The sequence below is a fragment of the Zootoca vivipara genome, chromosome 3, assembly GCF_963506605.1.
Source record: "Zootoca vivipara chromosome 3, rZooViv1.1, whole genome shotgun sequence".
In the NCBI taxonomy this organism is placed as follows: domain Eukaryota; kingdom Metazoa; phylum Chordata; class Lepidosauria; order Squamata; family Lacertidae; genus Zootoca; species Zootoca vivipara.
The window spans coordinates 33,467,371-33,539,459 of record NC_083278.1 but is presented as its reverse complement, the minus strand read 5'-3'; positions in this window follow the sequence as shown (position 1 = coordinate 33,539,459).

Sequence of the window (72,089 nt, the reverse complement as noted above, 5' to 3'; positions counted from 1 at the left end):
TCACTTCAGGTTAAGTACGCTTCAGGTTATGTACAGACTTCCAGAACCAATTACACTCATACCTCGGGTTAAGTACATTTCAGGATGAGTACTCCGCAGACATGTCTGGAACCGATTAATCCACTTTCCATTACTTTTAATGGGAAAGTTCGCTTCAGGTTAAGTACGCTTCAGGTTAAGTACAGACTTCTGGAACCAATTGTGTTTGTAAACCGAGGTACCACTGTAGACACAAATAGGATTGTGCTCTAAGCAGGTGCACCATCAGAGAGGGGACAGGGAGCCCCCTGAAATCTTTTTAAAGGAAGGGGCTGCTCCCCCCTCAAAATTCCCCAGCAGCTGTGCATGCACACCGTGGGGTGTTTAAAAGTAAATGCATCTAAAAGTAAATGCATGCCTACCTACCAAAATCCCCAACTCCTATTCAACTGCCTTCACATATGCACATGCCAGTTTTTGTGGAATAGAATTTCATCACTTTCCCTCACCTCTCATGGTCTTCTAATGCAGTGGTACTATATCTGACTGCAACAACGTTTTTTTAATAAACACATTAGAATATCCCACAATTAAATAGTCATTATCAAATGACAGAAGGGAGCAAGTGATCTTCTAAAGCTCTGTGCCAAGCAAGATTTGTTTCCATCCATGCAATCTTGGACTCTGTGTAAGAGCTCAATGCCTGATTTGTTCGGGCAATTTCAGCATTGTGCATAGAAAAACTGAGTTATGTTCTTTACCATATCCAGTGTGCCCAGCTAATAGCAGGAAACATTCCACAATTCCTTCTGTATTCACCTGAGCAACTTCACTTTCAGTGCTTCAAGTAATACACTTTTAAATGCTCAACTTCATCCTGCTTAGTTATTCTTAGACTGCAGATTACCAAGCCGTTCCCATGAGATGTTCATCACATCTCTGTAACTAAGGACAAAACTGTCCCGAGTCTTAAATGCTCTGGGTGGCCAATGGTCCTGACATCTTCATTTTGCTATCTCCTCTGGGGAGGAAGAAGAGGATCACAGTCTTTTCTATTCATATATTCAGTAGATTTAAGATCATGAAATGGAGAGATAAAAACCCCACTCCTGCGAAGAAGAGTTAAGAGGATTTCCCTTTACATAGCCTGAGCTATAAGGTTCTACTCACCATGAGAATGGCAATACAATTTCCAAAGCAATAAGCAGCATGATATGAAGAGGAATTTCTAGCAGGGAATTTGAGGGAATCAACAAGAAGAATATCCCTTAACTTGGTAAACAACAGCAGGTAAAACCCATGAAATGGGGGGAAATAATAATGATTTTTAACAAAGAGTTGTCAAGCACAGTAGAACAAGGTACCTAAACAGGTTCAGGTGATAATAAAACAAGGCCACTCAAGAGACACACACAATCATACAATGAGAGCAGTGCCAGATTTATGTATAGGCTAAGTAGGCTGAAGCCTAGGGCCTCTAAATCTAGGGGGGCTCACCAGCCTGCCCGCTCCCCAGCAGGCAACCTTCCCTCTCCCAAAATTGCAAACCCAATACTTCCTCAAGGGCAGGGCAACTCAGGCCCAGCAACTATGAAACTCAGGGCTAGCCAGTGGGGCCCAATTTGAAGCAGTGGGCCACAACTTGAATTATTATTATTATTATTATTATTATTATTATTATTATTATTATTAGGGCTCCAGTTCATAGCCAAAGTCTGCAAAATTTTATAGATATAAATAAAATCCATCTAGATTTCCCTGGTGCGGGGGCCCCCTTAGGAGTGGCATGCGGGGCCCAATTTGGCCAAATTGCTCCAATTGCCTTAAGGTCAGCCGTGATGAGACTGTGCAGGGGTTGGACTGACAAGCCCTGCACCTTCTAGGTCCCTGGTGTCACTATTCAGAGTACAAACACAAGGACTTGTTATGGAAATAAAGGGGGGCACTTATTGGAAATCAGTTTTCTCACCTCCCCCCCCCCAAACCCTGAGACAATGAGCCCAGCCACCTTTTCTTCACAGTCACATAAGCACTACACTACAGCACGGCCATAAACCTGTACATTCAACTGCTGAAATATACACCCAATATGTAGCAATGGAGATTTATGTTACTGCTTTATGAACGAACACTGTGTTTTATGAATGGACTCTGTATTTTGAGAATTACCTAAGAGCCACCAATAGGGAGCTCTAGAATCTGACAGCTAACCAATTGGGTACTACCAATTTGCTGCAGTGACCCCTATTGCTGAAAGCAGGTCAGCAGGGAACACTCAGCTCAGCCTTTGCACTGTTGACAGAACACCCCTTGGTGTACAGATAATGGAGAAAGCTCATAAATTGTATCCCTTCTGGCATCCTGGCCAACTCTATTATGCTGGTGTAAACCCTGGTGCACCAGAAGCCCAGAAGAGCAGCAAATAAAATCCACTCATATGTCAGTGACTGATAAGACTTGTCAACCAGTTCTTCCAAATTCTTCCTAAATGATAAAGCTCCAAAATACAGGCCAAAAGAGAACAGGTATGGGAAGAGCGAGGGATACAATGGGCACCACCAGTGAAAAGGCCCTGCTCCGTGTAGCTCCTGCCCTGTCATTTGATAGGGTGCCCACTTGCCCTCCTTGACATGGAATGCTCTCTATTGGAGTCTCCATGTCCAGTACAAAGACCATAATAAGGGAGAGCAAGGACCTTGAAGTTCCCAACAGCTGTTAATCAAGCAAGCAAGCACACACACAGATCACCTTTGTCACAGTCAGAATGCCTATGTCCTAGCCAGGCCTGCGCCCAATCTTGTTGTTGTACAATCTTCTTTGTTCTCAGTAACCAAAATTATATTATCAACAATCACTTTCAGATCAGATTTTCTTTCTGGTGGTTGTTCGAGTCCTCAGCTTCCTGATCTCTGATAGATTACCACATGGTGCTGTCTAAAATGCTGCCCATTGTGTTCTACATAACTCTGGATTTTAGGTTTGTTTGTTTTTTGCTACAACAGAGCTATGTAGGTTTTATTCATTTATTTTACAAAACAAAAAACAAAAACAAACAAACCACCTCAAATGAAGCACTGCTGTGCTTTAACAAAGAAACAATCCAGAACTCTACAGTGCTCTGCTTCAACTTTAACTTCAGTTGAAGTCATGCTTTTTGCAGAGCCCATAGACCTAGAAATCAGAGTCTGTTTAAAGAAAAACATGGAGCTGCATTGGCACAGAAAAGGACAGAAACAAAAGCAAGAGAGCCCTGATCCAACTCGGAGGGGGAGGGTTATTGATATTTGTGGAATTCAGTTTGATTTAGGGGGAGGGGAGATCTACAAATCATTTTGATTCATCTCATTATTCAACCTCCACATGGAGCTGGTGCACATCTCTCCTAAGCACCATCTGTCTGAAATACTCAAGATGGAATCTAAGACTTGCTTGGAATGCTTAAATTAGTGCACAAGGAAACAGCAACAACCAGACCCTCCAAGTGTCCCATTTTTAAGGACAGTCCCGGATTTACAGAAGCCGCCCCAGTGTCTGATTTGATCCTGGAATGCTTTTTCTTAGGATGTCCCTATTTTCATTGGAGAAATGTTGGTATGCAAGATTGCAGATTGCAGATTGTATTTGGAATATTTGCTCTCCTTTTTGCTAAGCCATTCCCTGTGAGAAATGCTGACTCAGTTATTTTGATTCCTTTCCCCTCGCAACGGAATCTTGCTATATGATTTACAAGCAGCATCTCTCCATTCCCCAGGTGGTCAGCAGAGGCAGGGCTGCACTCCTATTTTGCCTTGTGAGGATACATGGCATATGAACCACACAAAGGGATCTGAAAGATGGCTAAGCTCGGCAGCAGAAATTTCCTTGACGGTAAATGTGTAGGTCTAGGTTTACACCTTGAATGCGAAGCAAGACAATGAACTGTTTTTCCTCTGCAAATAATAATAATAATAATAATAATAATAATAATAATAATAATAATAAGGCAATGACACAACCCACCAAATGCCCTGTCCATATATAAGGGTTAGAAGTATGTGTGTGGTCTCCAGAAAGCAGAGCTACAAGAAACCAGTACCGCAGTTCAAAGCCAGAAACTTTGTTTTGATGGGGCCCACGGGGTGTGGAATCAATGCAGGATGCCTAGGATACAGGTAGCCTAATATGCTTGAAGTTATTTAATGGTGACATTTGTTGAGCGATTGGATGAAAAGCAGCTTTCTCTTGAAGCAAAAGGGCTTGAGACCTTTAAAATAAGAAAGAAAGAAAGAAAGAAAGAAAGAAAGAAAGAAAGAAAGAAAGAAAGAAAGCTGAAAGATTAGTAAGCATCAGGAATAGCCTCCAAGCACCCCTGCTTCCTATTATAAAAAGGAAGATCTCTTACAGGTTGATTTGAGGTGACCGATATCTCCCAATTCAATTAGACTATGCCCCTTCCTTATAAACCCAGTTTCCCTGATCCAAGGCCCCATGTATGCTCCAATGCTCACATGAAGCCTTCCCCACTCATTTCCTTGGAGAAGGACCAAATCTTTGCATGCCTGGAGGGGTTACAACCTTTGAAATGTGCAAGCTTTGAAGCACTCATGAACACAAGAAGTTGTTGGTTTGGAACAACCGTGTGTGTCCTGGTGATGTCCACCACTGGTGTTGTTTTTCTAGAAAAAGAGGTGCTGGAACTCACCATTCCAGAACTGAGTTCCAGTGAGTTCCGACTGGAAAAAAAAAGTCCTGCCCACTACACTTGGTATTTCTCTAGCTCAGTGGTTCTCAAAGGGTGGGATGTGGCACACTGGAGTGACAGAAGAGGGTGGCAAGTGTAGTGGGAAGATTCAAGGACAATCAAAGAAACATCTAAACATTTCAGTCTACTGTAGTATACTATAGTATCTATATCTACCGGTATCCCTATATCTCTATAATTCATCTATACCTCCCTCCCTCCCTACCTCCCTTTCATCTATCTATCATCTATCTATCTATCCTCTATCTAAATTTACAGAATATGGATATATACCTTTTCAAAATGAGATCAAGAGCATCGAGTGATACTAAGGACAATTCTAGTTGTGTTTTCCAACGCATTGGTTATATATATATATATATATATATATATATATATATACACATATATATATACACATACATACACACACACACACACACATACATATACATATATTCAGAGTGGTTCAAGCAAATTTTTATTCTGGAAATGTGGCACAGAGGAAAAAGTTTGAGAACCACTTATCTAGCGTCTTTCCTTCCTTCATAGTGATGCATCGGAAGGTCCCCTGCTGTATTCTTAAAGCTGCCTCTGATATCTGCTAAATGCAGTTTGTCCATGCCTACACTCCCCCCCCATTTAGGCAGGGGTGGTGTTCTTTGTCTGAGTACGCAAAGTACGAGGACTTTGCTCACCTTTGTCTGTGCTGCTGTAGTACAGCATCAGCCATAAAACTAAATTTAATTCAAATCAAATTGCCCTCAATTAGAGCAAATGGAGAGGTAAATGATGGCACCATGGAATGAAATTTCCATTATGCTGGTGGGAGGGGGGGTGTTGATGACCTTCTTTGCACAATCACCTAGTGTAATTGCCAAAGTGGCATAAAGAATGATATTTTTCCCCCACTTGGTGTCTCACATTGCAAATCAGACTGTGATACCATAATGAAATTGGCATAGGTGCTTTCTTTAGTATATCGTGAAGAATACCCACCTCCACCCTTCCTTGCTGAAGCAATGACATTTACTCATTTTCCTTGGGAACAAGTAAAGCAGATATCAAAGGCAGTGCAGCCAGAGAGTCATTTGTGCCACAGCTCAGCTACATAACCTCTTTTCCAAGGACGGAGAAAAACCTCTAAGCATGCGACCACATAAAAAGTCATTGAGCTTGTGCAGAGTGAATTTAGTCTGGGGTTAGACTGCCACACTTAAACACAAAGAACACAGTGGAACTTACTTCTCAGTAAGCATGCATAGCATTGCATGGAAGGATCCCAATCCGAGGGTGTCACGTCCATAAATAATTGAGTACTGTTTCCCTGTTTTTTTTAGGAGTTAGCTATAGGAATACAAAAATTGTTTTGCCTGAGCATAGAGGGCTGGTGTGGTGTAGTGTAGTGGTTAGACTAGTGCACTCAGGAGACTGATTCAAATCCGCACTCTGCTGTGAAATTTGCTGGATGAACCTGCACCTAGCCTATCCTGCAGGGTTGTTGTAAGAATAAAATCAGGACAGGGAGACCATTTTGCTCTGAGCGCCTTGGACTTTACAAAAGTATCCCCAGCAATGGTCAGGCAGGGAAAAGCCCCATTAGGATAAGAGGAAGATAGTGTTCCCACCCCACCAGTTCCTTGTCCTTAGCAGACATAATGAAATGTATACTGCTTCTGAACATGGACACTTCATTCTTAGGTATAGGCTAAAAGATAGGCTTCTAGATTCATTAACAGCAATTTCCTTATGGGTGGGCACACTCCTTGCAGAGCCAGTGTATGAGCTTATGGGGGGGGGGACCCACCACCACTGCATGGGACTGGGGTGGTCTTGGCTTGTGGCAGGCAGGGGTGACAGGAATCCCTTGATTGTTCTGTAAGGCACCTCCATGCCTACACCCTTGAGGAGCCAATTCCTTGCAGAAGAGGTGAGATGGGGCAGACAAAGGAAGAGATGGGAGATACTTCTTCCCTCTGAGCTAGTCTACAGTTGAGCACGAGTAAAGCTATGACTAGCATTTGACCAGGGCACTGCAAAAGTGAGCAGCCCTGTTGGGATGCTCACAAGCATTTGTCCTTCCCACCACATGTCTTCTGCAGATAATCACCTAGGCACCCATGGAGGTGACTTGCAGAACCATCAAGACACCACAGGCCAAGACCTCTGCCTACTCCAGTGTCATGGTGCAGGCGGGTTCCTCTACATGTTCATCTTGGCCTTGCCACACCTCAGCCATATAGCCACTGCCACCACCAGTACTTTTTTCCTGGGGGGTACGCAGGGGTATGCATACCCCTAAACATTTTGTGCATCTAAGTTTGGCCTCACTGAGGGGCAATATTTCAATATGAGCAGGAAAATGAGAGTACCCCTAAATGTTTTTTTAGGGGAAAAAAAGCACTGGCCACCACCATCTCCTTCTCAGTCTTCCTAGGACCAAATAGCTTTCTGAAGGGAGGGCAGGGAAATGGAGATGGAAATGGAAATGGAGATGCCAGTTTTGGTTTCCCCAGTTTCTCATTTTTTCACATCTTAAGTTCAATTCACTGCACCTCTGCATGGCTTTGTGATTTCTCCTCCCTGAAAAAGGTTCTTGTGGAATTTTCCCCAGCATTTATTTTATTTTATTTTATTGATTGATTGACTGACTGATTGATTGATTGTTGCATCTTCAAGGATGCCAAGGTGGCATACATGGTTCTCCCCTTTTCTACCCCCACCCCCCATGAGGTAGGTTAGGTTGAGAGTGTGATAGGCCCAAGGTCACACAGTGAGCTTCGTGACTGATTAGGGATTTGAACCCAGGTCTCCCAGAACTTGAATTCACCACTCTAAGTGCTACTTCATGCCAGCTTCTTTAGTGCATGTTTCTCCTAACATACACCCTCTTGTGTGCAAGTTTGCTTGATGATGTGCACATTTTCCCCAAGCTATTTTACCCTCACGTCATTTATGCCAGGGATAAAGCCCTCCAAAGGATCATATGTGGCAGATCCTATCAGTGCTGCCTTTTCCTATCCTGCACTGGGTAAATTTCTGGGCTCTTGGAGAACAGGGAAATGGGAAATAGCAGTGAGTACTCTCTGAGCTTTTGCAGGCATTCAGCCTCAAAGGCTCATTTTGGGAACAAGAAGTGTGATGGTCATCTCCACAGGCCGTTCATGATCCTCTACCACCACCACCACCCATACCAGTAATGCATAGACCTCAATGTTTACCCATATTTATTAAATATACCCAATAATAAATATGAACCCTTTAAAAATTCTTCAACCTTTCCTCATAACATTTCCCCCCAGGAGGAGGAAGTATGGTTGTTTTGAAACTATTCATCTTAAAGGCATCATTGCTGGTTTACTGTTTGTACTGACTCCAGAAACCTTTCCAAGTACTTAAATTATTTAAGGTCTTCTTCTTCTTCTTTTTTAGCTCTTCCCTTTGCTGAAGTTGGAAGCAAAACTAATCAAATCACAGTATGACAGTTAGCAGAATACAGGCTGCTGGGGTATCTGGGGAGGGGGTGGGTATTGCCATACATCCACTCCTCAGAAACAATTGCTAGTGACAACTCCCCCCCCCCCCCGGTAAGGTAAAAAAACAAACCCCGAAATCCCGATTGCTGCTTTTCCCTCCTCTTGTCACCTTGCCTTTGTGTTTAATGAAAGTAATTCAGTCCATCAGTGCAGGCAGGCACATGGTGTTTACCGTTAATAGGCGCTGATGCTTTCATATGTCAAACAGCACTGCCGTGTTTATCTTTTACAATGCCAGGGACAACTCTTCCCATTTAAACACAGGCGGTGAGTAACCGTCTGAAAGCTCATAACAAGAGTGGGGGTGGGGGGCCGACAAGGAATTTAAAATGTCATTTGCCTTCCCTGCGAAATATACAATGGGGCAGTTAATCAATACCTTCGCAGCGCTAAATGTTTGCTCGGAGAGAGAGAGCTCACAAAAAAATGATTTCAAACACAATGCATATATGGAAACAATCCATATTTGTTCCCATATGGATCCATCTGACGCAGGTGTAAATGCCTGGCACAGTACAGTGGTACCTCTACTTACGAATTTAATGCGTTCCGAACACACATTTGTAAGTCGAAAAAATCTGTAAGTCGAATCCCATAGGAATGCATTGGGAGAAAAAAATCATAAGTCGAAGCAATCCTATCTAAAAATTCGTAAGTAGAAAAAATCCTATCTAAACCGCATCCAAGATGGCGGACGGAGCTCCATTTGTAAGTAGAAAAATTCGTAAGTAGAGTTATTTGTAAGTAGAGGTACCACTGTACTTAATTTGAATACAAATTTCAAATGAAGGCAGAGGGGACGAGCCAAGGCAGAAGGGATGAGGAAATTAATCACATGGACAACCACCTTGATCCAGCCATGCCTGGTTTTGGCACAGTGGCTTCAGTATTGGCCTGCAATGGGTTCCCCATTCCTCAGATCAGTGCTGTTTAGGTGTTCACAAGGACACAATCAACATGCATAGGAGGCCCGAGCCCTGACTCAAAAATGTTCATCGTAGTATCTGTAGGGAGGCCCTAGTTGTGTACAACTAGTTGTGCAGCTGTATGCAGTCTAGGGCCTCTGTGGGATATGGAACCCTGGAAAAGGGTGGAGCTAAAGCTGTATGCATATAGGACCTCCAATAGATGTTCCATAGATGGAACTCAATGGGGTGGGAGAGGATGACATCCCACTTCCTATCAGGTAGGGTTGCCATACATCTGGAATATCCAGAACGTAGCTGGAATACTGCAGTCAGAAGCACTGTCCGGGTGGGGGGGGGATGTCTTGGAAAATCCATTATTGACGATTTACCTTAAAAACAGCTGTGTGTTTGGCCTGAGCATCCGATGCTTCCCTTTCCCCTCCCATTTAGAGAAGTGGGATTAAATATCTCACACCATTGCACATGTTACTCTACTGAATTCCTGAAAGCAGGCTATTGTCCTGGTCCGACAATACAAGGCAAAGCAAAAAGCATAGGACACACTTCAGGACTGGCTTCATGGATTGACTCTGCTGTTGCTCCTGCATGGTAAGGTAAAGGTACAGGACCCCTGGACAGTTAAGTCCAGTCAAAGGCAACTATGGGGTTCCGGCACTCATTTCGCTTTCAGGCTGATGGAGCCGGTGTTTGTCCACAGACAGCTTTCTGGGTCATGTGGCCAGCATGACTAAATGGCTTCTGGCACAATGGGACACCGTGACGGAAACCAGAGCGCACAGAAACACAGTTTACCTTCCTGCCACAGCGGTACCTATTTATCAACTTGCACTGGCGTGCTTTCGAACTGATAGGTTGGCAGGAGCCGGGACAGAGCAATGGGAGCTCACTCCACTGTGGGGATTCGAACCAGCGACCTTCGCCCAAGAGGCTCAGTGGTTTAGACCACAGCACCACCTGCGTCCCTTTCCCCATGGTACCAACCTATCCTGCATGGTACCAACCTTCCCACCACCTCTACCTGTTGGTTACTGGCAGTGACCTCCAAATTGTGAGGCTCAGTGAGCAACTCCGCCCAACTGCACTCTGTCCTGCTGGCTGCTATTGGGGTGGACAAAACTGAGCTAGAAGGTACAATGTACTGACTTAGCTAACATCTATTTAGACACATTTAATTATTAAATGAAAAGTTCAGTGATGATGATGATGATGATGATGATTTTGCATCCTGTCGAACACCCAGATGAGTGGATGATATGGCATTTTGTACATGTTTGCATCCATTAAAATTTCAAAAATTCAGATAGGCTGAATCCAAATGTTCCTTGTATTAGCTAACCAGAAATCTAACAAATTTTCATTTCCAAGGAACAGCCAGGAAAAGCAGTTGAGCCATTGATGGATATTAACCAAAGAAACCCATGTTCAGAACACCATGTTGCTCATATTAGTAATGAATCTATCTACTGTAAAATAATTCTTAAATGGTGCTTTGTAAGTTTATCTTTTGATGTCATGTAAAATGTTTACTAAAAAAATTAAACAAACTCGTGAATAAACTGCCATTGAGACTGCTTGCAGCACTTGGTAAATTTATTATTCCAGCAGTACTGTATATCCTACTGTAAAATAGCAAACTGTCACAACTTAACCAATCAATGAAGGTGCTACAAATATTTTACAACTAAACCACTATATTTTTCACTCATGATATTAATAGATGTCACGCAAAGCAGGTTTTATGGTACAAATGTAATTTGTATTTTTATTTTTATTTTTTAAAAACCAGCCTTGTATATCTTGAGGAAATTAGTCGTAATCTCATTAACCATTGCTAAAGGGAAACTTTCGTGCATTTTGTAATGCATCTAATTTGTAGAAAGTGACATTTGAAAATAAAAGGTGCATTAATTTTTCTGACACAGTATGTCAAACTTACACTGGGGTGGATAAAGTCTTTGCAGACAGAGGTGGGGATTTTCGCCAACCTTCCCTCCTTCTGCAGCCCCAAATGCCACTTCCCACACTTTTCTGGAGGATTAGGAGACCCTGCAGAAGAGTGTAGGAGCTGAAGGGAGATGCAGGAAGTTGGGAGGAGTTGGCGAAATCCTTCTGCTGGATCAAACACCTTATTTAGATAAATTATTTGATTATGGAGGTCTGGGGTTCCCACAACAAATACAACAGATAACTCACCTCTTTTCAAAGCATTTTCAGAAATGATGATGGGAACAGGTCTTATGCCACCTCTGATTTAGGGCAACACAATCGTCAATACAGTCAGTTCCTCATCATCCCCAAGCGCACACCGTAATAGCTAGATCAAGGCTTCGTGAAATGTGCTGGAGTTTTCAGTGATTAGTTGGTTGTCATTTTTGGAAGGGTGGGGGTGTCCGTATAGAACAGCAGCTCCCAAGTCTCTTTATTGGGTCTCATCCTCTTAACTTAGGATCTCCAGAGGAATCTACTCAAAGAAAAAGGTTCAAGTAAGATTAACACAATGCTCAACTCGGTGTACCGTATGTTACAGCTGCTGATTATGATCCCGTTGACATTTTCTACATCGGGGAATATAATTCTCTCATTCAGATTTATAACACCTCTCTATATTGTAAACTGACAAGTGACATTGGGAAACCCTGTTGTCAAGCAATGTTAACAGTTCCTTTCCTTCACGTAAGCAATTATATTCGGTAAAGTGTCTGACATTTGAATGTCTATAACAATATCATTTTCCCCTATGTTGAAATCAGCCAATTAATTTTATAAAGTGTGAATGTGTCTCACTGAAAACTAAACCAAAGGAAGTATGTTGTGGAATAAAACATTTTGTTCTATTTGGGAATTATTATTTTTTTTAAGGCATGCAGCTGCACTGCAACATGACTGAGGAATTTGCAATATCTATCTAATTACAGGACAGACCATTTTACCATTTTGCTGAGGGGAAAGAGAAATGTCCCTGAAGACTGGTATGAAGGGGGAGAAATTTCATTTATTTATTTTTTTCTTGGCGTGGGGAGGTTGTTTGTCTTAGTTAATTTTTAAATGAGGGGGCGGTTTCTTTTTAAAATCTCTCCATTTTTTTTTTAAAAAAAGATTATCACAGTAGTACCTAAAATGCAATGTTCTCCTATTTCTTTTCTGCCACATGAGGGAGTGTACTTTAAATTAATGGTGTGTATGCAGGCCACCAACTTACCCTCCAACATTTCTCTGATCATGAAAATAGGGAACGTCCCATTCCATAATGATAATTTTACCAGTTATACCCCACATATCTTACTGGGTTGCCCAGCCACTCTGAGCAGCTTCCAACATACATTAAAACATAATAAAACATTAAACATTAAAAAAACCCTTCCCTATACAGGATTGCCTTCAGAGAGCTTGAAGGTCAGATTATTCTATACCCTCCAACATTTCTCCAATGAGAAGGTTTCATCTCCAATGAAGATACGGACATCCTAAGGAAACGTGGGACATTCAGGAATCAAATCAGAAACCGGTATGGCTTCTCTAAATCAGGGATGTCCCTAGAAAATAGGGACACTTGGAGGGTCTGCCTCATCTCACCCCTGTGAAGCAGTGGCACGTGATTCAGGAGCCACCACAAGTGTGTGTGCGTGTAAAGTTTTTAAAAACTCACATGCACTGAGTATGTTCTATAATTTTTTTCCTTTCCCCCCAAAGCAGCAAAAATTGCCCTACAGAAGTATTATTTGGGAGTGCAGCATCCAGTGATGGCTTGTACTTGTGAACCGGCCTTTAGAGATCCGACACCATGACAGAATGTGAATGAAACCTCCAAAGCAGCACATTTTAATGGAATCGGTTCACTTACTCAGCTCCCACCAGACATCAAGTGTACAGAATCCAGGTGCACAGAAATCAGATTATGTACGTATTTGTATAAACAGCACCCTGTTGCCCAATGGCAGGCAAGTGAAGCTTACAAAGGTTCATTCTTCCTTTCTCCCACATATTGTGTGGTTTGCTGACTCCTGATGTGAGATTTTTACATGACAGAACATACTTGCTTAAACTCTCTCCATACAGTGAAAGAGCTTCATCTGCCTGCTGTACACTGACTGCAACTCTTTCAATTCTGGAGCAGGGATGTACAATGGACATGTGAGGGATTGTGCTGGATGGACTACATTCAAAACGTGGATCCCTGTATACCCTTTTTCTGTCCTGAAGACATTCCCATGGTTGGACATGTTCCCTATAGCTGCTTTGGACGTGATGTAAACAGCATAGGGAAAGAGGCTGTAATTCAGAAAGGAAACACATACAGTGGAACCTCGGTTTATGAACACCTCGGTTTATGAATTTTCAGTTTACGAATGCCGCGGACCCATCTGGAATGGATTCATTCACTTTCCATTACTTTCAATGGGAAAGTTTGCTTCAGTTTATGAACAGACTTCCGGAACCAATTGTGTTCATAAACCGAGGTACCACTGTACTTTGAATGTACTTTGAGTGCCTACATTCATTTCCTGGCATTTCCAGTTATAGGTGATGTGAATAGACCTTTGCTTGAGACCCTAGCATGCGCTGACACGTAGACAATCTTGAGCTACATCGGGGTAACCGGCATGTTGACCTCTAGGTAGACTTGGACTGCATCTCCCATCATCCTTAGCCATTGATCATGCTGACAAAGGTTGGAGGTCACTGCATTAGATACAATATTCTGAATACCATTATTATTATTAATTATTATTATTATTATTATTATTATTATTTATTAATTGAATGTATATACCGGCCTATACCCAGATGCATCAGGGCTGTTCACAGAATAAAACCAAAATATAAAACCACAAAATACATAATCAAAATAAAAACAACAACCCAATAAACACACCCCCCCAAAGGGCATAGGACCCTTACAACATTTTAAGTAAGACAATTAACAAAACTGGACAGGAGCCAGTTGTTGGACAGACCATGATCTCAGAAACGTTTGCAGCAATATTTATTGTAAACCCAATTGGCCAGGTGTCTTTCTGATACAAAGACAAAAATAGCTTTGATATAAAAGTGGGAAGGGGGAAAAATTAGCTTTGGTTGTTGAGCAGATGTAATCCTAGTGCTTCATCTTCCACAAGGGAAAAGCCTGTACCTAATGTTGCAAACGAGTCCTCTTTGCTGAGTTTGATCTTATTTCTTCTTGGTGCTGTTTCTACCGCTGATGCGCTTCCAACAGAACATTGTTTGTCCATCCCACGGCCACCATGGCTTTCTGGATAAGCCTCTTGGTCAGAGTCTGTATATCTGTCAAGGTCTGGAAGGATGCTTGGATCAAAATCATCGTCACTTTCACTACGATCCAGAAAGGTGATGCATTCCTCTTCTACTTTTGAATTTTTCTTTCTGGCTTCTCTTCGTCTTGCTGCCTTTTCTTTCAGTCATTTCCCCCTGTGTTTTTCTTTAATCTTCTTCCTATATTCTTCTTGGGCTTTCGCGCTGTCTAGGTTCAACGCTAACCCCTCTAACCTCCTCTGGGGTAGGTTTGCAGGGACGGCAGAAGAAGACAGGATCTGCCCATGTGATGCCCACTTGATTGAAACTCTGGCTCGCATGGCTCTTGAATGCAAAATGTACGATGATATCCACCAGCAATACTTGGACCAACGATGTATTCGAAATTGGAAACCGGAGACAGAGGTTATACGCTTCCTATTACAGGGGAGAGATCAGGAGCGTACCAGGACTGTAGCTGAGTTCCTCTATTTGATCTTTTGCCGCCAAAGTACATTACAGGATCCTGCCCCTGTTGGAGACCCACCGAGGTGAAACAGATTGCTGGCCTCCCCTCCCTTTGGTGAGTGTTTGTACTGATGGGTTGGTGATGGGATGGCACTGGACTCTTTTGTTTGTTTGTTTTTAAATGCTTGTAAATGATGCCAATAAAGGTTTGGAATGGGAATATATTCTTCTTGGTCAAATTTGTCCAATAAAGTTGTTGTTGTTGTTGTTGTTGTTGTTGTTGTTGTTGTTGTTGTTGTTGTCTGTCTGTCTGTCTGTTTGTTTAAGAAAAGGGTTGGAGAGAAATTAAGTTCTAGCAATTATTTTTGTTCTCTAACCACCAAGTCAACTCCTATGGATTGCCTTTTATCCTGCTTCCATGGCACATTCAGGAGAGTTGCCACTGATTCTATAAATTGCCTTTCAGTGGAAGTTAATGAAGCAGGGTCATCCTGAGATATCTGAATGTACTGGCATTTAAACAAAAGTATATGAAAAATGGGGTTGCTTCAGCCAGTCAGCATGCAGGATGTTATACAGTTACTGAAGCATGACTAAATATTTCCTCCCTCATGCAATTCCCTGCACTTTGATAGGTTGTGTGCATTTAATTTGCATAATCACCATACGGTTATTCTACTCCCTGTGTCCTCACTTCCCTCCTCAGAGGCCAGCAAGTTTAGCATCTTCACAGCAACAAGCATATGTTCTCTCTCATTCTGGCAAAAGGCACAACAGGTCTGAAAAGAAAAAGTTCAACAATCAGGGACTTAAATGCAGTCTTCAAGTGTTTGCTTTTAAAATGGAAGCAGATGATATTGCTTAAGTTGTGCACATTTTCAAAATCAAAACCCAGGACACTTCAAAGGAACATTTCTCTACAGTTAATGAAACATTTTAAATACATCTGAAGAATCTGAAGAAGTGTGCATGCACACAAAAGCTCATACCAAAATAAAAACTTAGTTGGTCTTTAAGGTGCTACTGAAGGAATTTTTTTATTTTACTTCGACCCAGACCAACACGGCTACCTACCTGTAATTTTAAATACACTTTCCTGCCACTGCTATTGCCAGTTTCAAAAGCAGAAGGCAAGGTATGTGTGCTTTTTTGCACAATGAAAGATGCTGTTCAGAAGTTTAGTCTTCTGATGAGTTCACAATATATCAATGGAGGGCCATTTCTATTCACGCTGAATAAAAGAGCTGATAAATCTGTTCACCTTGAGTGATCAGAAACCTACCTCCAAACACTAATCATTCATTTGGTTGTTATTTAAACATTTCCATTCAACCTTTCAGAATAAATATCCTTACGAAGTGATAAACAACAATACAATTTTCACTAAAACTATACATCTACAAATACCGTGTTTCTCATATTTTAAGGCATCCCCAAAAAATAAGCCATGACAGGATTTCAAAGGGTTGGTGAAAAATAAGACATACCCCGAAAATAAGCACTATTCGGCTCCTTCCCCCAGGCGCTTCGTCTCAGGCAAGCAGGCAGGGAGACGGCAACAGCCGGAGAAGCTGCGGGCTGTTGCCGTCTCCCTGCCTGCTTCCCCGAGCCGTAGCGCATCGGGGGACAGAGCCGAAGATCGGCGGGCGCTCCTTGCTGGGCTTGACAAGCCCGGGAAACAGCGCCCGCCGATCTTCGGACCTGTGCTGTGTGACGGGCGGGGTGGGGGGAAAGCGGAGATCGTTCTCCGCTCTCCCCCCACCCCCGCCTGTCACCGAAGATCGGCGGGCGCTCCTTGCTGGGCTTGACAAGCCCGGCAAACAGCGCCCGCGTGCACTTTATTAAAAAATAAGACATCCCTTGAAAATAAGCCATGTTGTGTTTTTTTGAGGAAAAAATTAATATAAGACATGTCTTATAATATGAGAAACACGATATATATATATATATATATATATATATATATATATATATATATATATATATATATATATATTATAGAGTACAAGAGCTAAACTAAAACCAGACAATCTAAAAAGGCCTTGCAAAAATAATAGCAATAATGTAAATGATGATGATGTTGATGATATTAATAATTCCTCCCCCTATATTGAAAGTCAGCCACTTGTCTCATGCACCCAGGCAAATAGGAAAATAAAAAATTAATTAGTCCACCCAGACTAATTGGCAAGCCAGCACCACAAAATGCAGCACCAACAGCTGCAAATCTCCATCAAAACCTGATTATGACAAACTATTCATCAGCACACCAAGGATCTTCACACCCCTGGAATGATGGAACATTGGTGAATGGGCAAAACCATGGGCCACAACTTTAAGTGCTTCCTACACACTGAGAACTAGAGGGTGGTACCCTCTGCTGTTCACCTTATACTGATGATTCCATCTCTCCTCCAAGTTTCAGTCTGGCAACAATGCCATCATTGCCCACAAACCTGAAAGTGCTGCCAAAAAAGGCCCTGCCAGCCTCATCTGCCAGCAAATCAGTAAGTGAATGAGGCTGTTAGGGTCCAAGAGGCTTCTTCCTCCAGATTCCCTTGAGCTAGGAAGCCATGAGAGATCGGCATGGCATAACACAACAGCAGACATCTTTGAACATGTTCTTTTGTGCATGCGTGCTTCTGTTCCCCCCGAGGTGGGTGAATCGGCAGCAAAGAACTTTATGCCAGAATACTGCCTGCAATTTTGCCCCACCACAATTTTCCAGGTTAATGAGTTTGCAAACAGATTTTTGCAGAAATGTACCTAAGCTTCTACTAGATTCTGCTAGATTTCCAGAAGTGGGTTTTGTGTGAAAGATTACATAAAAGGTGAAAATTACCAGGTAAGGAAATGTTGGAGCAAACAGAATAAAGTGCCGCCTGAATGCAGCCAGTATCTACCCTGAAATGAAATTAATTAAAGCTTATCTGCTGTCTCCCGTTGATTTCTTTCCTCCAACTTGTGGGTCAATGGCCTTTAACAGAAAATATGCCTGCCCTATTTTAAGGCAAGTGCCCGGAGGAAGGCACAGCTATGCTTCTGTATAAAATCAGCAAAATTTAAACATAATATGAAAAGCCAAGAACAAGATATCATTATCATTATTATTGCCATCATAAAGTAGACACCTTTAGGAGAAACTGAACTGCAAAGAATTCTGTGTCCATGTCGAGTATTATCAACACAGTTTTATTCTCCTTGAAGGAATCTCCATTCAGCTAACAAGTCTCCAGACACTAGCTGAAAATCTGGAGGATAGTTTCCTGACGGAGTGCTTCACTGCAGTAGTTAAGGACATACTATGGAATTTATTTTAATGATTCCAGGGGAAAAATACAGGTTAAATGATTGTAATTTCAGTTGTCTGTAATGCCCAGATAACCGTCTTCTGTGGAGAAGCTGAAAATATATGACAGAAACAAGGTAAAGAATGAAAAATTCATCATAATTATGTTTCTAAAAATGCTGTAGAGGGAGGTGGTGTGACTTATAAGGGGCATAAGCATTAATACTTCAATGGCTTGATTTCCAATAGCTGTTCTAGGCAAAAAGAAGAAGAAGAGTCTATGTTTTAATACATGGGGTAGGAGCCAGTAGTGCAGGGCAGGAAAATCTTTACCCTAGGGGCTAAATGTACCCCCCCACCTCTCTCTCTGATAGAGATTCAGGCCAAACCGAATATTTGGGGGGACACCCTCTGAATTTGTGTGTTTGAGTCCTTTCTAATGCCTGGATCCAGCAAGGATTAAAATCTAATGGAGTATCCCATTGTTATATTAGCCAGGCAATGGCCACAGTGGTACATAAGCATGGGTCATTAGTAAAAGAAAGTAAGTTGCTCTGTGCCAGAAATAAATGGGTGGGCTTCCTCCCTCAGCTGGCAAGTACAGTGGTACCTCGGTTTATGAACACAATGGGTTCCAGAGGTCTGTTCATAAACTGAAGCGTTCATAAACTGAAGCAAACTTTCCCATTGAAAGTAATGGAAAGTGGATTGATCTGTTCCAGACGGTCCAGAACGCTTAAACTGAAGCGTTCATAAACTGAAGTGAACTTTTCCATTGAAAGTAATGGAAAGAGGATTAATCCGTTCCAGACGGGTCCGCGGAGTAGTCAACCTGAAGCATACTTAACCCGAAGCATGGGTGTAATTGGTTCCGGAAGTCTGTTCATAAACTGAAGCGTTCATAAACTGAAGCGAACTTTCCCATTGAAAGTAATGGAAAGAGAATTAATCCATTCCAGATGGGTCCGCGGTGTTCATAAACCGAAAATTCATAAACCGAGGTGTTCATAAACCGAGGTTCCACTGTAGTGATAAAAACATAACCCTGTGTGTGCCTTGCTTGATTTCTGCTTAAATCCAAGGCTGTGACCAAGGGAGAAGCAAGAGCTTTTGGGGTGCTAATGCCAATACTGCGAGGCTCCCCCCCCCCATTGTGAGTTCAGGAAAATGTAAATGTAAAAATCCAAAAGGCACCACAGTCTCTGCTGTCCCTTGTTCCAAGAAAACTGAACACTGGGTAAGTGCCTGGAATAGGGTTGCCAGACTCAATAGAGGGCAGGACTTCTGTGCCTTTAATTGCCCTGCTCTCTTTTGAGTCTGGAAACCTTAAAGAGAAACCAGCAGACCTTTTGTTTAATTTCCAAGCAAAGGGTCTGCTGGTTTCTCCTTAAAGTTTCCAGACTTAAAAGAGAGCAGGGCAATTAAAGGCACAGAAGTCCTGTCCTCTATTGAGTCTGGCAACCCTAGCCTGGAACTCCTGGAGTCTTGCACCACTTGGAGATTGTGGTAGCATGCAACTATACAAACTATACAATCATTGCCTGTGATGATTCAGAAGGAAACAATATATTGCAATGGTCATTTGGTATGGGTTGTTTTTTGTTTTTTTGTATTTCACTCTACAGGCAAATTTGCTCCTCTTAAGCAACATCTGGGAAGCTGCGGCAGCATATTGGGTTTCCCCTTTGCAGGATTGTCGCCTTTATCTGGATGTAATCAGAAGTAAATTAAAGCATAAGCAAGTCAAATGGTTCCCAGGAGTACCGGCATCTATGTGTTGCCATAATCTCTGTTGTTACCAATTACTGTCTGTATGTGTGCAATCACTCTGGCTCTGACTTTGCAAACTTTTCCAGCAGGTGCCTAATCCTAAATAGGACATAAGTAACCCTATTGAAATAAATGGCCCTACTTATGTGCCACTTAAGATTAGGCACCTGCATTTAAGTCACTGAGAGTATTTCTACAACTGAAATCAGACACCAGGCAAAGGGCATGAATGGGCACTTCAGAGTGCAACTGTTATGAAGGAAACAGAGAAAATGTGATGTCTAGACTAGTGAGCAAGCAACCTTAAAATTAATCCTCAATACAGATTTGTGGAAGTAGTGAGATTTTGGTATGAATAAGCCCTTTTCTCGTGGACCATTTTTCTATTTGCAAAGACAACATGAGCTCATTGCTCCCACACACCCGGAACAGAACACAGTACATGAGTTTCACCAGGAGACACAATGTTGTTGTTGTTGTTGTTGTTGTTGTTGTTGTTGTTGTTGTTGTTGTTGTTGTTGTTGTTGTTGTTGCTGCTGCTTTATGTACAAGTGTGATCTGCACTGAACCACCTGAGAGGTGCCAGAGCTGAGTTCCGGTGAGTTCTGGCTGGAAAAAGAACATTTTTATAGTAAAAAAAAAAGTACCAACAAATTTACTAAAGTTGAAGTTCTCGGACAGCTCATGGAAAGGGTTGGCTTGGTTTAGCATATGATTTATCAGACTGAGAATAAGCATTGTGCTCACATGCCCTCCTCTTTCCCTCTGGGCGTCTTTTTCCAAATGTTTTTGATTGACAATTTTTGAGATGATATACAATAAGCATCAAACTAGACTACAGAACAAGAATATCTATCTCTATCTCTATCTCTTATCTCTTATCTCTTATCTCTTATCTCTTATCTCTATCATCTCTATCATCTCTATCATCTCTATCTCTATCTCTATCTCTATCTCTATCTCTATCTCTATCTCTATCTCTATCTCTATCTCTATCTCTATCTCACCTTTGGGTTTTTGTTTTTGTTTTAAAAAAATATTCTTGTTCTTTATATTCCTCTGCCAGCCCTGATAGGGATGAGTGTGAACCTGGCATTCTGATCCCATATTTTAATTTGCAAACTTAAATGTGTTTTGAGAGGGGCAACCATTGGTTTGTTGTTGCTCTTATTTTTACTTATGTATTTTGTGGCTTTTATGTTGTGAACCAACCTGGGATCTGCAAATAAGGGGTGGAATACAAATTTTAACAACAACAACAACAACAACAACAACAACAACAACAACAACAACAACAACAACAACAACAGTTAGGGAATAAACCATCTTTTCTGAGTTTAGGTGCAGCTGGAAATTGTGAAATGATAAACTGTAACAAAGTCGCCACAGCTGGATCACAGCTGGATGTGTGAAGATGAAGACGAGAGCAAAGCGGGCAAGGACAGAGTGCCTAGGCACAAAGCTTGTGTTTGATTTGTCATTATACCTCATTAGGTCTCAACCAGGCCAATATATAATAACTGAAGGCTCTTCTGTTCCAGGACTTAAAATTCTGGCTGCTGCTGGCTGCGATGAAATAATTTAAGGTGGATCCCACTTCAACAAGAGTTACATATAATTATATAATATTATTCATAGAAGTCTCAAGGCAGTAATAAATTATGAATACTATAGTGTCTCTGAATATGTGCAGAGAGGATTTTAACCAAAACTGAATGAATGGTCTCAATCAGCCTCTTCAAGCTTCAGATTGGGGGAGAGGTAACTTGACAGTGTGCTCTAAAGGCAGACTTAAAACGTTTCTCTTCTTTTATGAAATAAGGACGAGTATTACAGAGTTGTTATCATGGGATCTGCTTTCTTTTAATTGTGTGTGTGCATCTTTTGTAATGGGTTTTGTAAACTGCTTAGAAGTCACTGTGGCAATTAATCAGTTAATAAATAAAATAATTACAGCATTTGGTCTCCAAATTATGTAATCGAGTACATGATCAACACAACTTGATTACAAAATTCTCAAAAAAGAGAATGTTTTAAAGGAAAATATTTCTCCTCTCATTCGACCCATGGTTATACATGCACTAATTATTCTAATATGTGTTTAAACTTTGAGGACAGAGCCAAAGCATGCTGTTTACCCCCAAATTAATTAATCAGTCCAGTAAAACAGCCTGTGTTCATGGGAACATTTCCATGGAGACCTCTGTTTATAGAAATTTATATGAATTTTCATATGGATTCCTGTGAATAATTTATATGCTTTGGAAAGCCATATTTGCTATTCCACAAGTGTAGTCATTCATAGTTGAAGGTTTGATGCTATTAAAGGTTTGGTTTTTGTTTTATGCATATTTCTGCAGGATAAGTAAGAGCAATGAATGTTTCAGTATGCATACACCTCCTCTCCTCATAATCACCTATTATTATTATTATTATTATTATTATTATTATTATTAATACCCTGCCCATCTGGCTGGGTTTCCCCAGCTACTCCTGGCAGCTACCAATAGAATATTAAAAACATGATAAAAGATCAAACATTAACAACTTCCCTAAGCAGGGCTGCTTTCAGATATCTTCTAAAAGTCAGATAGTTGTTTACTTCCTTGACATCTGATGGGAGGGCATTCCACAGGGTGCCTGGTTCCCTGTAACCTCACTTCCCACAGTGAGAGAAAACAGCAGAAGACCCTCAGAGTTGGACCTCAGTGTTCAGGCTGAACAATGGGGTTGGAGACACTACTTCAGGTATATGGAGCTCATTCTTGGAGGAATAAGATGGGAAGGTGTATGCCTTTCCCACCCAACTTCTCCTTCTTCCTGCCCCCGACGCAGAACCACACACAATCAAATTCTCCCACTTAACCAGTTGGTCAGCAGAAGTTTTGATCTTGCATGGTGCCTTTGTGAGAGGTTTCTCTTTTGTGCTCACATGTTCCCTTATCACAAATGATTAACCTTTCCTGTATCTTGCTGCCAACATTATGACCAAATTAGCTATGCAAACAGATTAAGCTATCTGAGATTCCTGCATTGCAGGAGATTGGACTAGAACAGGGGTCAGCAAACTTCAGACCTTCTGGGGGGCCAGACTTTTTTTGGGGGGGGATGACACATTCCTGTGCCCCACAAATAACCCAGAGATGCATTTTAAATAAAAGGACACATTCTACTCATGTAAAAACATGCTGATTCCTGGACTGTCCGCAGGTCGGATTTAGAAGGCGATCGGGCCCCTGGGCCTTAGTTTGCCTACGCATGGACTAGATCCCCTTTACAGACCCTTCCAACTCTACAGTTCTAGGATTCTAGATTTCTATGACCTGTGGTGATAACACCAACACAGAAAAACTGAGAACATTTGCCTTCAAATTCCATAGGATCCAATATCAACATTAATATAGGTAACTATTTTATACATCATCTTTAACGATATGGTTTTGTTTTGTTTTTACATTTAAAACCGCAAATATATCGCAAAAGATATATTGTATATATCTGGGGTATATATCTCTTTGAGTCGCTTTCCCTTTCTCATGCATGCACACCTGTCACATAGATATACCCATGGGTATTTATTGTCAACTTCAAGAATAAGCATCTTTGAGCACAATTGTGCTTGAGGGAATAACAAAAGCTTTACCACAGAATGTCAATGGAGTGACAACAGAACAAGGCTAGTTTACTAGATAAAGACTGGGGCAATCATGTGTCAGACCCGGTGCATTAAAAATACCTTTCTAAATCCTTTACTTTTGTCTTGGATGGTAATACAGAAAGACAGTCAGCACTTTTCTACCAGAAGTATTACAAGGAAGCTTGCTGTTGTTGGGATGGACAGAGAACTTCGTTGACAGAAATTACTTCTTCACCCCTGACAAATTTCTTATTCAGAGAACATGTTCATGGACTTGCTCTGAGAGTTGCAGGAAATCTCTCAAACTTTACTAAATTAGCAGCCCAGACCTGTAAGTATCTAACTTTCAGTCGGCCGCACTGATTGGACTTACTCCTAGGGAAGTGTGTAGAAGATTGTGGTGTGAAATGTTCATTCTATAGGAAATCATTTAAGTTAAATGTAATTAATCATACTATGGCTATTTCATATTCTGGTCACTTGTTAAAAACAATTCTTATGTCTCGTCACAATGTTAATCTTTCTTCTTCTTCTTCTTCTTCTTCTTCTTCTTCTTCTTCTTCTTCTTCTTCTTCTTCTCATTTCATAATATACACTGCAAGAAAAACAAATTGTGTGGCGATACCCAGATCCCCCCAGGAGTAAATAAAGACACAGGACACGTTGAATAAGGTTAATGGGCATAAAAAGGCCACAACTTTATTGATTACGGGTGTAGAGAGGTATTGGCTTAGGCATTGGATCTAACCAACTATATACGACTCCAGCCTGTTGTGCTGGCAGTCTGTGAAGGGTTAACCACCGTTGGGTGAGCCCTGCGATGCAGATCAGCTAGGAACTCACCCTGGGGCCATCGATAGGGGGCGTGCCTTAGGCCCTCACCTTCCACGGCTTCGGACATGGCCACACCCCTGGACTCCTTAAGGGAGTACCCTTCAGCATTTTGCGGGAGGTGATGGCAGCAACCTCCCCTCCACCGTAACCTTTCAGAGATAATCCAATGCCTAACCGCCAGAACCAAAGTTGTGACGAGTTGCTACGAGGTAGGCAAAAACCACCTGGCCAGAGCCAATTTGCCAAGTGGAAAAATTCCTACCAGGCCCCTCAACGGTGACCAACTGAGGTCTGCAGCAATGTCATGTATATCAGCTGAGAGAGATAAATATATATTAAGGGGAATGTACACTCAAGAGGTAGAAACTGTTTTGTATAGGCTGGGGCAAGATTCTAGCCTTCAAAATAAGTTTCAAAGATCTTGGACTGTCAGTTCTTCACTGATATTCCTCTGAAGGAATATTTGGATCACATGCTATCCTTTGTGCATCTGAGTGTTACTAACAAGGCCCAACAAGAATTACTACTGACAAAAATAGCCAATTCTCATTTAACTCAATGGGTAGCCTAACCAATTTCTCATTGCAATGGTTCCACTTCAGTGTTCTGCCAGTCTAAATTTCCCCAAAATGTGACAACAGCTTTCCTTTGATATCTGTCAGCTTGAATATTGTCTGCTATTTTTATTTTGCATTGTCCGTGAGGGCAATCTTTTCTCTATCTTATCTTATTTTTTTATTTATGTCCTATGGCTCTTTACATGTTGATGATGGAAATGGAATGGTGTTGATTACGCAGGCAAAAAACACGGGTTCATATTATGCATATTTGTAATTATGTACATGGGGGGGGGATCCTGCCAAGTTCAATATGACTGATGGTTTTGGATATTTAACAGCAAACCACAATGCAGCATTTGTTATAGATAGCTGAGAAGCAAAACCAATGAAATTTCAAATATAGAAACTGTGACAGGTAATATTTGTTCATGCTGTGTGGACTCATATAAATACAGGACATAAAATGTCCAACATCCCAATACAGAACCCCATATGTGTTGTACTTGGAGGAAAAAAACCCCTTCTCTGATACATTTGCAGAGGTTTGCACATGTAAACCTTCTCAAATCCCCTCAACTGAACTGAGAAAACCTTGTGGAAGAAGGCCATACATGTGCTCATCAGAGCCAGAAGGGATATTTGGAATGCTAAATCGGCCAGACTGAATGAGCAGGTCCTGGTAGCAGAAGCTCACACCATGGAGCTTCCCTACTCTCCTGCCCCCAAATTGGCCCTCGGGGCAGACATGCCCCAGAAGAGCACATAGAGGGAGGAGAAGAGAGAAAGTCTACCACGCAAGCAGAAATCTTTGTGCTGACAGAGCAAACTCCTTAGCATTACACTGAATTCCCCTCAATGTGTATTTAACTGAATACAGATTTTAGCAAAGCACTTGATTAGTCATTTATATAGTCAATAGTTATTGCTTTCCTAAGGGAATGGGGGGAAATGATAGGCAGTAAACATCTGCTGTTCAAATTGCTTTATCAAGAATTCATTTATTTTAAAATGAAAAATTAGAATGTCGGTTCTGTTCATTCAGTTTTTAATGGTTTTTATTTTAAGGTCTTTTTTATTACAAGGCATTTCTTTATTAATATTAATACTTAATAATTAGCAAATTTAAGTGTATAAAACACCACACATACTAGATTATCTCCACAATTTATCTACTTTTTATGGTAATCAAATATCATTAATACAACATATTTTGGATGGTATTCAGCTAAGTGTTACTCAGAGTAAACCCATTTACATGAGTGAGCTTAATGTAGTCATGTTCATTCATGCCATTGGGTCAACTCTTAATAAAACGTAGTTAAACTCCATTTATTTCTGGTTGCTCTAATATATTCTTTTTGCAAATGATTTGTATAGTACTTTGATTAACAATGCTGTTGGACAAGAGGAGTGAGCAATGCCAATCAACAACCAGGGAAAAAATGGAAAGACATGTGGAAGTTACATGTGTTTTATATATTTTTAGCTGCTGTTGATTTAAATAATTTTTGAATATTTTAAAATGGCAATTTCAACTGTTTTTACTGATAATTTGAGTGTTTTATTTTACATTTTTGTAAACCACTTTGAGGTTTTCTTATAATCCAGTGGTATATAAATGTTGTTAAACAAATAAAAATAATTATAAATGTTTTTTTCCTATTCATGTATTTTTTCTTAAAATGTCTTTCGCCTGCTTCCAGTCTACTTTCTACTACATCACCTAGGGTTCATAGGGAAAAACCCGCAAAAATGGATTTCACTATGGCTATAATGAAATGTGTTCACACAATACACCAAACGTCCCTTCCAGCCCTACAATTCTATGGTTCTATAAACCGTAATCCATTCCTATACAGCAGGCAAAATAGCAATTATAAATGCAACTAGAAAAAACACAATATTCACATAGTTAATTCCACTACAATTGTAACCATCTTTGCCTCTCAGCTTTCTAGTCTTGCCAGTAATTTGGTGGTGTTTTGTTTTGTTTTTGTCACCACAAAAATCCATGAGTTGGTCTTTAAATGTTCATCACATCTATATTTTGGAACAAATTGTGTCTGCATTTTCTACACCTGTCCATCTATACATGTCAAAGGTGTGGTTCAAAAGGCAACGTTTGTCCAAACTGCAGTTTTTATGATCTCAAGCCAGTTCTTCATCTCCATGCGCCTATTTCCTTAAAAAAATGCACCAATTGTGACAGCTGTAGTTGAAAGATGGATTAACAATCATTATTATTTCAGATCGGCCAGCATTTGCTGCTGAAAACTGGCAGCTTATCTAGTTACACACACACACACCCCACTCAAGGGTATTACTCTGTTTGTAATAAAGGCTTTGCAATCTATGCCAAAAGCAGCTTACATTGGTATCTTTACAGCAAGCAAACAAGCACAAAGGAAAGAAAGAATTTTCTACACGTCGGTCCAGTCATTTGAACATCACCATTGGAGGACCAAATGGAGCTGTGTTCTACTGAGTCAGCCCATTGCTCCGCCAAGCATAGTGTTATCTACCCCACAAATGGGGAACCTGTGACCCTCCATATATTGGAAACCAACTTCCACCAACCCCAGGCAATGTGGGGTTTCCACCCCAGGTAAAAATGATGGGTATTGCAGTTCAATAACTTCTGCAGGGCCATAGTCTCCTCATCTCAGTTCTACACTGACCGGCAGCAGCTATCTAGAGTTTTCTCGGGAATCTCACAGTGCAATTAAAACATATGAAACACGTATTAGTATTTTTCCTGCTTCAGCGATGCCTATGGTATTAAAGCATGTGATATAAAACAACGAGGGGGGAAATAGAAGCATGCAAACACAAGCGTCCTCGTTGATTTGAGGACTTAGCAATCAGGAAAAAAAGTAGCAGCCCCATGGGCAGGTGTGGAGGAAGCGGGGTGCAGTGTCAGCGGACCACCTCGTGTGTCTTCGCTGAGGGGGGTGACATTTGGCCCGCCGCCCGCCCGCGACTCCCAAGCCTCCCCCAAGCCATTGGGAGAAAGGGGGAGCTGTGCTGCTTTGCCGACAGCATTTTCCCCACCCCCCTTCATTTTGACAGCTTGGGGGGAGGCTTGGGAGTCGCGGGTGGGCATCGTGCCAAATGTCCATCATTGGCAGCTCACTCTGCCCCCATGGGTGGCTTGCTTTGCCCCCGGCTGCAGGGCATGCACACTGCTCCGTGTACCCGAGCAACTATCCTGCGCCTGGGAAGGCACCCTCCATGCCCCCCCCCCTCAGGAGCATGCCCGCCCTGGGCAGTACGGCCATATGCTCCACCGCTGCCCATGGGCAGAAAATGAAATCTCAGTGAAACCAAAAGCCTCAGTGGCCAGCAGCAGAATTTGGGCCTATATATATGGGTCATGTTTTCCATGGCATGTCGAATATGAAGATGTGGGGAAGCCAAGTTGTCTCCAAAATGATCCTACATATACAAGTCTGAGCTGTGACTCGTGTGATGTTGTCAGCCAAAGGACAGAGGGGAACAATTATGTGGGAATTGGTGGAAGCTTTAAGTAACATGCAACCAGAATGTTAAAAACAAACAAACAAAAGATAAGGAATCTGGGTAACTATGAACGAAGCACCAGCTCTGTTTAAATTATTCAGCACCAAGTCTAATGTAGAGCCATTCACAGTAAACTTTTATTACATTTTGACATTTACTGCTCTGCTTTTTCTGTGCAACAGCAAACTTTGACAGAGGGGTACAAAGGAGATCACAACATACCTTATTTGTAGCTTTTTTAAAAAAGCTGTTAGATATCTTAATTATGAATTAGAGCCATAGATCTAAACAGCGGGATATGAATCTTTAAAATGTTACAAATAATTGAAAAAGCTGGAGGCTGTTTAGGACTTCAGCTTTATTTAAAAGGGTCTGATTCTCATTTGACATTTGAAAGGCCACCACACAATGGTGGCTTTGGTTTTCCCCCTGAGAATGACTATGATGACTTCTCACTAGAATTTCTCTCTTTTTTTTCACTGACTACCAAAAGACCCAATGAAACCCTAAAACCCTAAAAGTCCATGTGTTTTATTTTCATTACCAATGAATATCTCAGCCTAAGAATCTTATTTCACAGAATTACGTTGTTTGGCAAAGTAGGACAAAAGTAGTTAGCAAAAACATCCCTTACCACATTTTTTTTTCTGTGTACAGGTAAATTGCCCATGATTAGCTACTTAGATTAACTGTTCTTCAGCATCTGCATATAACAAAATGAGTTATATCTACCACAATGGAATTTTGGGCTCGCTGGTCATCCAAAAAGATTGCAAGACCTGTCTGAACCCAAGTTTGTCTTCCAAGTTGTCTTCCCACACAAACTTTTACATGTCTACTCTGAAGTAAGTTCATTTAAGTTCAGTAGGGTTTTCCGCAGCTGTAAGATTGTCTCTCAAGGCTTCTGTGCAGGTATGCATAGAAATGTGGTATACGTGTGGTCTGCAAAATATATACGAAATTGGAAGCTTAATAACTTTTTCATAAGAACAACCTATTCCACTACAGAATGTGCTTTTGTTGTTGTTTAGTCGTTTAGTCGTGTCCGACTCTTCGTGACCCCATGGACCAGAGCACGCCAGGCACTCCTGTCTTCCACTGCCTCCCGCAGTTTGGTCAAACTCATGTTCGTAGCTTCGAGAACACTGTCCAACCATCTTGTCCTCTGTCGTCCCCTTCTCCTAGTGCCCTCAATCCTTCCCAACATCAGGGTCTTTTCCAAGGATTCTTCTCTTCTCATGAGGTGGCCAAAGTATTGGAGCCTCAGCTTCACGATCTGTCCTTCCAGGGAGCACTCAGGGCTGATTTCCTTAAGAATGGATAGGTTTGATCTTCTAGCAGTCCATGGGACTCTCAAGAGTCTCCTCCAGCACCATAATTCAAAAGCATCCATTCTTCGGCGATCAGCCTTCTTTATGGTCCAGCTCTCACTTCCATACATCACTACTGGGAAAACCATAGCTTTAACTATACGGACCTTTGTCGGCAAGGTGATGTCTCTGCTTTTTAAGATGCTGTCTAGGTTTGTCATTGCTTTTCTCCCAAGAAGCAGGAGTCTTTTAATTTCGTGACTGCTGTCACCATCTGCAGTGACCATGGAACCCAAGAAAGTAAAATCTATCACTGCCTCCATTTCTTCCCCTTCTATTTGCCAGGAGGTGATGGGACCGGTGGCCATGATCTTGGTTTTTTTGATGTTGAGCTTCAGACCATATTTTGCGCTCTCCTCTTTCACCCTCATTAAAAGGTTCTTTAATTCCTCCTCGCTTTCTGCCATCAAGGTTGTGTCATCTGCATATCTGAGGTTGTTGATATTTCTTCCGGCAATCTTAATTCCTGCTTGGGATTCATCTAGTCCAGCCTTTCGCATGATGAATTCTGCATATAAGTTAAATAAGCAGGGAGACAATATACAACCTTGTCGTACTCCATTCCCAATTTTGAACCAATCAGTTGTTCCATATCCAGTTCTAACTGTAGCTTCTTGTCCCACATAGAGATTTCTCAGGAGACAGATGAGGTGATCAGGCACTCCCATTTCTTTAAGAACTTGCCATAGTTTGCTGTGGTCGACACAGTCAAAGGCTTTTGCATAGTCAATGAAGCAGAAGTAGACGTTTTTCTGGAACTCTCTAGCTTTCTCCATAATCCAGCGCATGTTTGCTATTTGGTCTCTGGTTCCTCTGCCCTTTCGAAATCCAGCTTGCACTTCTGGGAGTTCTCGGTCCACATACTGCCTAAGCCTGCCTTGTAGAATTTTGAGCATAACCTTGCTAGCGTGTGAAATGAGCGCAATTGTGCGGTAGTTGGAGCATTCTTTGGCACTGCCCTTCTTGGAATTGGGATGTAGACTGGTCTTCTCCAATCCTCTGGCCATTGCTGAGTTTTCCAAACTTGCTGGCATATTGGGTGTAGCACCTTAACAGCATCATCTTTTAAAATTTTAAATAGTTCAGCTGGAATATCATCATTTCCACTGGCCTTGTTATTAGCAGTGCTTTCTAAGGCCCATTTGACTTCACTCTCCAAGATGTCTGGCTCAAGGTCAGCAACCACACTACCTGGGGTGTACGAGACCTCCATATCTTTCTGGTATAATTCCTCTGTGTATTCTTGCCACCTCTTCTTGATGTCTTCTGCTTCTGTTAGGTCCTTACCACTTTTGTCCTTGATTATGGTAATCTTTGTACGAAATGTTCCTTTCATATCTCCAATTTTCTTGAACAAATCTCTGGTTTTCCCCATTCTATTGTTTTCCTCTATTTCTTTGCATTGCTCATTTAAGAAGACCCTCTTGTCTCTCCTTGCTGCTTTTTGGAAATCTGCATTCAGTTTCCTGTATCTTTCCCTATCTCCCTTGCATTTTGCTTGCCTCCTCTCCTCCGCTATTTGTAAGGCCTCGTTGGACAGCCATTTTGCTTTCTTGCATTTCCTTTTCCTTGGGATGGTTTTCGTTGCTGCCTCCTGTATAATGTTACGAGCCTCCATCCATAGTTCTTCAGGCACTCTGTCCACCAAATCTAAATCCTTAAACCTGTTCCTCACTTCCACTGTGTATTCATAAGGGATTTGATTCAGATTGTATCTTACTGGCCCAGTGGTTTTTCCTACTTTCTTCAGTTTAAGCTGGAATTTTGCTATAAGAAGCTGATGATCTGAGTTACAGTCAGCTCCAGGTCTTGTTTTTGCTGACTGTATAGAGCTTCTCCATCTTTGGCTGCAGAGAATATAATCAATCTGATTTCGATGCTGCCCATTTGGTGATATCCATGTGTAGAGTCGTCTCTTGTGTTGTTGGAAGAGAGTGTTTGTGATGACCAGCTTGTTCTCTTGACAGAACTCTATTAGCCTTTGCCCTGCTTCATTTTGAACTCCAAGGCCAAACTTGCCAGTTATTCCTTTTATCTCTTGATTCCCTACTTTAGCATTCCAATCCCCTGTAATGAGAAGAACATCCTTCTTTGGTGTCATTTCTAGAAGGTGTTGTAGGTCTTCATAGAATTGGTCAATTTCACTTTCTTCAGCACCGGTAGTTGGTGCATAAACTTGGATTACTGTGATGTTAAAAGGTCTGCCTTGGATTCGTATCGAGATCATTCTGTCATTTTTGAGATTGCATCCCATTACAGCTTTTGCCACTCTTTTGTTGACTATGAGGGCCACTCCATTTCTTCTACAGGATTCTTGCCCACAGTAGTAGATATGATAGTCACCCGAACTGAATTCGCCCATTCCCTTCCATTTTAGTTCACTGATGCCCAGGATGTCGATATTTATTCTTGTCATCTCATTTTTGACCACATCCAGCTTACCTCCATCCATGGTTCTTACATTCCAGGTTCCTATGCAATATTTTTCTTTACAGCATCGGACTTTCCTTTCGCTTCCAGGCATATCCGCAACTGAGCGTCCTTTCGGCTTTGGCCCAGCCGCTTCATCAGCTCTGAATCTACTTGTACTTGTCCTCCGCTCTTCCTCAGTAGCATGTTGGACGCCTTCCGACCTGAGGGGCTCATCTTCCAGCGTCATAACTTTTATATGCCTGTTGTCTTTGTCCATGGAGTTTTCTTGGCAGGGATACTGGAGTGGCTTGCCAGTTCCTTCTCCAGGTGGATCACGTTTAGTCAAAACTCTCCACTATGACCTGTCCATCTTGGGTGGCCCTGCATGGCATAGCTCATAGCTTCTCCGAGTTATTCAAGCCCCTTCGCCACGACAAGGCATTGATCCATGAAGGGGACAGAATGTGCTATGCAGTAGCAAAATTGGGGTGGCTGGGGAAGCCATTTTATGTTGGCCTAATGAACATAAATCCACTTCCTCCTACTGTTAACCATACAAAATAGGCAGTTGGTTGTGGCTACCCAAGGCAAGGCTGAAGGTGTGACAGTGAGTCTGTAGGCTTTTTTCTTAAGACAATTGCCCCACATGTCCAATGGATGGGTTGGTCTTAACATTCCTAGAACAGCCATTCCTGAACGTTTTTCATTGAAATGCTATTAAATTAAACGATAGCATGGCTTCTGTAGTATCAAATGAGGTAGATTCCTTATACAATGAATAATTTGGCATTGTAAAAACATACAAAAAGAATTTACACTTTGAAGCGTTTTCACTATAATATTAATCACTGCTGCACTTCTACAAAGGAAGCAGGTGCCTGCCATCTCATTGTTTCTTCCCTCACAGAAGCATAACAGAAAGTGTTCATGCAGCACAAATGTAAAAGGAGGAAAGAGAAAGAGAGGTGTCTGGGGAAGCTGCTTTTGTTTGGAGGCAAACCAGGCTCAACCTTGCAGAATAATTCAGACAAAGGGTTAATAAAAAGCAACCCTCAGACTGAACACAAATATAAAGAAAAGGATAACGATAACAACAACAACAACAACAACAACAACAACAATTTATTTATTTATTTATACTCCACCCATCTGGCTGGGTTTCCCCAGCCACTACATGTCTTAATGTCTACTGACTAAGAAATGTATCCATGTATCTTGTTTTCTGCATTAAATGAAAACACTGGAGCATAGCTGCCAAATTATCCCTTTTTTTAAAAAGGGAAATTCCCTTATGCTGAATAGGCTTCCTCGAGAGAAAAGGGAAAACTTGGCAGCTATGCACTGGAGTAGAGGCGAAAAAGAAATTTTACTCAATTCACATTTAAAGCTGGATCTATCCAATTTGCAATTTCTGAAATAATAGGCAAGCCAAAACACAACCTTGCTTTGAAATTTCCACTGCGCTGAATTTTGCAATGAAACCAAGCAATGTGTACCAAAATGCAAATGTTAATGAAAATATTATACAAAAAAGCATTACATTGGGGAAAGTTGCTTTGCAACAATGAGTATATTAGGCAAAATGGCATTCAACAATATGTATATTGAGATTTGCACCCAAATGCAGCTGAATTTTCACAAGAACTTTAAATTCAGAAAATTGCAAAGTGATGGGGAGAATATGGAGAACTAAACATAATATTATTTTTTTAAAAAATGAGAACATTGATTAATTCACTACTCTGGAGCACAGGGTCATATGAAGCTGCATTATACTAATTCCGACCACTGTTCCATTAAGCTCAATATTGCTCAGTATTTCAGCAGGTCTCCAGGATTTCAAACAGGAGTCTATCTCAGCCCTACCTAGAGATGCTGCAGATTGAAACGGAGACTACCTGCTTGCAAAGCAGATGCTCTGCCACTGAGCTAAGGCCCTTCCACAAAGACTTGGACCACAGCTAAGGCTCAGCTGGCAGAAGTATTTTATGATACTTCCAACAGGATGACAGGTGTTGCAGGGAACTTTGAAGAGAAAGGGAAGTCTGCAAAAAATGCTGCCCTGCCCTCATCATCCAGGAGGCTTTCACACTGGCTCAAAGTTACCTCCAAAGACAGAAATGACCCTTCCATTTGTGGAAGGCTTTTTAGGGATTAAGCCAGTTGACCATTTTTGTATTCTGTGCCCAATGACATTTTTTAAAAAATTGATTTAAAATATAGTAGGTTGTATTCAATGAAGTCACCCTGATTGTGCAAGGAACTTCCTCTTGCACAATGGAACTTCCGCTTCCATTCCTCCCATTGGGCACCCCCAAAATCTGCTGTGTGATTTCCCCCCAACCCTCTAGAATGAATGGAAAGGAGATGAAGGGGAAGTTCTGTTGCACAAATGTGGTTTTTGTGTGCAGATGGGGCAAGTTTATTGGAGTTTCAAGCCTTTTCTTTCTCAAGTTCTAGCGCTTCTTGATGACGGAGTTCATACCAAGAAGACCTGGAGGTTTAAATAAACCAATAGAATTCCTTCTTCATTGTTTTTGTAAATTCTGTCTAGTTTTGCTTAATGTAGAGTGATGATCAATGAAGACTGAGCGTTTTCTTGAGAAAATAAAATGGTGGCCTTGTTAGCATTATAAGCACCCATCATGGCACCTATCTGAGATTGCAATATACACAAAGAGATGAAAGGTATGTATTTCTTAAAGCCATAACATCACTGTGCATTATTGCCTGGAACCATGTTGATGCTACAGGATGAAGCAAGTGAAAAGTGTTAAGCCAATTAGTTGGCGATTTTTGAAAGCAAGCTTAGAACTACTTCATTCTTCTTTCTTTAACAGACCGAGCAAGAAATGATAGCATTGTGACACTTATTCTTGCTTTATTTCTGGCTCTTCCAGATCCCTTTGCCTGAAGAAGAATGCACAATCGCTGACAATTTTAGGGTCACGACTGAGGTGAAGGAACAGGCTGAGGACACGTTGACCATTTTCACAAGATGAACCCAACTTAATAGGAACAGTGACCACATAATATGATTCTTAAAGGTCACTTCAAAGTACATTGGTCTGAGATTGAGCACTTCATGCTACAGGGCAAAGTTACAGAGACCATATGAGTCACTGGGGGCAGAACTGCCAAATGTGGCCATTTGCTTTTTTGACATTAAATTGCATTATTTATTTCATAAAATTTATACACTACTTGATTGTATACAGTTACAAAAACATAAATGTATCTAAATTCTGCAAATAAGTCACACCAAAACCTTTAGATAGTTGCATTTCTTTATGCCCCAGCAAGGGCACAAAAGGGTGGGGGGAAAGCAGGAATCTAACCCGGGACTGTAGCTATTTTGGGTTTTCGGAATTTACTTATGAGTTTTAAGATTTGTGAAATTTCCAGTGGTGTTGTAAGCATTAATTTAATCCTATATTGTAAGCTTTATACTGTCTTAGTTTTTATGGTTTTAGTTTGGTGGTTTTATCTTTTATTTTGAGGCAGTTTTCATTGTTGAATAGCCTATAAAAGTCATAAATATATAAATAAATAAATAAATAAAATGGTACTTAGATGTTTAATTGCATGTCACTTTGGGAACTTTTGCCAAAAAGCAGCTGATAAATTAAAAAACGAATGAACGAACAAACAAACAAACAAACAAATTTAAGTAGGCTACATGGGGTTCTGAATCTTTCACTTGTCAGTCATTAAACAGAGCAGATAAATTTGATATTCAGAACAGTGAGTGGGGCAAATCATGGAGTTTAAATCGTTCTGAGTCAGCTGATAATCCGAGTCTATCCTATTAGTATAGCATGTGATCTTAAAATATGTAATACTGATATATCAAACAGCATGGAGCAAATTAGACCATTTTCCTTACTGCGGGCCAGTGCCCAATTCACTATATATGTACACTGCAATAAAGGCTTTCCATAGTTTAAAATAGCAATTTCATTTCCATTTTGATGGTAGATATTGCTAGGCAATATAAAGCTATTTTTCTGTCATTGGAATTCATATTTGTTTCCTTTGTATCTTGTGGGTTTCCAGTGCATAATCAAGAGTCTTGGTTATCTGAAATTCCTGGTCTGCTTATCCAAATTAATTGACATAAAACTACACAGGAGATGTGCAAGGTGACCTTTATATATAAAAAAGTGTTTGTGTATATTTATGAACCATGAATACAGATTATGTTGTATTTGTCACCATCGTCTTATAATATAGCACATCGTATGGGTCTCATCCTCAAGTTGCAGTTCTTAAAGAAAACTTCCATGGACATGGGAACTACACCTTGATTTGGATATATCTTGCATGCTCTTCTTGTATGTATTATGTAGGACCTCAGGTGGATTCATTAACCTGCTTACTTCCACAACAGACAGGAAGTCACATCAGAATCCCACTTACTGATATCTCCAGTGTTTAAATCAATGACTAGGACAAATGAGAGTAGGTGAACCTATCTATCAAGCTGGCACCCAACATCCTCAGATGCCATGATGACCCAATTCTTTTCTTTATATGCAGGCTGAAATGGGTCACGGTGGCATCTTCACGCAGAATATTTTTAGGTTTTTCTTTCTTCTTCCACACTGAAGGCATCCTCCTCTAGTGTTTTTTTCAGGTTCCTTAAGTCCACACCTTGAGTTGCAACATCATTTTTTAAAAAATGTATTTTGAGTGTTCTAAAAATCTGAGTTCTCAGTGGGCAGAGAGTCAGACATACACATGTCTATGCTTGAGGGAATTGTGAGTCTTCATGCATACTTCAAGCAGACAAAGTCAGTGAAATTTTCTTTCTTGTTAAAAAAGAAAAAGAAAACATGGGCATGTAAAATGGGCCATTGATATTGGGCATAATATTGGAATGGATATGTGGGGAAAATTATGGAATTCAACAAAAATGCGTTGGAAATGTTTGGAAGTACAGGGTTCCTTTATTCATCTGTGGTGAAATGCAAATGAGCAAAAGAATTTTGGGAGATGGTGTACAATGAGTTAAATAAATAAAAAAAATTAAACTTACATTTACCAAGAAACCGGAAACATTTCTTCTAGGTTTAATTGGAAATGAATTACCTAAGAAAGCCCACAACCTATTTTTATACACAACAACAGCAGCAAGGATAGTATATGCAAGATATTGGAAATTAAGAGAAATCCCAGGGAAAGAAGAATGGTTACACAAACTAATTGAATATGCAGAGCTTGCTAGTATGCCATCTAAAATAAGAAACTGAGATGACAAATTGACGAGGAGTGAGTGGAAGTACCTAGGGGAATATTTACAAAAAATGGACCTTAAATATAAAATCCAGGTAGGGGGTACTTTATGACCAACAGTCAACAATATGAAATGTAAGAGAGTGTGGGAAATTGGGTGAAGGAATTAATGTATATGCAGCCAAATAAAATGTATAAATAACTGTCATTAAATGCTGGGTGGGAAGTCAAATAGATTCATTGTACATAGTATGGGAAAGAAGATGTAACTGTAAAACTGGGGGGGGACCCTCAAAAATAAAAATAAAATAAAATGAATTCCGATCAATCTAGTAGATCCCATTTACAAGAGCTTCCACATTCCAGTTCCTGGGTCGCTCTAATAGTTCTTCCTATTGAAACGAACAGAGAAGCTTGCACAAACCGACATTTCATGTGCATTTCGAAGCACACAGTGGGCTCTGGAATTGAGAATAGAGTTGCAATCCCACACAAAAATTAAGTATATATTAAAATCCCATGGGTCTCTGATTTATTTTCCAGTCTGCTCTGCTTTGAAAGTCTCACAAGAGTGGAGGCTCACCACTTTCCCAGATATATCTAATATATTCCATATCCTTGAAGTGTGAACTGTAAATGTTCTGTTTTTAAAATGCATCCTGTTACTAGTTGTTCCCGCAGGTAATATGCTAAACCATTAATAATAATGAAAATATTAATAATTAATAATTGTTAACAGCCCTTGAGTACTGGCAGGCTATTCTGACCTACTTTGTTGTCACATAGCCAAGCATTAATATCTTCTTCAATAATTTCCTTACTTTCTTTCTGTTTCTGTTTTCACCTGCAGCTCTCAGGCAATCACAGGAAGAATTTCATGTTCTCCTGTCACAAACAATGATCCTGTGTTTCTACCCTAACACTGTGTTCAACATTGTGCATGTATTGGGCTAATTTTATATTGCTTAGCTTTGTTTCATATATATTTTAAATCAAATCCTTACATGACTGTTTTATCTATCACAGGAAATGGCTATAGGAAGTGATCACATAATGTGAGTAAGACCATGGCTTCATTCGCACATCAGCAGTTACGCTTAACTATGCTTTGTAAGTAAACATGCAGCATGCTGGTGCGAGGAAGAAAATTGCAGCCGCCTCACTCCTCCCGCACTCCTCCTGTTGCTGCACTACTGGGAGTTAAGCTCTGGTTTGACTTAGTGTTTTGCTTGAACCAGGGGCTAATGGTTTCTTTCCCCAAAACAAACCACAAGCTGTAAGCCCAAAGCAAACCATGCTTAAAGCTCATGGAGAGAGACGAACCACAAACCCAGGTTCAGATATATAAACAAGCCAAAACCATGGCTTAGCCCCAGGTAAAAGGCAGGAATGGAGAGGAGAGAAATGACCAAAACTCTCTCCCAGTGTATCAGCATAGTTCACCTTTAAGTCATAGTTAAGATCAACTGTGGCTTCAAGTGATGTGTGAACCAGTCCAATGTGTCCATCGAGTTCCAGATCTATCTGAAGATGGTGGAAGGTTGAACCAGGATCTTCCAGATGCAAAGCAAATGTTCTACCTCCCGCTGAGCTTGAGCATCCAAAGTTATGTTTTACTATGACGCCCAAATGGAAGGAACTATACAGATAAGAGGGCAGTGTAAGAAATATCTGGCACATATCAGAAATAAATGAGAAAAAGGATTCAAGGGTTGGTGTTGGGCGGGAAAGAAAACAAAAAAGATGGGACTTTTTCAAAATGCATCCTCTCCTCCAGTTTTAGTGGTGTACTATGACATGATCCATGAATGTCCACTCATAATGTCCAGTTTCACACACAGTCAGGCCTCTGAGGCGGACTTCCCCCACAAATGCCTAGCTAGCACTGAGTACAACTTCGATGAAACTTGAGAGATCAAGAACTTCAAAGGGAAGATTAAGGACCACAGCTGAAGGTTCTGCATGCCTGCTTCTGGCCTTGAAATCTCTCCTGCCTTGTCAGTGTCCCTTTCCCAGGAGAAGTGACAGCTCCGAGGGCAGTTGTCATGCCTGAGTCAGTATGGAGAAGCTTGCCCTGGGCTACCTTTTGTGCTGCTCACCTTATCACCAGCTTGAGAACTGCCACCAGTGATGGATGGCTCAGTCTATATCTGCTCTGTGTCACTTTCAAATGAGTTCACTCATAAGTCTCGTCTGTCCCATTTCTGCATTAATCTACATTCTTTAAAAGAAAAGAAAAACAAATAAATTGAATTTAAATATGTCTTCAAATGAATACTTGATTTTGAATATATATTTTCTCTCTCCCCTAAATATATATATATGTTTCTGAACACATTTTATCTCAAACTATGCATTTCTAAATGGGTTTAATCTCATAACATACATTTGGATACTTTTTCAAGCTGGATCACAACATTTGGAGATGTGTGAAATCTGATGGTTCCATTCAGATCCTCCCACTAGTGTTTGGATCCAGTTAGTTCATACGGGAATTTTGCAGAAGGTTTCTGCACACTTTACACTCAACACAGGTACAAGCTGTCTCTACACATATGCAAGTGTTTTATATGAAATGGTGTACATGTGTTGATTTGTTCAGCTCAGCCAGGGCCAGCTCTAAGGCAAGGCTGGATGGCGCAATGCGGCAGGGCGCCGGGCCACCAGGGGGCGCCATGCTGCTGTGCCCGCCAGACATCCGTGGTGCAAAACGGGGCGGGGGGCTTGGCACCGGAGGGATCTTCGCACCACGGCGCCAGGGCGCCAGATACACTTAAGATGGCCCTGAGCTCAGCCATTGTATTCACAGATTGTACACTTACTGAGCATTACATCTAACTACACTATTCATTGGATATAATGTGAGAAAAACCCCAAAGTTTGAATTTCTCATGGATCTCTAGCTTTTCCTTGAAACAATAACAATTATTATTTCTGAACTTTTTACAGAGCACTGTGTATGCAGTTTTCTACAACTTACCATTCCTTCACGTCTTGGTGTTTTTGCATGAATGGCTATATTTAAAATTCTCCCTGCTTCGGTTTTTAACAATGTGCAAGAGTAAAACACTGCACAAAATGATTCCTGACATAAATACAATATATGATTTGCAAACAGCTATATTTCTTTAGAGAAAGCATTCCCAACTGGCTTCTGCTACAGGTAATGAAGAACCTTGCACCCTACATGTGTGAAATGAAAGCCATTTATATTTCAACTTTGATGTTGAAACATTAGCAGTTAGAAGAGGATTCATTACAGAAATTCTTCTAGTCTTGTAATCTTACCACTTACAAGCAGTGGTACAAATAAAAAAAAAGGTATGTCTGTGTAAAATTACTATGAAACATGAATGCAGTCCAAGTATAAGGTAGAAGAAGCATTCAGTGTATCCATTTCTGGTGCTCCACAGACAACACCCACAGCTGCCCACATTTGCAGGAAAACCCATTGAAGAAAAAAGAATATTTACATACAATCTGAAACCCAATATAGGTGCTACTAAAACACTCAGATAAATTTAAAAGTGTACAGATTGGCTCAGGGGATGCAAATCTGCTTTGTTGCTCCTTCACATTATTTCCCTATCGGGTAATCAATAAATATTGATAGTGACGTGGGTGGTGTTGTGGTCTAAACCACGTAGCCTCTTGGGCTTGCTGATTGGAAGGTTGGTGGTCTGAATACCTGCGATTGGGTGAGCTCCCGTTGCTCGGTCTCAGCTCCTGCTAACCTAGCAGTTCGAAAGCATACCAGTGCAAGTAGATAAATAGGTACTGCTGCAACAGGAAGGTAAACGGCATTTCTGTGTGCTCTGACATTCGCCATGGTCCTCCGTGCACCAGTAGCACTTTAGTCATGCAGGCCACATGACCCGGAAAACTGTCTGTGGAAAAATGCTGGCTCCCTTGGCCCGAAAACAAGATGAGCGCCACAACCCCAGACTCGGCAGGAAGCTCTCAAAGCAAAATGGCTGTCAGCTCCAGGGGAAGCAGCCTTATATAGGCTCCCCCCCCCCTCTTCAGCAAAGGCTCATGGGGCAGCTTTTCCCCATTAGCCCATCACACAGAGAAGACACTGGGCAAAACCTTGCCCATTATTTTGCTACAGTCTATAGGCCACAGCACCGCCGGGCAAAGGCGTCCAGAATGCAAAGGCATTCAGGATGGAACGGGGCTTTTAAAAATATCATAATTAGATGAAATTGACAGACAAGGTCACACCTTTCAAGGAAACCGAATCCTGCCAAATTTAGGAATGATAACTGCAGTGGTTTTCTTGCAGGGGTGGTCTTTGCAGCTTTGGGGTAGATGAAAAAGGGAATCATTTAATCTCCCTTTATGTTTTGTGGGCAATTGGTCTGAAAATGGCAGACATGAGAAATCTGATGCACAGCCCCAGTAATTTTTTCTTTGTTGAACTTTAAAGTGCCCTTCCTCAAGCAGACATCCAGGAGTGTTTTACAATGCATTATATAAAATACGATCACACTCTCACAACATTAAAAGCCCGATTATAAAGCTTTAATAGCAAACACTAAAACAGTAACAAAAAATTGTTGAAAGACAAAAATTATTACACACTATAATACATCTGAACACTTAACACTTAATGAAGAGTAAGGAAAGCAGACTTCTGGACAATCTATTATCATGCAGAGATACCAGGAAAGCAGAAATATCATTGGCACTTACCATAAGGTTATCATATATTTTTTTCAATGAATCCGGGGATACTTTTCAACTTCCTACTAAATAGATGGATTTTGTCAGGGGAGTGATTTGTAAATCTGGGGACTGTCCCCAGGAAACGGGGACATGTGGTAACCTTAACTTACCATCTCGGCACACTCTAAGTCCTGCTTTCTAATACCCATTGACTTGGATCCTGAATATCCATTAAGTGAACAGAAGTGCTCCTTTCATTCACTGGAGGTCCTTGCTGGTGAGAGGGAAGGCAACCACGGCTGATTCCCTACTGATTCCTGACTCCATCTACAGCTCACACCAATTTAAGAGGGTCTTCCAACCCTTTGGAACATATTTGGTGGGGAAGAGCACAGGGTTACAGTGGGAAGAAGGAATTGGCCATGAGATGCTCCAGCTAATGCAAAGGAAATCAGGGTCCAAAGCATTCTGCTCACCCACACCATAGATTTAAAGCAGATTTAAAGTGCATGGCTTCCCCCAAAGAACCCTGGGAATTGTAGTTTGCTAAGAGTGCTGGGAATTGTAACTCTTTGATAGGTAAACTACTTTCCAGGATTCTCGATGGACAGCCATAAACTTTAAATGTACAATGTGGATATGTTTATCGTCTTTCTAATTTCATTACTGTTTTGCTTTGCATGTCAATGCTAAAAATGTTTAATATGCACTTTTTTTTCCTTTGAAGTTTTATTGTGATTTCATTAGTTTTGATTTATTTAGAAAGCAAATGAATCAATCATTTAAAAGGCTGTCGCTTCTGACATTCCTGGAATGAATGAATCAATTATGTTGAAAAGAATGTTGTTTTCCTTCTTCCCCCCTTTTATCTGTGGAATAATGAAACAGAAAATCACACTTCCCCCTCCCTTTAAGGAGAAGGCCATACAAAACAGATGTAGGACATCTTTTATAATATAAACCTCAGATAGGAAAAAGTTGATGATGCAGGAGATTATTCATATGTTTAATAATAATGTTTGCATTTCACCTGTCATCTATTATTTAAAGATATGGTCTGTGATCGCCACAACACATTAAGCTATACCCCATGTAATTTCAGTATAGAAGAGAATATGGCTATAAAAGCGACATAGACAAATTCTGGCATGAAATTGGAGGTATGCATGTGTGTGTGTGTGTGTGTGTGTGTGTGTCTTCTGAAAAATCCAATATCTTGGTTGTTTTCCTGATAAATTTGTCATAATTACCAGTGATTCATGGTCAGGCAGGATGATGGCTCTCTTACTAAAAGAATTGGACCCAAAGCCATATTGAAAAAGACATATTGACAAGTGTTCAGTTTGATCCGGTTACAGATGGCTTATTTCATGCCATGGTTCCAGAGGACAGCAGTTGGGATTTCCAAACCTTCCATTCAATCTTCCTCACAGGTTGTTTAGGATTTTTCAAGCTAAAAAAGATGGGGGGGGGGAGAGAGAGAATCCCACAGACAAGGGATTAGTCAATAGCCTCATAGCTAAATTATACAGAAAGCTGTGCATATGAAGATAGGACACTGATCTTTTTGCTAAGCATATTTATGCAGGCTTCACAATCATTGACTACTGGTGAGATGGCCATCAAATGCTAGATCTTGTAGCATAGTACAACTTGCAGCTCCGAGCATAGTCTTTTCAAACATATGAATAGCATGTGGGAGGGCAAAAGGAAGGATTAGGTTACTGCTGGAGTGGAGAACCTGCAGACCTCCAGAAGTTGCTAGAATCCAGCTCCCACCATCCCTGCCTAATGGCCATGTTGGCTGGGATTGATGGGCATAGGAGTATAAGAAGATCTGGAAGACTGTTCCTGGATTAATACTGTTAATGTCACAATGACCCTTCCATGTCCATGAGGGATGATTTTGCATGTTTGCAAAATGTGGTTCTTTCAGAGGCAGAGGGCACAATAAATGCTTATTTTATTAGACTACTGCAATGTGCTCTACGTGGGGCTACCTTTGAAGGTGTCCCGGAAACTACAACTAATCCAGAATGCGGCAGCTAGACTGGTGACTGGGAGCAGACTGGGAGCGTACATTGGCTCCCAATGCACAATTCAAAGTGTTGGTGCTGACCATTAAAGCCCTAAATGGCCTCGGTCCAGTATACCTGAAGAAGCATCTCCACCCCCATCGTTCTGCCCAGACACTGATGTCCAGTACTGAGGGACTTCGTTGCGAGAAGCCAAGTTGCAGGGAACCAGGCAGAGGGCCTTCTCGGTAGTGGCGCCCACCCTGTGGAACGCCCTCCCATCAGATGTCAAAGAGAAAAAACAGCTACCAGATTTTTTAGAAGACATCTGAAGGCAGCCCCGTTTAGGGAGGCTTTTAATCTTTAATCGATTGTTTTATTCTTCTGTTGGAAGCCCCCCAGAGTGGCTGGGGAAACCCAGCCAGATGAGCAGGGTATAAATAATATGTTGTTGTTGTTGTTGTTGCTGTTGCTGTTGTTGTTGTTATTCCATATCTGACAGATTTCCAAGAGATAAAGACCCAGCTGGCAAAAACCAGCAATAATATTCAAAGTCTTAAGGTAGGATTGGTTGATCTGGAATACCAGATGGCGCACTACCAAGGTAGTGGGTTGTCTCTTCGGGAACAGGCAGGGAGTTAATTCTTTCAAATTTGCTGCAATCAAGTTCAGTTTATATATGCCATGAAAACACCGTTCTCCAATGCATCCCTCAGCTTGTTTCCACCTCTGCAGCTCTCTAGTTTTGACTGCTGCTTAATGCTGCTGCCAGCATGGATCTGAGTCATCCTTAGTAATGCCATTTTGTTTTGGTTGCCAGGTAACATCAGCCCAAGATGATTGCCACAATCTCCATGACTGCTGTGTTCCCTGCATCTAACCTCGAGCCTGGGGACTGGAACCAGTGTGACCATTCTGTATCCCAACAGATACTGGGCCTGCCAGAGACTAAGTCAAGAGTTCTGTAACACATTTTAAGGGATTATCTCTTTCTGCCCCCTCAGAGACATCCATGGTCCTGATTTTACACTGCCATGTGTGGGAATCCAAATCAATTAATTCAGCTTTAGGACTCTTAATACCATTACTGTTCTTTGCTGGTTGGGATTTAGTATCCCTATGGCTGTCTTCGAGCTCAGAAATCCTGTGTTCTGCTTCCACAACACATGCCAATAAGCCTTGTAGGATATTCCAGCAATCAGAAAAAGTGAACTGGAGACTAAAAGCAGGCAGGAAGGCAAGCAGGCATGTAGAACAAGGCAGAAATAGTGACAGGGGGAACCTAGAAACCAACAGATAACCCCTAGACCCAGATTATCTCATCGTCCATGTCCCAAAGGTGACCACAGGTAAGATTCCAAAGCTTTGACTGTCAAATTTCTGAAATTCACCATGCCATAGCATACCACCAAGATTTTTTTCTTTCTTTCCAGGAATCTAGAGCCAAAAACTGAATCACTATGAACTGCCCCCAACCCAGGTTGCAATGCCTAGTTGGTATGTAATGATAGCAGAAGAATTTTTTTATAAAAAAAAAATCAAAACTAGTAGCCAGCAAATATTTACATTTCATTAAATAATATGTGCAAGACATAAGGGGCATTTAGATTTTATACAAGTCTTTATTTAAAACTTACTTTATTCATTAATTTAATTTATTCATTTCAAAATTATTCTTCCTCTCATATAAGGTATTTCCACTGAAGTAGGTTTACATAATCTTACAACTTCTCACAAGAGCATCTAAGGGACCTTCTCCATTGGGAGGAAGGTGCAATTTTTTTAAAAAAACTTCTGCTCTAATTTGCAGGCTAAATATGTAGTCACCATGATTTAATCAACCATGGTTGAGCCACCCATGCAAAAACTACAACAGTTATGTCAAAAGGTCCCATGTGGAGGCACCAGTCTCTACAGTTACCACTTGTATGTGAGCACCTCCTGGAAATCAACTTGTGGCGCACTTAGAGACCTCTGGGCAGTGTAAACTGCCACCAAAAGCTCTTTAGCATGTTACAGGATGAAGCACAAGAGGAAGACTGAATGTCTCCCACTTTGCAGTAATGTGTGAGGCTTTAAAGGCTAAGGTTGCTTTTGAAAAATGTGAAAGCCAAGAGTTGTAGTTTCCCAGCTTTTGAACAAAATGTGCTCCCAGTCCAAACATCTGTCAGAGAATTTTTCCTTCAAGTCCGCAAAGTATCAAAAGCCCATTCCACAGTAACTCAGAGTGTGGCTGCCCCTATTTTGTAGAACAGCATTCCTGTTAACATACTCTATCTGTGCTTTCTGGAAACAATTGAATGCCTTTTTTGTGTGTATTTCAAAAAGTATAATTTCCGATACCCCCAAAGTTGTGTTTTAAGGAAACCACTGAAAATGTTGAGCTTTTTTAAAGTAGAGAACACGTGTTTGTTTTTTTTCCAACTTTATCTTATTTATTTATTATAACTTGCAAGTACGGTAGCAAATATGGAATAAGTTACTAATTATAAAAGTAAATGCGTTCAAACTACAAATATACAATCAAATATACAGAACCTAAGAATCAAAGGATTGTAGAGCTGGAAGTCCAAACTTCAAAAGTTCTGAGCGGCACGTAATGTCTCTGGAACTCTCAAAGTACTTGGTCCACTTCTTATGTGCCAGAAGATTAGCGCACTCAGCATCACTTTTCATTCCATCCACAAACTTCTTGAGAAGTTGCAGAATTGATTGAAGCACTTCACATCATCTATGGACACATCCTTGTCCAGGAGAAATTTTATGGAAGGTTCCACCTTGTCCCACTCAAGTGACTCACCAAAAGACATCCACATGAAGCACCCAAACTCTTCCATGGGCTCCATCCATTTTTCCAGATATTGAAGGCAATTATTTAAGTCTACACAGAATTTGTCACACTCCACACCAAAACCTCCCTTACACTTTTCTTCTAGAAAGTTCTTAATGTTTAGGGACATAAAGTTGTTGATTTTGCCTTCAGTGAGTATGTCCTGGACAGAAAGCAGAACTTTTCAGAACCTCTACAACTGAATAGTTTCCCCTTTCGAGTTCTAAAATATATGAGTGAAACAAACTGATGAGAGACTGCAAGTGCAATAAATAAGGCTCACTAAACTCATTTTCAAAAACATTTCTTATCACTGCTGGTGGTTTCCCTTGTGAGAGAAAAAATGCATTGACAGCTGGAAACATGTGAATGAGTCTAGTGATGACTGGATATAATGACAACCACCTTGTCTTGCTATGGGACAGCATCAACTTGTATTCAATGTCCACAAACTCACAGCACTCCTTTAACTGATCCGTTCGGACTGTAAAGATATGAAAGTAATTTGTATATTCTGTAAAGCAGGCATGTCCAACTCCCAAGACAGACACTGTGATCTACTCCAGTATATATATATTAAAAAAAACTGGCAGTGATCTACCCATTGTCATTGGAGGGAGGAGGAGTGTGTGGAAGGTGGCGGCTAACTGGAAGTGGGGGAGATTACCAAGAGTTGCTGAACATTTTTTTGGGGAGGATTGCCCAGGCGGGGTAGTGGTGACATTCCTACACCACTTCATTTAATACCACGATCAACCACAATCCATAGCTGCCAAGTTTTCCCTTTTCTCGTGAGAAAGCCTATTCAGCATAATGGAAAATCCCTTAAAAAAAGGGATAACTTGGCAGCTATGCCACAATCATCTGCGATCCCTTAAAAAAAGGGATAACTTGGCAGCTATGCCACAATCACCTGCGATCCCTTGAAAAAAGGGATAACTTGGCAGCTATGCCACAATCACCTGCGATTGACCAGGATCACCCCGGAGATCTACCTGTCGATCGCGGTCACCACTTTCTCCTTTTGGAAAATTATTAAATTGTTTTGTTTCACTGAGCTGTTTCAAGAGGCCTGTGCTGGAACAGAAATTCAAATAAAGGGTTCCTAATTGCTACCCAGCAGACATTCATTGTGTGACAATCTGTGGCAGTAAGATCAAAACGGTTGCAGTCCAGAACGGTACCTATCAAGCATAGAATCATAGTCCAACCCCCTGCAAACCCCAGCAAAGCAGTAAAAATGCTCTTCCAACTAACATACATATAAAAGAGAGTTCTGGTGATAACAACACTGAAATACTACTTCTAGGAGCACTCATTCCAAGTGCCAGTGGGAGGAAAATGGATCAGTGAATGAGCTTGAATAACAAACTTCAGCTTCCTAAACCATTTAAATTAATGCACAGAGGAAAAAGAAAAGCAAAATACTAGGAGGGGTGGGACCCAGTTGGGGGCCTTGCTCTCACTGAAGGGGTTTTGGTTCAGCAGGAACATCTGCTGATTTGGGGGAAGGGGTGATTTTTGTCTCTCACAGCTTCTTAGTTCTCCTGAAAATGAGCCCCAGAGACTTAATGGACTCTCGAGACAGTGTAGAAGGTGGCTTGAAGGTCCACCTGAGCAGAAGATCACTGAATTCTACTACAGAAATGTTCAGAGTAAGAAGGGAGGTCTCTATTATAGGCTCGGCAGAGAGCTGGGAATGAGGCTGAGCTATAGATGGAAACCAGCCAGGTTAAAAGGTTTAGCTACTTATTTGAAAGTTATCTTGGGATGCAAATGGATATGTAAAGTCAGATCAAACTAACTTTGAAGTTTAGAGATACTTTTTTTTTAAAAAAATTAAAAAATCTTTTTACTTCCAAGAAGACTACAAAGGCTATGAGAATAGTCTTTCTTGCAGTAATGATAATGATCTTGCATTAATGGAGAGCCTTTCATCCCCAAAATGCTTTATGCATTTATTAATTGCTACATGAACTCACTTCACCCCACAGTGAAATGCAGTCATCAGAAAGAAGCAATGTAATATAGGTTAGATGACAGTGCATTTATACCAACATTCTTGCCTGGTTCGAGGCATAGTCACACTGGTTAATCCAATGGAACGATATCTTGCACATGTGAATTATAGTAAACAACAATGGACACACACACATGTTTTGCATTAAACTATCAGACTTTTTCTCTTTTTAAAAGACAATATGGCTTGAATTGCTCTAGATTATTTATTGATCAAATGATTAAAGCACTCATTTATTTTACTGTCACCCCATCAGTGGGCATGTTAAGTACAGTCCACACAATAATTATCTTAGCAAAGCCACGAGGGGCCATTTGGAGAGCAAGAGGCTCTCTATCCCTGGTGAGGATGGTGAAAGGGGCATCCCACCTGGGTTTGGAGCTTAATGGATTGAAAAATTCATCATGCTGCACATCCTTTTTGTTAAACCAATAAAGTTCATAACCCAATTAAACTGGAGTCATCTCTTTATTACAGAGCCTGGGCACAAATATTTGTTGTTTTCGATTATCATTCATAATACAAAAATAAATGTGAAATCAACATTGTGGAACACATGAAAATCCAATTTCCTCTATAATTTTTCTTCTTCTTGCACCGCCATTTATTAACAAAACCCAAAATGGTTGTTTATAAGGATTTTCTTATTCAATATTCCACCAATGGAAAGGACGGGGAAAGCAATTGTAAGAAATTTTGTGAGGTGGAAAGCAAAAGGGCTTTTCTGCTTGCTCTCGCCATGTTTTACAAGGTTCCAGCCAACCTGGTCTTCCCATGGGAAGCATTTGATGCTGCAGTCACACTAGATATTGGCAGGGTAGATGCAAGCGGAAATCATCACCATTATCGAATACCTATGTTTGAAAGAGGATGGAGGGGAGAGGAGTGATGAGGGGGGAGGAAGAGGCAAGTGAATAGGAACTTTGCCTTGTTTATATGATGGCCATTTGTAAATGTTGTTTAATATCTGGGTCTGTCATGGTTCCCTCTGGGCCTTTGGATTCAGAGCAGAAGTGAAAAACACCAGAGGGTGCAGTAATGATTCAGAAGGGGATGAGGTGGGATGAGGTTGCGCACCAGAGCCCACTTGATTTTATTTATTTTATTTCATAAAATGTATGTGCTGCTTGATTGTAGAAAAAAATCTGATGAGGTCTGATGAGAACCTCCTGTCTCTGCCCTCAGATGCACCCAGTCCTCAAGAGGCTGGAGCCCCGGGGGCTGGCCCTTCCCAGCCTGTGGAAGTTGAGGGAGGCTGAGATGCCCAGCCTGATGTGACAAAGCAGAAGCGTTCCGAGGAGCAGGTAAGCCCAGTAATCTCTCCCAGGGAGAGGCCAAGTATCAAGTGAAGGGAGGAAATTCATCCCTTTCAAACAGTGTCATAGCACATGTTGCCAGTGGGAGGGAGTGAGGAAAACCAACAGTGTATGCATGTGCATTGAACTAACTAAATGCAATTTTGGTTTTGTCCATGAAGTTTTCTTGGCAGGGATACTGGAGTGGCTTGCCGGTTCCAGCTCCAGGTGGATCACCTTTAGTCAAAACTCTCCACTATGGATGGCCCTGCACGGCATAGCTCATAGCTTCTCTGAGTTATTCAAGCCCCTTCACCGCGACAAGGCAGGCATGCTCTGGTCCATGGGGTCACAAAGAGTCAGATACAACTAAACAACAACAACAACAACAACGAAGCACCTGCCTCCTAGCCAGGAATGCTTGCAGGGATAGGGTTTCTCACTAGTAGTTGAGCCTTTTCCATCTCTGCTTAAGTGCCTGGTAGGGAGGCAGGAAAACTCGTTGAAACAATGCTATAGCACTCACACCCTTGAAACTTTTTGCTACAGATCTTGCACTCTTGAACTCTGGCCTTTGCTGTCACACTGGATTTACTGTTGCTACTCCTTTTCCTTGTAAGAACACCCAGACTAGTACCTGCTCTTTCCTAGCTGCTAAGTCTGTATCGGTTAGAAAGTTTTATCGGTCAAAGTTTACTACTTTGCTTACACATAAAACACCTCTGCTGTCTAGTTTTGGATGGGAGCCAGAACAGGGTCTTGGGTCTTTGGTGAAAATTAATGATAGTTCCCTACGGATGACATTGTAAAGATAGCCATAGGGGTATTGAAAGCTCACTCTTTAGGGCAAATAGAGCAGTGCTCCCCAACCTTTGTTTCCATTCAATCTACCTTCAGCCATCCCTCACCTGCCTACTTATGACTAGTCCAGTGGTGGCTCTACCTGCCATTGACTTGGTTCCACCTACTGCTGATCTTCTCGTCTTCCACCCCACCAGTTCCAATGGGCACCATCTGCCACTGCCACTGCCTAGGCATTGCTACACAAGGCATGTTTTCATCCTGCAAAGTCTGATCATTCATTCAGAAGATGCCTCATCTTTAAACAAAACCTTTGAACAACTTGCGGAAACAGTCTTTTTGAATGTAGGATATTTGAATCAAATATGATACATATGTGGTTTTTAAATATTCATCCATAATATTCTATTAGTTTCTTTCCAAGTTTCATAAAGCCCATGGTCTTTTTACTTATACCTGTTTTGGTACAGACATTTGTTATGGTTGCTTTGCCTACAGTGAAAGGGTAAAAGAAAGCAGTTGGTATATGTGATAAGAAACTTTTAATCCAAACATTGCAAGGCTGCAGATGTCACTCGAGAGTGAAGCTAAATTATATTTTTATGAAAGGAATATCCGTTTGGTTCAATTATGTGTCATTTAACCTTCAAAGTTGTCAACTCTTCTAATGGAAATGTCAACTGTGTTGGAAGTTCAACAGGTCTCCCAGCACTGCCAAAGCAGCTGAAATTATACAAACATGAGGCACACAACTCATAAAGACATTTAAAATAGTTGGACAAGATAAGGTCACTTGATGTGGCATGCCTGTATACTTGATATGTAACTGAATGCCATATTCCTTAAAAGAAAAAGGAACAGATGATTAGTCACTAATTGGCCATCACTCTTTCTCACGGACACATCTTGGGTGGGGCCCAATTTATATGGAGCATAAGAAGATATAAGAAGAACAAATAGGAGCGGGGCTTTTTCAGCTGGAACTCACAGGAACTCAGTTCTAGCATTTCTCAGGTGGGCAGGCTCTATTGCCATTATAAGAGAACAAGGGAGGCATTCATGGTGAGTTCCGGCACCTCTTTTTCTAGAAAAATAGCACTGAATAGGAGGCTTATGGGTTTGTCACGGGCAAACCTCAATAGCAATAACAGTTGCCCTAATAATCAGCTTCTTCCCCACAATAAATAGCAAATGGGGTGGAGTCAGGGGACAGTGGAACAGGGCACAGTGGAGATGGGGTCTAACTTCTCTTTGTACACCATAATCTCTATATCCTAATACTGATCACATCTGCCATTTAAAAACCCAACAAGAACATTAAATACAACCATTTCATCCTTCTTAGTGTTTGTAGAAGAACTGCTTCCTCCACTGGGTTTGCACAGAAGTACATCATCTAGAGCAGGGGTCAGCAAACTTTTTCAGCAGGGGGCCAGTCCACTGTTCCTCAGACCTTGTGGGGGGCCAGACTATATTTTGGGGGGGGAGGGGGAAATGAATAAATTCCTATGCCCCACAAATAACCCAGAGATGCATTTTAAATAAAAGGGCACATTCTACTAATGTAAAAACACACTGATTCCCGGACCTTCCGCAGGTCGGATTTAGAAGGTGATTGGGCTGGATCTGGCCTCCGGGCCTTAGTTTGCCTACCCATGATCTAGAGTACATATTATCAGAAGTACACCATCTAGAGTTCAGTGTAATATTTTCATTGAATCCTGATTAATATAATCTGATACAAAGTGCCATGCTGAGAAAAGTTCCTTGCAATGTTCGTCATTGCAATCTTCAGCATTCAATATGATTATGTAATTTCCCTTCTGTTCTTTAAGTTTTGAATGTTATGGACTTTTAGTAATGCTTGATTAATATCTCTAGCTATTTGTGTGCGCGCATTTTTTATACAGAAAAAAGACAACATCAAAAAAAAAAAAAACAATAATTAAGTCCTCCAAGAGTTGTTGCCTTTTTATTATTGTAATGGGAGACCAGATGGCTGAAAACAAGGGTCTCAATCTTGGCTGGTTTTCATTGATGCAGAAGAGAGAGGAGAAAGCGGTAAGTACTAGCAGCCGGGTCCCCTCAGGCAAAAACAACTGCGGAGAAAGGATGAGTCACAGCACTTGAGGGACATGAACAGAATGTCCACTGTTTCCCAATCTCCTTCCTTACATGGAAGGTTGAACACAGATGGAAAGAGACTTAAGAAGAAGAAATCATGGCCCTCCTTGAGGCTAAAGAAATGGGATTACTTTGTGCATCTCCTAACTGTATTATGGGGTCAACACAACTATTGTTTCCAGCTCCAGTCTCCTTAAGAACAAGAGGAATGAACATTTGAATGGAAATACTGCATTTTACTTTGGTTTTTATTTTTAAAGACACGTCGGAAAAGTCCCTTTTATGGAAAATTACTCTCTGCTGTTGGATGGGATTCCTGATGTAGGCATGCCAAATTGCTGGGTAGTGGGATAAAGGACATGTGCATATATTATTATTATTTTGCTTTTAAAACATTTCTTTTTACACTGCTCTTCAGCCAAAAAAAGATTCACAGCACCTACGAAGATCAATAATAAGATAGTGACTGGGCTTTTACAATCTACAAGACCTGACACAAAGGAAAGGATATTGGGGGAGGGAGAGGGGGGAAAGCAAATACAGACACTAGTTGGGGTGGGGTGTTAAAAACCAAGTTCGTATAATGACCAGTGAAAATGGAACAAAATAAAAAAATAAAAAAATTCCTTCCAGTAGCACTTAGAGACCAGCTAAGTTTGTCATTGGTATGAGCTTTCGTGTGCATGCACACTTCTTCAGATACCTGAACAGTGAAAATGGAAACAGTTTTGGGAAAAGAGAAGTCAAGAGTTGCTAGCTTTTCTTAGAACAACAGACACGAAAATATCATCCTTTCTTCCTCTGACAAGCACAAAACAAGGCATGATTATCAAGTGTTTTTTATTAACCAGTCATTTTAATGATCACACTGTAGTGCTTTTCTGGTTTTAATATTTTATTGTATATGTTGGGGTTGTATCCAATTAAGATCTACTTAGAGTTTGACACATAGTAATTAATGCATCTAAGTTAGTTTATTTTCAATGCGTCTGTTCTGAGTGTGGCTGACTAGATAACAACCGAGAGGCTTGAACTGGATGGGAAGATGAAGGCTCCTCCATTCAGTTACACTGGTCTTCAGCAGCAGAATGCTGAAAGTCTTTAAGACTAAGCAGAGCAGAGGAAACATCTCGCTCTGCCTCCACAGCAACAAGTTGGGTAGAAGGATGGGGTCCCCCCACAGTCCTGCCACCTGTCTGGGTTTGAGCTGAAGAGGAGGGCAGAGGCAAGTCCTCACTTTTTAGCCTTGCTACCAATGCCGGCCAAAATCTATAGATCCCTGCATACAATTATTCTTCTCATTTGTGATTTCCCATGCTAAGCACTCCATTTGCTAAGCTTAATATGCATTCTCTCTTGGATTTTTTGCTATAATCCCCTTTTCTGCCTTTGAGTCTCTGTCGCTTTACTCTGCTATTTACTCCAGTAGTTTGAGGATTATAAACACTCTGGTTTCAGAAGCAGGCCAGAAGGCCTTGGAGTTAATCTAGCAAAATGGGCATATGCTGTTTGTTAGCAGACACAAATGGCTTCTTTGCTCCCATTGCTTGGACCATACAGTAAAAACAGGACAGGACAGGACAGGGAGACATCTGGACACAGAAACCGGCAATAAATGGGTCTTGGTCCATCAGAAATCTTCCCACAATAACTGATAATTTTATCAAATACTGTAAAAAACAACAAAACAAGGATTCATATTCCACTCATGAAGCTACAATTTTCATGATGGTTTAACAATCAATCCCTCTTCCCAGGGAACTCTGGGTGCTGTAACTCTATGAGGTAATAGGAATCTCCTAACAACTTTCAATGCCCTTAACAGGGTACAGTTCCCTAGATTCATTGGGAAAACCATGACTGTTTAAAGTAGAATGACACTCCTCCTCCTGCTCCTCCACCTCCTCCTCCTCCTCCTCCTCCTCTTTCAAAAGGCCACAAATTGTTTAATTGGGCAAAGGCGTGGTATTAATATACCAGTACTACATCACAAAGGCTGGACTGAATGAATCCCAAGGCAGAATTAAGATTGACAGAAGAAATATCAACCACCTGGACCATAAAGAAGGCTGATCGCCGAAGAATTGATGCTTTTGAATTATGGTGCTGGAGGAGACTCTTGAGACTGCAAGACGATCAAACCTATCCATTCTTAAGGAAATCAGCCCTGAGTGCTCACTGGAAGCTGGGGCTCCAATATTTTGGCCACCTCATGAGAAGAGAAGACTCCCTGGAAAAGACCCTGATGTTGAGAAAGATGGAGGGCACTAGGAGAAGGGGACGACAGAGGACGAGATGGCTGGACAGTGTTCTCGAAGCCACCAACATGAGTCTGACCAAACTGCAGGAGGCAGTGGAAGACAGGAGTGCCTGGCGTGCTCTGGTCCATGGGGTCACGAAGAGTCGGACATGACTAAATGACTAAACAACAACAACTATGTCACAAAAGTCCTTGATATTTGCATCACTTTTTTTAAAAAAAGTGGGTGGAATAACCGACCTGTCAATCAACTGATTATCTGATATGTAATCGGGTGATTGACAAGTGTTGTAAGGTGACTCAACTTCCTAGGAAGTGTCAGGACTATACTTTAAACTCTGCTCCTGATTCTTCCTTTCTTTGCATGACTCAAAGGTAAGCCACACCTACAAATCCAGATTTTTCATTCATAGTCTAGCTTAACTATTCATCATAATATTTATTTCTAGGCAGAACCTATATTCAAGATGTGGCTACAAAAGAAGACAGAAAGAATCATCTAGTGCCATATGACATCAGGTGACTGACAGGTGGACAGCCTCACCTACCTGTCAAAGTCACCTCCAGAAGGTGGAAAGATTCTGGATCTGGAAAGCAGGCCAGATCCAATGCCCTACCCCTGTCCTGCCATGTGTAGTGATGATCTTGGCATTTTGATAAATCTGAACCATCACCATTATTCTCACAAAAATGCACTTTTTTCCAGGCATAGCTGCCAAGTTATCCCGTTTTTAAAGGGATTTTCCCTTATGCTGAATAGGCTTCCTCACGAGAAAAGGGAAAACTTGGCAGCTATGTTTCCAGGTCACTAACGAACCATGTATTTTCCCTAATAGTCATAGTCACAGACATCATATATGTGCCCATATATATATTGTCAAATTTCACAGAGCAGCTGATTTATATATTTTAATGCATTAGGAAACAGATCTGCATGCCTATGTGCTCATGTGAGGTTTAACTCAAAGAATTGATCCAATAAAGATCCAGCCAAAACAAAACTCTTCACTTTTCTAGGATACAATACAGAACAAGTGAATTTTGCATTTAAATAACTAAATATTCAAAAGTTTTCTGTCTCTCTCACATAAACAAATTGCAGGCTTCATGAAAGGCAAACCAGGTTTGAGAAACACAACTACAGCATATTAGAGAGAAACATTTATCAGACAACTTTTGCACCTGGATCTGCATAGCCCTCCCCAGCGCCCACAAACAGTGAGACTGTGTAAAGCTGTGTAAAACTGTTTGGGGAAGAAAATGCCAAATCTTCACCAGGCCAACTATCCAGACTGGTCCTACATGGGCCAGAAAAAAGTCAGGGAGGTCCCCAAATATGAGTTCCGTCACAGAAGGAAAAAGGAAAGAGGGGTGAGGGGGTCAAGTTGGTTCCAGGCCAAAGGGCAGGTGGGACAGGCCCTGAGGAAAGAGATCAGATCCCACAGGGCCCTGCTCAGATCCTGCTCAGATCCCGCAGAGCATTCTACCAGGTTAGAGCCAGTGTTGAAAAGGTCCTGGCTCTGGTTGAAGCTAATCTGACTTCCTTAGGGCCCGGGACCTCTAGGGTATTGCTATTTATGGATCTTAAGATCCTCTGTGGGGCATACCGGGAGACGCGGTCCCGTAGGCAGGGCAGCTAAGGAATGTGGCTTGGGGAGGAGGTGTGGTGTAGGGGGGGTCTTGAGCAACAGGCAGAGGTGCCTAAAAACCTGCATTTGGCCCACTGGATTCATAACATTGCATTCATAGCATGTACCTCGGGTTACAAACACTTCGGGTTACAAACTCTGCTAACCTTGGGTTAAGAACTTTACCTCAGGATGAGAACAGAAAGCACATGCCGGTGGCGAGGCAGCAGAAGGAGGCCCCATTAGCTAAAGTGGTGCCTCAGGTTAAGAACGGTTTCATGTTAAGAACAGGCCTCTGGAACAAATTAAGTTCATAACCAGAGGTACCACTGTATAACAATAAGTTCTCATGAGGGTTCACAGCATCAAATAATGTCAGTTGACCAAGTGCTTTTATGTGAGACATTGACGAAATGCAAACTACTCAATATCAGCAACAGTGTGGAGGGGTACTTTGTTACATATCATTGTTATGAGTTTGCTGCTTGAGTGCTGTGAATGGTTCTGAGGTTGGGACGAAAGAGTCCAAGATGACTGGTTTAGTGAATAATCTCTTCAAGGGGTCTGATTGTTAGAAGATGGGCTCTTTTAAGGAAAGGTATCTTGAACTGCTGGAATGTAAGAACTATTGGCTTTAAGAAGCTGAGCCTCATTGATTGAGGAAGGGAGGCTGGTGATGTGTGTGTGTTCTAGATTGAAAGAAACAAAAAGCCCTGCAATTTACAAAAGGAAGACAGAATGAGACAGAGAGAGAGTGAGTGAGAATTGGAAACTATGCCTTTTTAAACTGAAGGTGTGCACTGTGACGCAGAGGCCCTCTCCATCTCTCCCTCTCCCTCAGGATCTGGTTTTGAGTTCTTGGTCCATTGTCCTGCTAAGCAAAGATTATGTTGGCTGCCTTCACCAGGGAGCCCAACTCTGGCATGCACTGCCACTGGAACTTTGCTTGCCCCTCAGGAAAATATGGTGCACACAACACTATAGTTAAAATGCATTCACCATTCATAAGCAGGAAAAAAGTTATCCTGGTGTGAAAGGCAGAGTCCTTTAGCTTGAATATAGTTACAGACTAATGATCGTTGTGCGACAATGAGGAGAATCACAATGCATAAATAAATGAAGGCTAATATGCAAATCTGCAAATAGAAAAGTCTGGTGTTTTTGTCCCAGTAGGTGCACCAATACTTGGCAATGTTGCCACTTAAGTGACTCGTTTAAATTCTCTAAGCGCTGATGCTGCTAAGAAAGTAACTAAGTTAGCATTTGCATATTATTTTAATTCAGTGCTGCCATTCCTATCCTGACTTCCAACATCTGGCTTCTTTCCCTTAATCAATACAGTCCCCCCAGGACAGACAGAATGCCACAAGTTGAAACGCTTGTGCAGAATTACGTGTTCAGCTTGGGTGACTTAATGGACAGGAACAGATAATGGATCAATTCTGCTTCAATAGTAATCATTCTTAGTTAATAACAATTAAATTTTAACCTAGCTCCAAGATTACTCCAGGCATGGCAAGAACTGTTCTAAAGTTTGCTGATGTTTCATGCATTTACCTTTAAGTGGAAGACAGTCTAGATGTCACTGTTTCTCTACCCAAGAACACTAAACAAGGCATGCCTTGTGGAGAAATAAAAGACTCCTGTTGGTAAAATAATTTGAGGGTCAACATGCTAAAATAAAAATAAAAATAGAAGCTTCCTTCTCCAAGGAGTGTGTCCAACCAACCGCAATGGAGGCTGACATTTTTCAATTCCCCAACACTCTATTTTAGAACAACAGTTACATTGTGGTGTTCCCAAGAGCTAGAGACCCACACTTTCCATTAGAATGGAAGTAGACTGCTGAACACAGCCAAGTCATCACTTGGAGGGACCATGACTCAGACACAGACTATCTGATTTGCATACATAAGGTCTTAAGTTCAGTCCCCAGCATTTCTGGTTAGGGCTGGGAAAAACTCCTTGACTGGGGAGCTACTGCCAGTTCATGTAGATAGCATTAAGCTAGATCAGGGTTTCCTAAACTTGGGTCTCCAGCTGTTTTTGGACCACAACTGACTAGTAGGAACCAGTGGTCAGGAATGATGGGATCTTCAAAAACAGCTGGATTCAGCATAGGGCAGCTTCCTATGTTCTCCCATTCCTATGGAATGGTGGCTAGCTTAAAAAGAGAAAGATAGAGAATCCTTGTTTGCGATCACTGAAATATAAGCACATCCCTCACCCATCTAAAAGCGCATCCCAGATGCAAATGGGAATGATTTCTAGGGCTCCCAGCCTGTGAAGAGCCCTCTGCATGTGCTGCCTGCCTAGTAAGAATTGGGATGTTCTGTGCCTGTGATTAGCTTAGGAAAAACAAGATATGTAATTGCCTGTTATGGATCAAGTGCATGTCTAATCCCCCCCTTAGTAAGAACTACTTACCGTGTGTCCCTATAATGAGTTCAGGATGTGGGTTGGATGGTGTTGGATGTGATGGAGAGATTGACCTTTATGTTCACGAGTGTCCAGGATAAAATAAGAAAGTCATTTATCATTTACTTTGAAAATGTCATTTATAAACCATCCTCTTCCTTCTTTCTGCATAAGAAGCTGTGAGGAATTTTTGCAAAAAATCAAGGAGGCAGCATACAGACTGTCACTGACTGTCAAATGAATAATAACCAGAAAAGAAAGAAAAAAATCATTGTAGGGAGTTGGGCTAGATGACCCTCAGGGTCTCTTCCAACTCTACAATTCTATGATTCACAGCACAGCGAATTGTGCTATGGAAATTACAGGAACAGATGTGGCCTGTTTTGATCCAGTTTCATATCAGCTCTTGCCCTTCTGGTCCCCACCCTCTTTCATCCCTCACTGTAGGCACTATTAGCTTCATTTGGAAGGGACGCGGGTGGCTCTGTGGTCTAAACCACTGAGCCTAGGGCAGGGGCGTAGGAAGATAGGGGCGGTGGGGGCGGAGCGCCCCAAGCAGCACAATCCCAGGGGTGCCATCGCGGCTGCCCGCCCCCAAAACGCACGCCCCACCCCTGCTCATGGCGCACCCCTCCCCCAGAACGCGCGCCCTGCCCCTGGGGGCAGCGCGGCTGCGCTCCGCCGCTGGCCTAGGGTTTTCAGATCAGAAGGCCAGTGGTTCAAATCCCAGCAACGAGGTGAGCTCCCGTTGTTCGTTCCCATTTCCTGCCCACCTAGCAGTTCAAAAGCACATCAAATGCAAGTAGATAAATAGGTACCACTCGGGTGGGATGGTAAACAGTGTTTCAATGTGCTGCTCTGGTTCGCCAGAAGCGGTTTAGTCATGCTGGCCACACGACACAGAAATTGTCTGCGGACAAACGCCATCTCCCTTGGCCTATAGAGCGACATGAGCACCGTAACCCAAGAGTCGCCCGCGACTGGAACTAATGGTCAGGTGTACTTTTACCTTTACCTTTAAGGACCACTGCAGAGTTATATTTAGCAGAATCAAGGGGCAACGCTTTTCTTGGTCTATACCAGTGCAGGGAGTTCGTCTTCAAATGTTTACCATGAAAAATACTCTTGCACATTGAAGATTGGTGGGAGAGGGTAGAGTGCCCATCTTCCTGACCTGCTGCTTTCAACTGGCAGGGAAGGGTTTATTTTTTCTAATGTGAGGGAGGCAATTTAGTATTGTAATTTCACTACCTGAAGCTTGAAATCGTTAAAAAATAGACATTGCTCTTTGATCCTGCTGAATATAGAACGTGCAGCCAAATCCTATAGATTTCCTTATCAATTGCCTTCACTTAACTGTGCTTAGCCATGACACTTGAGTTCTGTTTCAAGGTCATTATGGTCTAGAGCTGTGCTACTCAATTGGTTTGGGGAGCCTGAGTTCATTTCTACCCGTCTATACCTTATAGCAGTGCTTTGTTTCCTTAAAAATTTTTTTAGGGGTACTCTCATTTTCCTACTCATATTGAAATACTGCCCCTCAATGAGGCCAAACTTAGATGCACAAAATGTTTAGGGGTATGAGTACCCCTGCGTGCCCCCAGGAAAACAACAACACTGCCTTATAGATTGGTGTGCCTTTGTCATCAGAAATAATTCCAGAGTGCTTAGTTTAGGAATCCTTGTCATGCAGAGCAGCACACATTTTATATAGCAAGAATGCTATATGCAAAATGAGAAGGAAAGGAAAGGAAGGAGAATTCATTAAATCTTTCTTCTTCTTCTTTGGCGATCACTCGTAGCCGAGTAAGATTGTCTTCCATAAACACGATTTTAACAATGGGTCCGTAAGTGACTGTGGAGGCCAATTCTGGATCCACACATCCTTCCACAGTGGTGACATTGGTTTCCAGGCGGGATTTGATTACGGTGTGGATTTGCCAAGCGTGCCTTCCTCTTAGCACATTTCTCCCTTGCATCCTGAGATCGAGTTTCTTCAAAGCCCATGACACCTTTGGTAAAGGCTGTTCTCCAACTGGAGCGCTCACAGGCCAGTGTTTCCCAGTTGTCAGTGTTTATACTACATTTTTAAAGATTTGCCTTGAGACAGTCTTTAAACCTCTTTTCTTGACCACCAGCATTACGCTTTCCATTTTTAAGTTTGGAATAGAGTAATTGCTTTGGAAAACGATCATCAGGCATCCGCACAACATGACCAGTCCAACGAAGTTGATGTTGAAGAATCATTGCTTCAACACTGATGAGCTTTGCTTCTTCCAGTACACTGATATTAGTTTGCCTGTCTTCCCAAGTGATGTGTAAAAATTTTTGGAGACACCGTTGATGGAATCTTTTGAGGAGTTGGAGATGGCATTTAGAAGTGGTCCATGTTTCACAAGCATATAATAAGGTTGGTAGTACAATAGCTTTGTAAACAAGCACATTGGTTTCCCTGCAAATGTCCCGGTCCTCAAACACTCTGCACTTCAATCGGGAGAAAGCCACACTCGCAGAGCTCAGGCAATGCTTGATTTCGGCATCAGTGTTGGCCCTTGTGGAAAGGTAACTGCCTAGGTAGGAGAAGTGATCAACATTTCCCAACGTTATACCACTGAGTTGGATTTGTGGCACTGCAGAGGGGTTATTTTGTAATTGTTGGTGCAGCACTTTGGTTTTTTGGATGTTGAGTGATAGGCCAAGCTTTTCGTAAGCTTCTGCAAAGATATTTAGGATGGTTTGGAGGTCATCAAATACTGTAAGCATATTCAGCTAAATCATGGTATGTTGATGACAGGCATTATGTGAAGATGAAAGATATGGTGGAAGCAACATGTGAGTGCTATTCATTTTATCTGTTGATAACCTGGTGCTAGTTAAGGTGCTGACATCATTGGTAGGTATACAAATAGTCTGGGACCCAACTATTTCATGGAGTACCTGTTCTATTACCTGCTAAACTGAGCTTTAAGATCAACTGGGGAGACCCTGCTTCTGGTTCTATCAATGGATATAACTTTTTCTGAGATAGCATTCTGGATGTGGAACTCTCTCACACTGGATACAAGTTTCTTCCCCATATTAACGGCTTTTCCATGCCTATTTAAGATGAGCCCCACTGTTCAGTCCTATGAAAATGGTTGGTCTGAGGACTAATTCAATTCTGCTGTGTGTTTTTTTTGTAAAGGATTCTAATCATGTTTACTGCTTTCATGATTTTTATTTCAACTGCTGTACAGTGGTACCTCAGTCTACTAACAGCCTAGTTCACGAACTATTTGGAACACGAACACTTCAAAACCGGAAGAAGGTATTCCGGTTAGTGACCTTTTTTGGGAATCCGAATGTACTTCGTTCAGGGGTGCACTTCTGTTTTGAGTGCCCTTGTCCGGCAGCGGAGAGGTGGGGGTCATTACGGTGTTTCCTGCAGCAGTGAGGGAGGGAAGCTGCGTGCCCGCTAGCCAGCTGGTTGGCAGGCGAGCAACTCCCCCCCAAGCTACTGATTGATTGATTGATTGATTTTGTGACTGCGGAAATGGATAAAAGCCCCCCATCCAAACAATGACTATCATCAGTGCAGGTAAGAAAAAAAAGTAATTTTAATTTTTATCATCTACAATACTGTTTTATTGATTTTATTGTACAGCACATTGATTATTGCTTTCATTTTATGGATCAATGGTCTCGTTAGATAGCAAAATTCATGCTAAATTGCTGTTTTAGGGGTTGTTTTTAAAAGTCTGGAACGGATTAATCCATTTTGCATTACTTTCTGTGGGAAAGCACACCTTGGTTTAAGAATGCTTTGGTTTAAGAACGGACCTCCGGAACAGATAAAGTTCGTAAACTGGGGTGCCATTGTATTCTAATAAACAGTGTTTGATGAAATGTTGCATACCACACAGTGAACGTTAGGGTTGAAGAGTGTGTTGCAAATACAACTAATGATATCCTCGGATGCTGATTTTTTATTTTTATTTTTTTGCAGAGGAAATTAATTCACATCCTTCAGTTCTAATAGCTGCACATCGCTTTTTCTCTGTTCTCAAGTTTGAGGGTAACCATAGACGGTAAATGTGCAAATTTATAATTCACTCATATGTCATTGAAAGCATTGTACTTTTCCTGAGAACAAGGTTTATCTGGAATTATGTGGTCTTTCATGCCACGTTACAAGCTTTATGTCTCTTTCCTCATCTGTAGTGGTGAGAAATCGTGCCATTAAAATATTTATATTTAGGATTAACAGTTGCACGCTCACTAAACAAGCACCATCAATAATTTTCACTTTGATGCTTTTTATGATAATACACTGTAATTGGATTCAGCAGTAAATCCAAACACAGCTCTAAGAAATGAAGGAGCAGCTTGATGAGGCATATCATAAAATGATTTTAAAATATGCTTATTGAGAAGATGCCAGGAAGTTGATAGTTTTGTTCCTTAAGTCAACCTAGACAGAGAAATGCAGACAGTTTGAACCGAACTGATGTTGTACCAGTACTCTGGATTCTACAGCAAGCTGATAGCATTCAATGTACCCAATTTTGTATGAACAGGGTATTAGTTAGTTTAAATGCAATTGAAAGTTGTTTGACACATAACTGTCAGCACAACCTTCTTAGCATGCCTAGTTTTGTAAAACAACTTGCTACTCATCTGATAGATTCCATAGCCATTCAGTCTCCTTAAATTTTGTTGACAAATTTATTAGCAATAATGAATAATGTTTTGTATATTTGAGGCTTCCATGCCTTTATTTTATAATTTAAAGGAAACCAGCATTTGGTTTTGATTTTGTAACCCAACCTGCGATCATTTGGTGAAGGCTGGGCTATGAGTAAGAATTAAATAAATAACCGTTCATTAGAGATAACAAACAACCCATGACACAGTTCATTCAAAGTTAAGCACCTTTAAGCTATAACTGCACAAACTGCCCCGGTTGAAATCAATGCACTTATGGTGTTTTATGCTCATCTTTGTATTTTATTCACACACACACACACACACACACACACACACACACACACACACACACACAACTATCGGTATATTGATTCTTAAGCTAGGGTCAAGTAAAGGCACTTTCACATAACCAGAGTTATAACTTCAAAGTCTATCATTGTCCCTGTGACAATTGTGTACTGCATATATTCATCAATGGGGATCTATGGTCAGTGGTGAGTTGTTTTCAGTTCAGAGTTCTGCCCATGTGCTTTGATGGAAGGACTTGGAAGTAGCAAACATCTGAAGTAGGGAGCCTCCAGTACTCATCAAGACTTGCTTGGATGCTTTTGAACCCTAAACGCTAATGACCCAATGATATAGCAGAAAAGGGCAATGTCACAATGGGAAACCGAAACAATGGAAGGAAAGAGAAGTCCATCTTCAATCCTGGGCTGACCAGTGTAAGTTTCACTTCATTCTGTGGCAACAGGGAAGCTGTTTTTCTTCAGTGATGTTGCCACTGCTTTTTCCTGCCATTCCTCTTGCAGCCGAAGAGGATGGGCCTCCACTCTCTGAGAGCCAGTGTGGCGTAGTGGTTAAGAGCGGTAGACTCGTAATCTGGGGGACCGGGTTCGCGTCTCCGCTCCTCCACATGCAGCTGCTGGGTGAACTTGGGCTAGTCCCACTTCTTTGAAGTCTCTCAGCCCCACCCACCTCACAGGGTGTCTGTTGTGGGGGAGGAGGGGAAAGGAGATTGTTAGCCGCTTTGAGACTCCTTTGGGTAGTGATAAAGCGGGATATCAAATCCAAACTCTTCTTCTTCTTCTCTCCAGCTCAAGGGTAGTTGACATGGCATTGAGAGTTGGGAAGCAGTTGCCCTTTGGTTCTTGGTTCTTATGCTCTCCTGCTCAAGGTTGTCAATGCAAAGAAGACCTTCTCTGGCAATAGCCCCATTTCTTACCCTTCCTTCTCCTTCCTCTTTGAGTTTCATCTCCCAGAGGCTGGCTCTAGCACTCCACAAAGGGCAAGACTGTCCAGTAATGCTGAGCTGCATGGGATTGACTTCAGGATACATATGTCATTGGGAGGAGGATCCCAAGCTTTGCAGAGCACCTAGCCTAGCTAGATGGCAGGGCTTTGAAGGGAGGCAAACAGTTCAGGGTGACCAGCGCCAACTGACTTGCACTCAGTAGACGCGGAATCAGGCAAGGCCAGCAGAGGTTTTCTCCATATGAACACCTCAATGGTAACAAAAGCAAACATTAAGCCGGAAAGAATGGGCTTAGCACAGCAAGAACTCTTACAAGCAATATAATGATAGCATATTGTGAATTACATTTTTTTTTAAAGGAGCTTCTTAGATGATTTATTCCCATGCTTCTTTGTCATTATCATTGTACTCAGATTCAGTTCAAAGAGATAAAAAATTACATTTAATCACAGACTATATAACACTATTTTTTTAAAAAAAAGATCTCCCAGTAATCAAATTCTTTTTGCCATTCATTATAGACTCTGCTCCCCTCACTAATATCGTCTCTCTCTCCTAATCATCTTACTTGGACATAAATTCCCTTGAACTCAGTGGGACATTCTTTCAACTAAATGTGCTTAAGATTGGGGCGCAAAAGGTTTTATTCATCCAATTAGGTTTGGGTACTTTCCCTGTAAGTCCCCCCCCCCCAATTTTGCTTAGTATGTAAATTGTTGATTATGATCTATGTGCTGTTGATTTAAAGAAATTTATTTTCTCCCTAGAAGACAGTCTCTTGAAAGTATCTCAAAGAGTTTTGTTTTCCTTGAATGAAAAGGCATGAGAATTTATTTCCCCAAGGAAGATTCTTATCAAAACATATTGAGCTTTCTTTATAGTCTACACTCCTTGTGAATAAATCTTCCTGTTTTGACTCTTACCAGTCTTTTTCAAGGATTCCGTTTCTCTAGACCTCTCCCTCTTTCTGCCTCTGTTCATTGTATCCCCTCACAATCTTTTAGATCTATTGAAGTTTGGGATATCAATAATACACAAAAGGAAAAAGGAAAAAGGAAAGTGACTTAACTGAATAAAAACTAAAATTAACACAAAGTACAAATGTGGGTTGTTTCATTCCCATTCCTGGAAAAAAACACCACACTAATTATTGTTGCAGTTATTGTTGGGGAGGGTAATAATGGCTGCTTACCCTATTCCGGTTGTTGCCCCTTGGGGTCTGCCCCCGTCCCTGGGCAGCCAGGACGCATGGAATGGAATAACCTGTCATGTGAATGCAACCTTGATCACACGACAGAATAAGAGTATGTGTGAAACCCATTTATGGTAATCAGGTTTCCAGCACAGAGGAACCATGCAGCAAATACAAATTACAACAGAAAACCAATCTGTGATGGATCATATCAACAGCAAATCTTCAAAATAAGCTGCACTGTAATTGAGAGAAAATTTAAGTATTCCATCTTGACCATCAGGCTATCTCATCCAGCTTTTCATTATTCAGCCAAAGCATTGTCAATGAAATGAATTCATCAGTGTAACAGAGATAAATGATCCAACATGGAACAGATAGAACTATCTTCCTGTTCTTATGAGGAAAATTGTCTCCTTGTACCATTATACCAGTGACAAAGATGTCTGGACTTTATAAGCATCTCTTTCCATTTAGTGTGCCTTAAATATTAATGACACTGTGATTTAACCTCCTACAAGAAGTTCAAAAAAAGAAGAAGCTTAACAGTACTATTGACAGAGAGGACTGCTAGGAGAGGGGTGGGAATTGGACTAACGTGATGCTCTGGCTAATTCCTATGAGCTAGAATTCATCCTTAATTTTACATTTTAAGGTGGGAAACAGAAAACACTGCTGATGCAGTATAGTGATGAATTGCTCTATTTTTCTACGCAAACAAATTTCTGTAGATAGTGCTTTCTAATATAATACAGCCAGAGTTCAGAAGTTTTAATGGGAAAGTCAGCTGTTCAGCATATATCTGCTGAATTATAAAATACTTGATTTTCTTTGGATTGTATCTTTATAAATTAAGATTCTAATGCTGCAATCATATTTCTGCTTTCCTGGGAGCAAGCAAATCTTCAAAATAAGCTGTACTGTAATTGGGAGAAAATTTAGGTATTCCATCTTGACCATCGGGCTATCTCATCCAGCTTTTCATTATTCAGCCAAAGCATTGTCAATGAAATGAATTCATCTATGTTGATATGGATAGGATTACAATGTAATATGATTTGTTCACCTACAAAAACACTTCAGTCAAATTAACAGTACAAATAGGAAATAGTTTTCCCTCAAGTATAATGAAGCTATTCATGAAGCTCTGTTTCCTGGAAAGAAAGAAAAAACCCACAATCTTTAACCATGTTGTTAGGCAGAAACAAAATGATGTGATAATTGATAAGATATAGCAGGGCAGAGGTGACATCTCCTCCAATCTGCAGACTCATTTAGAGATGGAAGAATTTGGGTGGTTATTTGGCAAGGCAAAATTCAATGGAGTAGCATCATACATACATGTAGATTAAGGGAATTCAACTATATGTACTTGGCAAAAAAGTAGCTCTCCACAGCAGGACTTTCCTATACTCCACATGGATTTAGACACTCCAATTGTAACTACATACTCTATTCCAAACTTAAAAATGGAAAGCGTAATGCTGGTGGTTGACAAAAGAGGTTGAAAGACTGTCTCAAGGCAAATTTTATAAAATGTAGTATAAACACCAACAACTGGGAAACACTTGCCTGTGCGTGCTCCAATTGGAGAACAGCCTTTACCAAACTCAGGACGAAAGGGAGAAATGTGCTAAGAGGAAGGCACGCTTGGCAAATCCACACCCTAATCAACTCCCAGCTGGAAACCAATGTCCCCACTGTGGAAGGAAGTGTGGATCAAGAATTGGCCTCCACAGTCACTTACGGGCTCTCTGTTAAAACTGTGTTTATGATAGACAATCTTACCTGGCTAGGAGTGATCACCAAAGAAGAGGAAGAAAGACAATTTGTACAGTACAAATTCATGTAGAACACAGAAAACAGTGAATTCATTTTAGTCATTTTTGCTTGTGTTCATTCATAAATTCTTTCTGTCCCATTTTTATGTTAATCTGTGGTTTGTATGTAGACACAAACATGTATATACATAATATGGCTTTGATCAGAAAATATGTGTTTAAATACAAATTTTATCTCATTGTGCATATTTCCAAACTATTTTTTTTCTGAAATATGAAATCTTTTTTGTTGCACATTTTGGTACCTTTTTGAGTCAATAATTATATCACAAAATTCAAAGAAGTCCAGAATACAAAGAATAACTATGTTCTGATCTGTATACTAGCCCAAGAGTGCAGTCCAATTAGGTGACTGCACTTTAAAATGTAGAGTGAAGACAATTCTTCTTCGTTCCCAACTTTTCTATGTGCAGTAGAGGTTCAAGAAGACAGAGGCATTAAGAGAGAGAATTCCTCACTCAGCCTGATGGTAACCTTTCTCTGAATACTGCATTTTAGTGTAAGCTTTTGAGTACCGCCTTTGTTCTGTTAATGCTCTGTCTCCATCACAACACTAGAAGAAAAAAAGGGCAAAAGGCAAGCAGTTAGAAGTGAAAGCAATCAGCCCAATTTAGCCCACAAATTGCCAGCAAGTACCTATTTGCTATCTAACACTATTTCCAGATTTTTTAAAAAGAGAGAAATGCTTAGCAAAGAAAGTCAGTCAGTTCTTCACTCTGGGAATATTGCAAATTGTAACTCAACTGGAATATTCTCTCAAAAAGCAATCCATTCTGACCTGTCCTATAAAGCCACTTCCGCGCCTGCGTCGGAGGTGGGGTTGTGGGCTGCCCGACTGTACCAGCGCGTAGGGGCTGGGAGCTCAGCCCCTACGTGATGGTATGTTCCCGCCTGCGTCACCCCCGACCGGCCAATGAGGCGGGGCGGGGCGGGGCCACGTCTTTTAAAGGCCTCCGCAGGCGGGAAAAGCTTCCTCTTGCTTCCGGTTAGGCGTTGGAAATTTGCATAACAATTAGATGGAGCAGGGGCAAGTTACGTCATCAGCTGCCCTAATTTGGAGAAGTAATTCTGTTAAAGGATTCCGGGGGCGAGGCTTGGTCCTGAGCCTGGAGTTGCCTGGGCCTTAAGGCACGCCCCTTCGGTGGCCACAGGAGGAGCTCTAGTAGATCTACGTCGCGGGGCTCCTTTCTGGTGGTTAACTTCTCACAGACTTCAACACACAGGTTGGAGTCGGATATAGTCTGTTAGGTTCCAACGCCTAAGCCAATTCCGCTCTACATGCATGATTAATAAAGTTGTGGCCTTAACCACCCAATTAATTAAAATCTTAATCCCGGTGTCATGAGTCTTTATTCTGGGGAAGGAGGGCATATTGCCACACAATGTGTGCTTAGGTTCATCCCACTTTTCAAGCAGTAAGAAGTTCTAGGGCTTAAAAAACACTTACCTCGGAATAAAATATATTCAGTTTTCATTTAAAGGCGAATCTACCAAATTTTCACTTTCTAAAATAATGCACAAACGTGAAATACAGAAGCCATCCTACATACACATACACACACAATTCTTTGATTAATAAAGTATGCATGGAAGTGCATATATTTGTGAAAATAACATCAACGAAATCATTACACTAGGGAAATTACTTTTCAAAAATATGTATGCTATGAAAAATTGTGTGCAAAATCAGAGGAAATATTCCCCTTAAAATGCTGGCAATTTTTTTTAAAAAAAAATTGTTATGGAAATGTAGGGAACTTACTATTGGAAAAAATGAGAAGCAGAGTGAAACCAAAGTTGACATAGCCTGTCCCTAGCTATGTTTGACTTCATTACAAAGGATAACTATTCAAATAATTATTGTTCATTTATAATAATTGCATTTATTTGCTAGTTAATGGTGGTTTAACCGCTCTGAAAGACAAAGTCCACTGTGCCCACATCAGCTCTCTACTGAGACAGCCAGCATCATAAGATCTTTTGGCCTCCCAGGATGGTTCAAAAGCCATTGGAATGAACTAGATATTGAACTTTGATCTTTGCTCAAGTGGCAGGGCAAACAATACGGATCAATAATATAAAGGCATCAATCTAGAAAGGGATCTGTTATCAAAAATAAGTCTTTATATGCAGTACATGATCACATATTAAGAAGTGTGCTGTGATCTATTATAATAAATACCTAAAGCGAAATTAAGTTTGTCAAATAAATTAGTAAACTGCATTCTGCAACACAATTCCCTTGATTGCTTATCCCTGATTTGTTTGCTTATTAACTGAACAGCTATGCTAACTATTATAGATTTCCCAGTTATTAAGTGTGAATTATTGACATTTTGTTGGAGCGTTAGAACTCAGGAATGAAAGGATAATTAAAGTTCTATACTGAAGTGTGATTCTAAATAGTATGTTGTATGCAAGAAATAAGGTATCTAGGTGAGCTTGGTCTGTAAATGGCAGGTCCTTGTATGTTAAGCCTCTGAAGCACACAATGTCTGCACAGGGAGGAAACCCTCAGCCTACACCATGCTAACGAAAAGAAGAGAACAAACAAAGGCCAACTGCAAAAATGTGTGTGTATGTGAGTATATTTATGTGTACGTGGGGGTGGGGAGGGGGAAGCCACAGGAATGCACAAACAGCCAGTGATTTTCCTTGCAACTAACAAATTACCAGAAGAAACCATCGCTTGGCAACAGAGCAACAAGCATTTAGCTGAAAACACAGCTGATAAACTCTTGGGTGTTCCAGCAATTTTGTTTCTTCTGCCATGTGCCTCTTTTTCCCCTGTTCCTTTGTGAGACTGTTATGTTTTGATGATGATGTGTGCATAAGTCTCAGAGGCAGTCCAATTCCACATGGTGTTTCCTGCTGCTAATAAACTGCTGCTGTTTTGCTTTGTTTTGTTTTTTCTTGAAATACCCATTGTTTAAAATTTAATGTATTAAGACACCTAATGCTAAAATACTATCGGATGCCCAGGATAGAATACTTTCTCCAGCCCTATGGTAAGCAGTACAGACACACCTCCCAGAATACTAATATTATGCCTCTGCCCCCACCCAGCGAGTCACTCAACAAGGATGTGAGCAAAGTCCCTCTACCAGTTTTCCTTAGATTGCTCCCAGCAAACCTTTTCTGAGAGGCTATGGGGAGCATCAAGGGGTACAGTGGGGAGGGTATGGGGAAGCTTTGTTGCACTAGTGGCCTTTCCCTTTTTAGAACCATTAACTGCAACCCTTTATTTATTTGGAACAAAGAATCAGGGGCATAGGAAGAGAGGGGTGATTGGGGCAGGGCGCCCTGGGTGGGGCGATCCCAGGGGCACCATCGTGGCTGCCCGTCCCCAAAAAGTGTGCCCCACCCCACCCATGCATGAAGCTCCGCCACTGCAAAGAATGTACTCCAGTGATGAATGTCCACCTCTTTTTTTTAATTAAAGGTTTTCTTGGTTTACAAAGATATGTGCAATGTCTCTCATAACATTTTTACAAATCAATTTCATTTGTTGAGACATTGGGAAAAGAGGTAGATAGGGGGAGGGTGGGGTT